The 72,089-nt window shown below is 32.6% G+C and overlaps 1 protein-coding gene and 1 pseudogene across 1 annotated transcript in view; one reads left to right on the forward strand and one right to left on the reverse strand.

The window, feature by feature from the left end:
- Positions 1-807, reverse strand: part of LOC124924395 — a 3,722-nt gene extending 2,915 nt beyond the window's left edge. The window contains exon 1 of the mRNA XM_047464438.1: positions 596-807. Coding sequence (XP_047320394.1) covers positions 596-807 — 212 coding nt within the window. The remainder of the gene's footprint in view (positions 1-595) is intronic.
- A 24,400-nt stretch (positions 808-25,207) lies between these two features.
- Positions 25,208-27,245, forward strand: LOC124924396 (annotated as a pseudogene).
- The last annotated feature ends 44,844 nt before the right edge of the window (positions 27,246-72,089 follow it).

Below are 72,089 nucleotides of genomic sequence, written 5' to 3' on the forward strand. Positions count from 1 at the left end.
CCTCTTTCTCTTCTTTTTCCCCTTCCTTTGACGATGAAAGGAGATTGTATTGAAGATGATATCGATGATGAGTATTGTTGTTTCTCATTTTGAATTCTCTTTTTGTACGAGCCCGTTCTGATTTGATAGAAAGAATTATATCTAAGAATTTCGGGGCTTTTACCTTTATTATCTTCAACTTGAATTTATGTGTTCTTGTCTTCCTTATCTTTGATTTCAGCTTCAGACTCCACATTGGTTTTAGAATCTTCTTTATCGGCTTTAGAATTCTCTATTTTAGCTTTAAAATTTCGGGTGTCTTCCTCTTGTGTTTCCTCGACAACAACTTGAGGTTTATCTTCTATTTCCATCATGATCCTTTGTATTATAAAATTTTTTTTTTCCTCTTCACCTTGATTCTCATTACTTTCTTTCCTTCATTGTTTTCATTTTTCTCAGAATCCTTCATACTATCTTTTACAAATGTATGATCTTTAAGTTTGGCCTCCTCTATTTCATTCTTTTTCTTTTCTGCTTCTTGACTTTTCTGGTTTTTCTACTCTTCTTCTTTAGCTTATCATATTTATTATGCATGAAAGTGTTACAAAAAGCAAACCTCTTTGATTTCCATTCATAATAGATCTCCATGACATTGTGCTTTCCTTTTCTGTCAATAACTGCCATTTTCATTGAAAGAACACTCCTAGGATGCACTTCAATGCTAATTCTAGCAAAGAACAAGTGCTCTCCTCTTTCAGTTATTGGGACCATATATAATAGTTTCCCAATTGTACTTGCAAAATGATCAATTGCTTCAACAATGTACATGTGGGTTGGAATGTTCCAGAGCATAAACCAAATCTGTGCCGTTTCCTTTGGTCTGCTCTATAGATTAATCTATTCTGACCATTTTCTAGCTTCATGGAATTTGATCCTATGTAAGTATTCTCTTTCTTTAGGATTTCTTTTAGATTTGAGCTCTTTTTAAACTACACGAAGTAGATGTCATATATGTTTGCAGAAACCATTTTAAGCCCCTTATCTCCCCATTGTATAATTAGAGCCTTTTTGTTAGTTGGGAATGATATTATGTTTTTTCCAATGAAGTTCTTAACCACCACAAACTCTCAATCTTCAATACATTTTTTCTCTACTTTAGAAGGAAATTTGAATTTAAAAGGAGAGTTGAGTAACTCTACCATTGTTTGAATATCCCCTAAGTAGACTCTTCTTTTATAGGCACGGTCTTGAGATTTATTTTTTGCTTTATTTTTTCATACCTCGTTGACTTTCCATATTGAATTACTCCTGATAGTGCATGTCTTGATTTTGGGAGCCTTCATCAGCTCATTCATTGCATAAACTGACAATTTAACTATTTCCTCATATTCTGCTTTCTTAAGTAAATTCTAGTCTTGTAGATAATGAATATTGAGTTGGACTGTTATTTGTTGAGCTTTCTCTTTACTGATTGTGATTTCTTCCTTCTTAGCTTGAATCATGAGTTTGGTAATCTGGTTTTTAAAACCAAATAAGTTGGCTCTTTCATTATAACCAACCTTTCACATTCCTTCTTTCTTCCCTTGTTTTCTTACTGCATTTTCTTCAGAATTTTTATCAGTAACTGATTCCTTACCTTTGTTGCATTCCAGTTTTTCCTGGATAATTTCTTCAACAATCCTATTAATTTTATTTTCATCTATCTCTTTTAAACATTCCATCACAAATTGTTTGACTTCCTTATACTTATTACTTTTCTTTCTTCCTATTTTAATGAAAAATATAACCAAAGAAGAGCAATTACAGAATAGGGTACACTAGAAAACTTAACTATTATAGAACATGGTAATCCAGAAACCCTAACCTTCCAACAAGGTTTTGTAGATGATTGACCGACCTAGCAATTAGAGCCAATACCGTGTCGTTCGTGCCGATTTGTTAGGATTTTTATCTCCCAAATCCGACCAGCTTGAAACAATCTGTAAAAATACAAGAAAGAAGAACACCAGAAGACACAGATTTATAGTGGTTCACTCAAATTGAGCTACGACCACTTCAACCACCACCAGATTTACTATGAAGAAGAAGAAGAAATGCAGAGTTTTTGCCTCACATTTTATCACTACTTTGTAAACCCTTAATAATCACATATTTATAGGGTAAACATTCAGATAATAAACCTAAATAACTCTTGGTCAGGCCCAAGCCCAAAACCAAATACAAACCCAATAAACTCTAATTAACACTTGTAGAGTTTATTATAAGTGTAGACTCCATAACTCAACAATCTCCCACTTGGAGACTAACTTCATCATCTCTCGATTGGTAGCAGCTTTCCATTCGGTGTCTTAACGAAGAAGACCAACTGAAGTTGCACATAACTTTAATTTCTTATTTGTCACAACTTTCGTCATCATATCTGCTGGATTCTCACTCCCAGAAATCTTCTCAAGAGCTAATACTCCATCTTCTAAAGCTGACCGGATGAAATGATAACGAACCTGTATATGCTTCGTCCTGCCATGATAAACATGATTCTTTTCCAAATGAATGGCACTCTGACTGTCGCATCGTAACACACTTCCCTCATAGTCTTGACCCAATTCTCACAAAAAGGGTTGTAACCACATCATCTCCTTAGCAACTTTGTCATAGCAATATACTCTACCTCACAACTAGAAAGAGCAACAATCTTCTGTAATTTGGAAACCCAACTGATTGCAGTACCTCCTAGAGTATAAATGTACCATGTTGTGCTCTTCCTACTATCAACATCATCACCATTGTCATCAACATATCCTTTCAAACCCATATTAGACTTTCGAAAACACAAAGCGAGACCCGTACTTCCTCTTAAGTATCGTAGTATCCACTTAACTGCTTCCCAATGTTGTCTACCCAAGTTTCTCATGAACCTGCTAACAACTCCCATTGCATGTGCTATGTCTGGTCTTGTGCAAACCATAGCATACATAATACAACCAATGGAAGAGGCATACGGAACAGTGGCCATATAAATTTTATCCTCCTCTATTGAAAGTGACTGATCTTTAGATAGTCTGAAGTGACTAGCTAAGGGGGTAGTAACTGGTTTTGCATCATACAAGTTAAACCTGCTAAGAACTTTCTTCACATATTCTTCTTGTGAAAGCATGAGAACTTCTTCATCCCTGAAAATTCTCATCCCAAGGATTTATTTTACAGCACTCAAATCCTTCATTGCAAACTTTTCAGACAACTCTTTCTTGAGCTTGTTAATCTCATATAAGCTTTCTCCAGCAATCAACATATCATCAACGTAGAGGAGTAGAATAATGTACGATTTATCAAACCTCTTAATATAGCAGCAATGATCAGATTCACACCTCAAAAAATTGTTACTTTTCATGAAGCTATCAAACTTCTTGTACCATTTCCTTGGAGCCTGTTCCAAACCATACAGATTTTTCTGAAGCTTACACACAAGCCCATCTTTTCCTTTGATTTCAAATCCTTCTAGTTGTCGAATGTAAATCTCTTCATCTAAATCACCATGAAAAAAGCAGTTTTAACATCCATTTGTTGAAGATGAAAGTCTTCTTTCACAACCAAACTCAAAATAGTTCTAATTGTCATCAATTTAACTACTGAAGAGAAGATCTCATTGTAGTCAATATCTTCTTTCTGTTGAAATCCTTTTACACCCAACATTGCCTTGTACCTCATGGTTTTATCATGTTCTTCTTTAATCCTGAAGATCCATTTATTGTGAAGTGCTTTCTCTCCCTTTGATAGCTTAGTGAGCTCCCAAGTTTGATTCAACGTCAAAAAGTCCATCTCATCTTTCATTGCAGACTCCCACTTATCCGATTCATCAGATTGTATTGCTTCCTCATAGCATTCAGGTTCACCTCTATCTATCAACAAGATATAGTTCAGAGATGGAGACCACCTCTTAACTGATTTTCGATTCCTTGACGATCTTCTCAACTGTATAACCGGTGTTTGCTGATTTACCTCTGGGGCCACGTTCTCAACGATTTCATCTTCAATAACACATTGTTCTTCTTCGACAGTCGGTGTATATTCAGCTGAAAATTCTCTCAAATCGACTGTACCAGTCTCTTCCAACTTGGAATTACCATCTGATGTCTTCCCAACACCATCTTTGTAGAGAACATGTTCATTGAAGATAACATTTCTACTACGAATGATCTTCCGATTTTGATTATCTCAGAAACGATAACCAAACTCAATATCACTATAACCAATGAAAAAACATTTATTAAACTTTGGATCAAGCTTGCTCCTATTATATTCATTAATATGAACATATGATAAACAACCAAACACTTTCAAATAAGAAAGGTTTACCTTTTTATTGCTTTAGGCTTCTTCAGGAATTCTGAATTCAAGAGGAACAGAAGGTCCCCTGTTTATCAAATAGGCAGCAGTATTTATAGCTTCTGCCCAGAAGGTTCTAGGCAGCCCTACATGCAATATCATGCTTCTAGCTCGCTCGTTCAATGTTTGATTCATTCGTTCAGCTACTCCATTCTCTTTCGGCGTTCGGGGAAAAGTCTTCACCATACTGATCCCATTAATATCACAATACTCTTTGAAATATGAATTGATATATTCACCTCCGTTGTCAGATCTTAAGCACTTAACTTTTTGATTTGTTTCATTTCAACCAAAGCCTTCCATTTCTTGAAAATATAAAATACTTCAGACTTGTGCTTCATAAAATATACCCATTTCTTGTCGAATCATCTACAAACGTCACGTAGTATTATGATCCGCCAATAGAAGAAACAGGTGCAGGTCCCTACACATCAGTGTGTACCAACTCTAGCCTTTCTTTCTTGAGCTCCTTCCCAATCTTCAAGAAACTCACCCGTTTCTGTTTTCCAAGAATACAATTTTCAAATAACTGATGTTCAACAGACTTCAGTTATGGAATCTGCCATTCTTCAAAAGAATTTTCATCCATTTTTCGCTCATAGGGCCCAACCTGCAATGCCATAGCTCACTGTTCTTCGAGTCATCAACTACAGCAGCAACTGTTTCTCTGCAAGTTGAAGTCGTGTATAACGTTACAGTTTTGTGACCTCGAGTAACAACTATTTCTCTTTTAGTCACCTTCCATGCACCATTTCCACAACTAAAATTGTGACCTTCTTCATCAAGTTGTGTAACAGAAATCAGATTGCGCATTAAACCTGAATTGTGTCTCACCTTATTAATATTCCAAACAGAACCATTTGCCATCTTCAATTTGATGTCACCCATGCCAACAATATCCAGTGGCTCACCATCTGCGAGATAAACTTTTCCAAAGTTTCCAGCCACATAATTCTCTATTAATTCTTTGTGAGCAGTGATGTGGAAAGACGCTTCTGAGTCCAAAACCCAGGAATCTATTGGGCTATCAACAGACAAAAGTAACGCATCAGTGACAGATTCTGTAATAATGTTGACTCCATCATTTTTATCATCACCGTTTTTCTTCGGTGCTTTGCAGTTCCTCTTTAAATGTCCAGCACTCAAATGTCCTCCCAGACTTGGACTGACTCCTCCTGCTCCTTGACATAGATATGCTCTTACATCGATTAAAATTTTTATCATTATCTCTACCCCTGTTTTCCACAATCAGAGAAGAACCTTTGAATGTTTCACCAGAATAAATTTTACAAAACTTTTCAGCAAGAATACGATCTCTAACTTCAACAAATTTCAGTTTAGCATTTCCAACTGAATTACTAATTGCTGTCCTCATAGGTTCCCAACTATTTGGTAGAGATGCTAACAAAATCATGACACTAACTTCATCCCCAAAATCAATCTCAACAGATAGCAATTGATTCACAATTGTATTGAATTCATTCAAATAAGTAGTGACAGAAGTACCATCAACCATTCTTAAGTAAAAGAGTCTTTTCATTAAGTGTACATTGTTGTTAGTAGATGGTTTCTCATACATATCAGAAAGAGCTTTCATCAGACCCATGGTGGTCTTCTCCTTTGCTACATTGCGAGCAACCGTCTTGGCTAGCGTTATTCAGACAACTCCCAAAACTTGTCCAACAAGGAGTTTCCATTTAGCTTCATCCATCTTATCTAGTTTCTCACTCAAAGGAACATGAAGCTTCTTTCCATAGAGATAATCTTCAATTTACATTCTCCAGAAGGCATAATCTGTCCCATCAAATCTTCCAATCTCATGTCATATACTATTCTCACTTGTCATTGTTTCCAATGCTCAGATCTAGCCTAACTGCTCTGATACTAGTTGTTAGGATTTGTATCTCCCAAATCCGACTAGTTTGAAACAATATGTAAAAATGCAAGAAAGAAGAACACAAGAAGACACAAATTTATAGTGGTTCACTCAAATTGAGCTACGTCCACTTCAGCAGCCACCGAAGTTACTATGAAGAAGAAGAAGAAATACAGAGTTTTTGCCTCACACTTTATCTCTCTAGAATTCTATCTCTACTTTGTAAACCCTTAATAATCACATATTTATAGGGTAAACATTCAGGTAATAAACATAAATAACTCTGGGTCAGGCCCAAGCCCAAAACCAAATACAAACCCAATAAACTCTAACTAATACTTGTAGAATTTATTATAAGTGTAGGCTCTATAACTCAACATGATTGTGTCGTCCGTGCCGATTGTGCCGATCGTGTCGATCGTGTGCAAATTTGACAAGCGAAACTCAACAACTAACAACCATGACCACAATAAGCGAACCACGATCTTGATACCGTGCAAATTGTGTCGATCGTTCCATTTGTGGCGATTGTGTCATTCGTGGGGATCGTATTTTAGTAATGATAGAATTTGTTGCCAGAATTTTCGCATTCTCTCTCTCACTCTCTCTCTTCCACTTCAGCAGGAAATTTAAATTCAAAAGAAAAATTAAGAATCTCAACTTTTGTTTTAAACTCACCCAACTAAATTTGACCTTTGTATGCATGATCTTCTTCTTTTTTTCTACATTCTTTTTCCGAACTCCATTACCTTCCAGTTGGAATTGCTCATGATAGTATAGGTTTTTGATTTTGGGGACTTCATTAGCTCCCTCATTGTTTCCACCGACCAGTTTACTATATTTTCGTATTCTTCCTTTGCATGCATCAATAACTTTTTGATTTGATTTTTAAGTCTGAAGAGGTTTTCTCTTTCATTATACCCAATATTCCTTATTCATTCATTTCCCCCTGTTTTCCTGCTACACTTTTTCAGAATTTTTATAAGCAATTGGTTCCTTACCTTTACTCCATTCTAATTTTTCATGGTTAATTTATTCAGCAATCCTATCAATTTCTTTTTCAGCTATCTCCTTTAAAAATTCCATCACAAATTCTTTGACTTTCTTATTCTTATTGTTTTTCTTTCTTCCCATTTTGATGAATAGAAAAACACAACAACACAACAGAGTAATAACATAATATTGTACAACAGAAACCCTAATTAATATAGAATATGGTAAACTAGAAACCCTATCATTCCAACCCAGCTTTGTAGATGAATGAACGACCTAGTTATTAGAGTCGACACCGTGCCGTTTGTGTCGATTGTGCCGATTTTGTCGATCGTGCCGATTGTGCTGTTTGTGCGCACGTTCTTGATTTGACAAGCGACCATAGATGGCTAGCAACCGCGACCACAACAATAAAAACTGCGACCTTGATACCGTGTCGATCGTGATGTTTTTTCTGTCCGTCTTGATTATGTCGTTCGTGCCGATCGTGCCATGAAATCTCTAGGAAATCATTTGAGTTTTGATCAAATGAAGGCAAGGTTGATTCCCAAACTTAGCTAATAGAGTGAGGATACCAACAAAAATGGGACAACGGATTAAGTATATACATGCAAACACACTAACTATTTAACCAGGTGCAGAACTTGCCGCCTTATGGGCTCAAACCCAAGAACTTGGGTTTAATATTGTTGATTAAATTCATTAAGTACAAACTAAACAACCTCAAAATCAAGTATCTTTACGAGAATCCAATTTAATTGAATGACTCAAAAGTAAAATTGAAGGCACTCAGAGCATGTTTTGATATGAAGCTTCACAAAAGTAGATGTTAAGGAAATTCTTAATGGAGACATCGAAGTGGTGCAACTAGAAAACTTTATGTCGAGAGACCAAATGATATAAAGTTGAAAGATTTCTATACAATATATAGATACAAACTTTATTGTTTGGACCCTAACAAAGGATTTATCGTCTAGTGTCTTTAATGAGCATACTACACGTAAGGGGACTACACAGATGGACGATCTCCAGCTTTAGTGAGAGTTTGTGGGTTTTTGTTGAAAAGTTTATTAGATATATGTTGCGGAAAAAGATCTAATCTAAATATCTAATCAGGATATTCATGCATAATCGATCGACTAAATATATAATCCATTAACTTATACCTTTAATGTGTGAACTCGGTAGATCTTGCAGTATGGAAAAATAAGAGACACATGTGTCGCTCTCCTAGTCTTTCCACACGAGTCCGTTTAGATCTTGTTGCATTCGATTGCTAGAACAAAAGAACAACAAAGACAATTTTATTGTCTCTTGGGGAAAATGTGTAATATCGCAGAAAAAATATTTCTCTCTCGGAAAAACATTTCTCTCTCTAGTTGATTAAAATAAGAGAGATGGAAGATTGGTCTCACGCTCTTTGATATTTTTCCTTCCGTTTCCGTAATTAATATTATCATTTATAATTGTTTTATTTCATAAACAAAACCATAAAATAATATTTATAATTACTGGTTTCCGAAATTAATTTCACCATTAATGATTGTTTTATTTCATAAATAAAATAATAAAATAATATTTCAATTATTAATGATATCTAATATATACAATAATTAGATATCATTCACACTTAAGCCATTCCTCAACTATAAGTGTGTGGTCTCAAAGGACCCAATTATTATAGCTATACGTTTAAGCTCATAAATCGCAGCTGGGTTCTAGCAAAGCATTACGACTACTGAAATAATTGGATTAAATTATTTATGTTCATTGTCATATCCAAGTTTAGTCATTGCACATTGAATTGAAGGAAACAGTTCCTTCAATCTCCCACTTATCCTTAACAAGTGTGCAATATAAGATACTTTTGTCTCTTAATATCTTATTTAATGATATGGTGACATTCATATATTTTATCAAATATGTTTCTTGAACTCTGAGTTTGAACTGTCAATTAAACGAATGATTCAAATAATCCATCTAAGCATGGCCATGCATTTTCAGTTCTCGCTCTTTAAGTGGCCGAGACACCATTCCAGTTCAATGTATCACTGTATACACAAAGTTGAAGGACTTCTATAGTATTGTATGACTATGTCTCCCAGTCAACTTTTGACACTTCCAACTACAACTTTTATAACTCCCTTTTACAGAAAGCGTTTAATAGTGTCAAAGAATGTCAATCATCAAGCAAAATCATAACATACTAATGTCTGAGGAATCTACTAATAATAGTTTAACTTAAAACTCTACAAATTTTGAAAAATCTTAAGATAGTCTTACATGTATCCTTCATACACATATATGTAAATAACTAGACATCTCCATGTCTCTATAGCCCATGAAACCCGACACTATCAATCAACTTACAATATAGTAATATATAAAATCATTTATGCCCATTTGATGATTTCAAACTATAGACTTTTTAATAATTCAAAAATTCATTTACTTAATGAGGTTTCATTCACCAAAACACTTAAGGTGATCTCATTTGTTAATAATGAATTATTTGGACATATTATTCAATATTGATAAGAACTATATATAAGTAAGGATGAAATATCATATACCATAAAATCATGCAGGCAAACATAAAAAGAGTGTCAAACACTCATAAATTCATAATATAATACAAAAGTAAAATTAAAGCCATTCTTTAATGTGCTTGAGACCCTTAGCCTTAGTGTGACTTTCATGTTTGGGCCTAGGCATAGGTATGTTCAATGAATCTGCAATATTGTTATCAGTATGCACCTTACACATCTTAATATCACTCAGATTGATGATATGTCGAATAAGGTGATATTTTCTCATAATGTGTCTAGATTTGGAGCTCGAACTTGCTTCCTTTTCCTAAGATATGGTACAATTGTTGTCACAATAGATGTCAATAGGCTTTGAAATGCTATGAACAACACTTAGTTCATCTAGGAACTTCCTTATCCAAACGACCTCCTTTCCTGCTTCACTAGCAGCAATGTACTCAGCCTCTGTTATAGAATCCTTTATTGTATTCTTCTTGGAGCTCTTCCAAATCACAGCTCCTCCGTTAAGGATGAAGACATGACCCGATTGAGACTCAATGCCATCCCGGTCTATGTGAAAGCTTGCATCAGTATAGCCTTGTATGATTAATTTTTTATTTCCCCCATACAATAAGAAATCATCATTGGTCCTTTTCAAGTATTTTAGAATATACTTAGTTGCACTCTAGTGTGCTTCTCTAGGGCTTGACTGACATTTACTACAAATTCTTAAAGCATATGCAACATCTGGACAAGTACATATCATGGAATACATGATAGATCCAATTAAAGAAGTATATGGGATCTTGGTCATTTTCTCGAGCTCAACAAGTGGTATAGGACATTGCGTCTTGTTGAGATATATGCCATGTTGAATGGGTAAAAATCAACTTTTAGAATCTTGCATCTTGAATCTTTCTAGAATCTTATTAATAAAAGTTCTTTGACTTAATCCAATTAGCCTTTTAGATCTTTCTCAATAGATCTTGATTTCAAGTATGTACTCAGCATTTCCTAAGTCTTTCATTTAGAAACATTTCTTCAGCCATTCTTTGACGGACTCTAATATCAGAATATCATTCCCAATAAGTAATATGTCATCCACATACAAGACTAAGAATGTTACATTACTCCCACTAAACTTCTTGTAAACACAAGGATCCTCTTTTCATCTAATGAATTCAAACTCTTTGATCTTTTTATCAAATCGAAAGTTCCAACTCCTAGATGCTTGCTTATGTTCATAAATAGACTTCTTAAGCTTGCATATTTCCCATAATGATTTGGATCTTAAAAACCATTAGGTTGTGTCATGTACACATCCTCTTTTAAAAAATCATTTAGAAAGGCTTTTTTGACATCCATTTTCCATATCTCATAGTCATAATAGTTAGGATTATCCTAATAGATCTAATCATAACAACTGGTGAAAATGTCTCATCATAGTCTATGCTATGAATTTGTCTAAAACCTTTGGCAACTAATCTTGCCTTGTGAATATATATATTTCCATGTTTTTCATTTTTGAGTTTGAAGATCCATTTTCTCCCTATGGGTTTTACCCCATTTGGCAAATCTATCAAGTCCCATACTTGATTTTAAAATATTCAATCCGTTTCGGACCTCATGGCCTCAAGGCAATTTTTGGAGTTTGGACACATCATTGCTTGATTATAGGTAGAAGGTTCATTATGTTCTAGTATAAGAACATCAAGATTGCATTTAAGATAATATCATTGTAACGTCTTGGCATAACTCTTGGCCTTTCTGATCTATGAGTAGGTCAACTTGTTCAACAACTAAATCCTGAATATGATCCTCTTTCATTTGTGGTTCCTCTTGTTTTGATTCTTGGATGATCTGAGGCCCTAGTCCATCCAAAGTAATCATATCATCATTGATATTATCAGAGTCATCTTGTTGTTGAGTTTGTTTCTCTTCATCATGTTTGAATTTCAAAAGACAATATTTGATATTTTTCCTTCCGTTTCCGTATATAATATTACCATTTATGATTGTTTTATTTCATAAATAAAACCATAATAATTATCGGTTTCCGAAATTAATTTCACCATTAATGATTGTTTTATTTCGTAAATAAAACAATAAAACAATATTTCAAATTATTAATGATATCTAATATATACAATAATTAGAAATCATTCCCACTTAATTCATTCGTCAACTCTATGTGTGTGACCTTATAGGACCCAATTATTATAGCTATAGGTTTAAACTCATTAATCGCAATTGGCTTCTAGCAAATCATTACGACTCCTAAAATAATTAGATTAAATTATTTTCGTTAATTGTCCTATCCAAGTTTAGTCATTGTACACATTGAATTAAAGGACACAATTCCTTCAGTTTTTTTGTCTTTTAGTTTAGTTGTTTTATAGATATTTATGAATTTTATTATGATCAGAAATTAAATATTATTTAGTTCATTATACTCTTTATAATTATGTTTAAAAATGATCTCACTAGTTGAAAATTGACATGAAAATATCACTTTGCATGGAATTTTTATTATTCACATTCATAATATAACTTGGCAATTAATTATATTTATTTATGTGATCACTATTGGGTCTAGTTGTGATTAAAATACAATGACAAACTCTTTATCATATACTGATAAAATTGTGTATACAACATGTGTTTGAAATGACACAAAACTTCATACTCATTATGGTTAACACATTTATTTTTGTACATACGTGACCTAGTGGGACTTTGTAAAATTTATAGGTCAATAGTATAATAAATAATTATGTAAATGTCATCCTTAACATAAAGTAAAAAATAATAAGTAAAAAATAATGTGATATAATGTGAAGTTAAGTTTATGGTTTGTTGGTGTATTTGTCATTAATATAAAATGAAGATATCACATCTAATTTTATGAAGGGATAAATTAGAAATATTCAAACAAAAATAATTATCATGTTAAATATTTTGTAATGGTAATGGTCACATTTGAGGTATAATCATTTAATCATCAATGAGAATATCCTTCCATTCTAAAGAAAGATAAGATTAAATAATTTTTTCATTCTAAATAATAGAAGATTATGAATTACCATTATAAAGAAAGAGAAAATTCTTAAGATTATAAATTAAGGAATTAAGATTACAATTTCAAATATAATCAATTGGATAATTTTTTACGACTAGGTATCGTTGTCTAATTTAATTTTGTGAGAATTTATATTATTCGGTGTAAACTTATATTAAGAGATAATTTGAATTATTTCTTTGACTAGTTAAGATATTTGAATTTTTGAAACTTCGTGAAGTAAATTTTAAAAATTTATTAATTATTTAATTCTTATATAAGTTGTAGCATAATAAGAGAGTCCTTTATTTTATTTAATTAATGTGACACATTACAAAATTAAGAATTAAGATTTTGCCTATAGTATATTTTTTTTACAATAAAATAAATTATATATTTTTTGGTAAACTATATATTAATGATTTATGTTATACACAAATAATATGATATTTAAATTCAAATTAATGATATTAATGTTTATTATTTGGATTATATTGGTACATATATATAATTAACAAAGTGACAATGTATGTTGAAATTGATTTAAGAATTTTTTTTAATGTTAGTATGGTATAATTTATATAATATATTATTTGTCACAAATGCTGATAATTAATTTAAAGAATTGTTATTTATGGTTAGCATGTACTAATTATAAAGATAATTATGTGAATAATTAATTCATCAAAGATCTTATTTGATATGTCCGAATAAGTTAGTGACTAGTTTAAGGATATTTGAATTCTCTCATTAAATAATCAATAAATAATGATATAATATATATATATATATATATATATATATTAAAAATTAAAGAGAGAATTAAGGAGAATGTTTATTTAATAAAAGATTTTATTGTATTCTTTATATGAGGATTAAATGATTAGGTCAAAGTTTTTAATACATTTAGAATTAATAAAATATAAATTAAGTTTCGCATGTTTTATTTATTGGGTATAAGAATTTTTAAACTTGGTTATGTAAATTTTGAAGATTTATTAATTATTTAATTCTTATATAAGTTGTAGCATAAGAAGGGAGTTCCTTCTTCTATTTAATTAATGTGACACATTACAAAGTTAAGAATGAAGATTTCTCCTATGGGATAATTTTCTTTTATAATAAAATAAATTACATATTTTAGATAAATTATATATTATTGGTTTATGTTATACACAAATAATATGATATTGAAATTCAAATTGATGATATTATTGTTCATTATTTGGATTGTATTGATTGATACATATAATCAACAAAGTGATAATATTTGTTGAAAATGATTCAAGATTTTTTTTAATATTTGTATTGTATAATTCATATGATTATATTATTTGTCCAAAATACTGATAATTAATTTATGGACTTGAAAATCAAATGGACTGCTCTCTATAAGCTGAAAGAGGAGGGAGACATTGGCCTGAAGAACTGCGTCGAGTGGAATAAGGCTCTAACCTTCAAGCATCATTTGTGGGCATTGGAACACAACTAGGAAACATTATGGATCAAATGGGTACACACACAATTTATGAAATAGGAAACTAGTATCTTGACGTGTAAAATCAATGAAGGTATAAGCTGGTCACTAAAGAAAAATCTTAAACAAGTTATATTGCAGACCTATACGATATTCGTCTAGGGGACTGGAAATGCACTCTGTTCTGGCACGATCTCTGGTTCGAAAACTAGCCAATCATTCCACAAAGAGGAGTTAAAAAATACACGTTAAGAAGGGACTACGTAGTGGCGAAAAATAGAGACATAAAAGACGGGGATTGAGACTCTCTTTTGAGAAGAAATCCAGAACGATGGAGGATACTAGATCACATTAGTAACATACAATTCTGAGGCAGACCCAACGTTCATGAATGGAATGCAGAAGATAATGGGAAGCTGGTCTCAAAGAGAATATGGGAGGTAATCCGAGAAAAAGTGCAGAAAGTAGAATGTGCTCCTCTCGTATGGTCAACCAAGATCATTCATCGACACCAGTTTATCTTGTGACTTGCCTTCTGGGAAAATTCAGCACTCGTGACCGTATCAGCAAGTATATGAGTATCCCGGACGTGAACTGTCTTCTATACAACGGAAGTGAATAAACCATTGATCACCTGTTTGGGAGTTGCAATATAGCATTGAAAAATTGTGACAGATTTTCTAAAAGCCTAGAGCTGATCACTTTCTCGAAAGAATGTAAATAAATCAAAGAAGCAACACTACTCAAAGCCAAAGGAAACAGATTCGCAACAAACGTGTTCAAGTGCGGCTTTGGAGCAGTAGTTTACAACATTTGGCAGGAACGTAATGCGAGAGTCTATGGCAGAACCCACAGAAGTTGTTAGGATCTAGGTCGCGGCTGGTGAACCGGGGTCTGGCCGGTTAGCGCTTTCACTCAACGGTTGGTGTTTAATCCGGTTAGAGATTAACACCGGGGTTTCAATACTACACAAACTGTCACAAACCCTTGAACCGAGTTCGGATTTCTGCACATAGGTTGAACCTGTCCGGATTTCTGCACATAGGTTGAACCTGTCCGGATTTCTTCACACAGGACCGAGCTTCTTGACCGATCCGGTTGACCGAACTCCGGTTGACTGAGCCGGTATACATTGTCGAGCCGATATTATTTGCAGTCGGTGAGATTTGATCCCTGGTCACTTGTGTGACAAACATGGGTGTTTACCACTACGCTACAGCACCTTCTTGTTATATTTAAACCAATTAATATACTTGATATGACTTAACGGTTTATTTTCTAAAAAAAGTGTTGAAGAAATATGGAGAGATATAGTCTCGGATTGTGGCACACTTGCGGGAATATGGAGAAAAGTTCCAAGTACGGAGCAGAATTGAAATATTAGTAGGAATTGGAAATTATCATTTACTGAAATCTTTAGAAACGAAAATATTGTAATCAGATAGTTCATTTACGTTCTTGTTTTTATTCATAATGATACGACTTCAAAATCATTCTAGGTCTGTCTAGAATGATCTCTTAAACTCGTGGTTTTTTCCCCATTTTTGAGAATTTTTAATGAAATGATGTTAAGTCGTTTTTCCCAAAAAAAATAATTTATGGAATTGCATAAATAATTTTGATGGTAAACATGTAATAATTATAACGTTATATTTATGTGAATAATTAATTAATCGAAAGATCTTTGATTATTTGATATGTCTTATTATTATTATTTGATTATTACTGGAAAAAAATTATTAGCATTTAATATTATTGTCCAAAGACTTGATATTAATGTTGCATTAGGTATTTTGAGATGGTATATGTCACACCTAAAAATTCACTTTCGACCAAGTATGTTCGGTCCTGGCCAAAACCAAGGACCTATGAAAAATTTGTGTCAAGACCGAGGAAAATAGTTGTCAAGATCGAGGAAAATATGTGTCAAGACCGAGGGGTCCGAGCGAGGAGGTTCGACCGAGGATATTATTTCCTTACTCATAATTCACCCAACCCATACTTATTACACGTCATTCTTATGCAAACACATACTTCAGATACCCATACTTTTGCCACCTCATGCCTATGTCACCCCATGTCACCACAAGCCCTTTATATTAAAATATACAACCTATACTATGACCAGCTGATGACAAGCCCTTCATATTAAAATATACAACCTATACTATGACCAGCTGATGACAAGCCCTTTTCATTAAATAATTATTTAACACATACTATAACAAAGCCATGACAAACCCTTTTTATTATCAACTTGGCCAACCCATGCCTATGACAAGGCTATGACAAGCCCTTTTCATTATCAACTTGTCCAACCCATGCATATGACAAAGCCATGACCCACCTTTTTCATTAAACAATTATTTAACCCATGATATGACCAACCAATGACCAGCCCTTATTGAGTCCTATATATACTACTCCTATTCATTCATTTTATCATATCTTCCTCTTACTAAAAAAAAGAAGGTATACTTTAGAAGAAGTCATTGAAGAACTTTCTTCACTTTAACAAGATCATCTAAGGCAAGTTCTTTTCTCAACCCATCTTTAGAAACCCACACCATTTTTATATAATCTATTTTACAAAGTATAATATGTTCTTTAAAGTATAAATCTATTTTACAAAGTATAATATGTTCTTCAAAGTATAAATCTGTTTTTCAAAGTATGATCTGTTTCTCCAAGGTATAATATGTTTTCCAATGTATGATATGCTTTATGGAAACCATAGTGAATAATGATGTTTGTTTTTGGACGGAAATAGGAGGAAGGCTAGCTAACATGAGCTTTGGTAGTCTGATTCCAAAATGATGGTTACTTATTATCGGACTGATTTCTGAACATGAGCTATCAAAAGATCTACCCACACAGAATATATCTAACCAGGTTGTAGACTTTAGGGATAGACTCCGAAGAGTGCCCTCCAAATATATGCTCAAAATGGATACCTCACCTTGAAGAAAAGCTCTCAAGGTCAAGAGTCCAAATATATGCTCAAAATGTTACTGTTCAATCACTATGAGAAATTATTTTATAAACCAGTATATCAATACAAAGAAACTTTTATATGTGTCTTTTCTATTATCTTTTAAATGTTTGATGGATCTTTAGACTCACTATGCTTGTGTGATATAGGTACACAACAATAGATTTTATTGGACATGATGAAGGGAGGCTTAGAGTGGGGCAAGATGGAGATATTCTTTTCAAGGGAGAACTCCCATACGAAAGTGGCGATTTCTCATGCAGTTCTTTGTGTGGGAGGAAACTCGGATGTGGGAATCACGATTGTAATGAAATTTGCCATCCCGGTTCGTGTGGGACTTGCGATTTTGTTACCTGGAAATGTAAGTACGTGTTACTATGAGAAAACGACCTTGCAAACGACTAGAGAGACTTGTTTGGATCAGAATCCGACATGTTTAGAAACCTGTGGAAGAACTCTCGTTTGTGGGATTCATCGATGCGAAGAGACCTGCCACACGGGGGAATTTCCTCCTTATAAAGTATGGTCACTCGGAAATGTCGATGCGCGTCCACTTTTAGTGTAACTTAGTGTTTCATATTGACTATTGATGAGAAATTCAAATGCAACAAGCCTTGTTTGTATAAGAATGGTTGTGGGAAGCATCGGTGCATCGAAAGGTGTTGCCTACTTTCGAACCCTTGTTTTTCTTTGGAAATGAATTAAGAGGCATATTTATTGAACAATCGGTAGAAAAGGGTCTGTGTGTGATGAGAGAGAGATGAGTGATGATAAACTTATTAATGTTGGGTATTATGGCTAAATAAACACAGGAAAAATTATCGCTCATTTTGTGAGGTTTTTTAGGGCTATACCGATTGGTTTTAACGCCAATCAGTATTATATATGGGATTTTACCAATTGGTGTTACAAATAATCGTTGGAAATGGTCATTGTAGACCTTTTTTACTAGTGAGAATCCCATGGCTTACCTTCCCCTCGAATCTCACAAGAAGTAGATTAGAAGACTATCCATATAGGATGTTGTCTTATCTGTTTGAGATGAGTAACCAAAATGGAGTTTTATATCATGGTCCTTTCTTGATTGACCCATACAGGTTTAAGATTAGTACGTGTAAAAAACGGAATAATTTGATTTACTTCATAAAGAAACTAAAGAAAATAAAATCAAATATTCATGAATTAAGGGTCCGGTGTTTGGTTATGAATGAGGAAATGGTCGTTTCAGCTATGTCCTATGCACCTATCATGTGAGATAGTCTCTACTCGAATATAGTTGTTCATATGTTTGTTAAGGTACGTTAAAGATTTGCATTATGAGTTTAGAATTCTTTGTTTGAATATTTTCTAACCTTGTATCTAATGTAGAAGGAGTAATCCTAACTCTAATTAGATTTCAATAAAGGTTAACATCAAGTTATTAGAATTCTCTAAATTTCTATTATCATGTCTTAAGTTTATTTAATATGATGCCCTATCTTTACTATAGAGATGACTCTAAACTCTCGTTAAGATTTCCTAGACATAAGAAGATATAATGGAACATTGAAGGCTCTCCATAGGCACACACGTGAACTCATCGCTTTGCATATTTTTTTGGAATTTGTTTGTTGATCTAAAATATGAATTCTTGTACGAAAAGAACTACACGAGTGTATTGGGAAGTGGATTAAAGATCATAGAGGGGAATTGGAGCCCTGAGGTATGCGACAACTGAAATCAAGAATTTTCCCAAAAAGGTTGGAAAATCTCGAGAGTTTTTTGCATGTTAAATATATATTTAAAAACACTTTGCACTCAAATTCGGAACTTTTCGTAGTTACGAGACTACCGGTATGACTCCACTAAAATGAGTGTGTTTTCAGAAAGTGTTCAAAAAATTCTAAAAATTTCTAAGGAAGTCAAAAATACTTTTGTGGACCTATTGTCAAAATGTCATAATTTGTTGGCCTATGGAGATCAAGATATAACTGTTTCAAAATAAGCCGTTGTTCGAATGAGCTCTAAAAATAATGGAAATTTTTTTATTATTGTTGAAAATTATATCTTTGACCATCATTGAATTTTTAGAAATTTTTTTAATTCATTTAAACGCTCCAATTGAAGAAACAAGGTTGTTTGGTGTAAAATGAACCGAACAGGCCCTAAGTAATTTCCCAAAAATATGGAAATTGAAACTTTTTATCCAAAATTTGACAAATATAAAGTTTGAGGTTCGAATTGGACGTAAACAATAGTCCAATGGTCGAATTGATTGGAATTAATTGAAAATAACCCGGATCTGAAAGTTTATAGTGAAAATTGTACAAGGAATATAGTTGGAGGGCCAATTTAATTCAAAATTAATGAATTAATTCGGAATAAAAGTTGACAAGGACATTTAAAAAAACTGAGAGCGTAGGGACTCTTTGAACGTCCAACAAAAGTTAAGGAATTTCGAATGAAGAATCTTAGAAAAGGTGAAAAGCCCTTTCGACGTCTTCCTCGCGCCTTGATTCTGCCTCGTCGGTTCCCAACGCAACAATGGCTTAAAGATTCCTAGTCTAACCTCGCATGATTAAAGGTCGCATCAGAATCAGTTCGCTTCGTGTCGTCTAGCTGCTCGTCTGAATGCTACTATAATCCAACGTCGAAGAATATAACCGGACTATGTTCGTCCAATCTAGTCTTGAGATTCTTCGATAGAGCTTCGTTCCTCCTTGCCATTGCCTCGAACTACTGGAACTTTTTACTACAGTCTACAGAGGTTCGTCAAGGCATTAGAGACTCCAAACAACGATTTTAGTTAGTTCAACAGGATGGAGAATATAGTAATCAAAATAGGATTCCTCTACCTATCTGAAAATCAGACGGTGGTAACAGTTTGTAATTTCCTATTTGTCAAGGCATTAGCTCCACGAACAACACATGAGCTCTCTTCGTTTTCTAGAGCTTCGATTACACCTTCACTGCAACGAGGAGATGGTCTAGAACTCTTCTGAAGAACTGACCAATAGTTCTTCCTCCAATGACCAATACTTGACGATTCCAGCGAATTCAGAAATTAAAAAACGAAACTTGCCAAGACCTAGCATCTTCCCTAAAACTAGACTCAATCTATCTAAGACTCTAGAAACTAAGGTAAACCAAACATTTAAACAGAATTCATACAATCAAAACATATAAATTAATCAATACATTTATATGAACTTAATTGATCGTCGACGTCGGTGTACGAAACCAACGTCTCAAATGAAGTACAACATATAGTGTAAAGATGTCTACCAAAATAAAGAACAAGAACAAGAAGAATCAAATATAGAATCAAACTCGCCGTAGAAGATGAACACTCTCCGGAATCTCCTTGGCTTTGTTCTTGCTTTGGTTACTTTGCTCTCAAACCTTGCAAATGACCAGTCATGCCTCAATTGAATGAGTTATTGTCTTTATATACTTTAGGCAAATTAATATTTGGGACATTTAATTTATGGAGTTGGCTCAACTAACAACTCATTAGTGGATCACCTCGGACTGAGTTCTAGCTCATTTTGACTAAGACAAAACCCTATGTGTAGGTAAGCTAACTACCTTCATTCTCCAATTTGAAACAACTCAAATGATAGAGTATAGCCCAAGTTACACATTTTAAAGTCAAGCTTTTTTGAGTTTCTAGTTTTAGGCCAAATGTATCAACCGAGACTTCAAATAGTCATACTTTGACTCAGAACTCCTTTTAGGCTGAACTAGGGTGCATTAGAAAGGTATTGAGGTCGGCTAAATGCATCGTGGGTCTTGAAATAAATAGTCTGGCATACGGGAAACCTAGCGTGGACTGTACAGTTGACCTACAGTCCACGCTAGGTTGCCCGTATGCCAGACTATTTATTGACTCGTTGACTCGTTCTTGACTCATCTAGTTCAACTCGGTTTTTGATATTTTTGCACTTTTGAAAGTCTTCTGCACAAAACTGCAAACAACAATATTGTAGTCAAAATTCATATTTTTTCGAAGCAGATAACGTGTACATATAATGCCCCCAAATTCAGACTTTTTATTAAAAATGTCGTGTGGATGCACAAACAAGTTTCGAGCTGCTTGTTTGGTACATTTTGTCCAACAAAAATATTATACTCAAAGTTCATAATTATTCAAACTAGTCATTTTAAAGATATGAAAACATCTAAAGCTCGAGTATTTTTGGAAATTGACATTTGGACCGCTATTCAAGGGTTTTTTTGAGCCAATTACGAAAAGTGTTTCTGATTTTTGCTCTCCCGGTCTAATAATTAAGTATGACAATCATATTAGACCGGGCAAACTTATTTTAATTTCGGGGTATAAAAATTGAGTGTATACCGTCACTAAAAAATGTGGAAAATATTATTCTTGAAGAAAGTAATATTTTTGACCATCAAGGAAGTTTTGGAATTTTTTAAAAATGATTTAGAGGCTCCAATTGATGAAACTTTTTTTAGTTTCGTTTTCTTATTGAAACATCATCTAGTCTCGAAGGCGTCTCGAAAGGCTGGAGCTCGTCGCTATAGAGGCTCGCCAAGCTGTTGGAGACCTTGGATGGAGATTTTAGTTCACCGGAATGAAAAGCAAAGGAATCCAAAGAGGATTTCTTTAAGGATTTGGGTATTTAACGGAGATTACCGTCCGCAATTGATTGTCCGTCAAGGTGTTCATGTAATAGTGTTCGGTGATGTCTTCTCTACGTTTGTGAGTTTCAACTAAGCCTTCGCTGCAATGAGGAAGCTCTCTAGAGCTCGTCTGAAGAATTGTCCGACAATTATTTTTCTATGATCTAAATGTGAAAGTTTCGGTTAAGATTGAAAGGTACAAAATGAGGAAAATCAAGACTTAGCCACTTTCTAAACTAGACATAATCTAACATAGGGACTTTTAGTAGCTAGGTTAACCAAGCATTCATTTTTCAATAAATTAACACATAGTAGTTTATAAATTAATCAACTGAATTAGATAAACAATAATTAGGACCAATATCGATGTACAAAATCGATGTTCAAAGTATATTACATTAATTAGGTTAGAGAGACCTACCTGTATGAGCAAATGAAACAAAGAAGAACTTTTTGAATCATACTCACTAGAGAAGAAGGTTTCTTGCAAGAATCTTCTTAACGTTGTTCTTGAATTAATTGCTTTGCCCTCACTTGTTCTCTATCTAGTGTGAATTGTCAACTTAACAAATGATCAATCGTACGTCAAATTAATGAGGTTATCTCCTTATATACCTATTTTACAAAGTATATATTATGAGTATTTAATTCTAGAGTTGGCTCAACCTGCAATTCACTTAGCGGGTCAACCCAACCTAAGTTCGAGTTCCTTTACATTGAGGTCAAGCCCCATGTCTCTGTAACCCATACACCTTTATTCCATTTCAAAATAGGTCAAATGACTGATTGTGGAACAAGTTACACATTTTTAAAGTCAATCTTTATTTGAATTTTAGTTTTAGCATACATTGATCAACCAAAACATCAAATATATCATCATTGAGGTTGAGTTATGGTGCATTGGAAAGGTGTTGATATTGGCTAAATATTTAGTTTTTCCAAATAAATTTGAGACAGACCATAGGTCCATGCAATTCATGATGGAGTCTTATGGGTCTTGAAATGAATAGTTTGGCATACGGGCGACCTAACGTGGTATGTAGGTCGAATTGTGAGTGTTGTTTGTTATGAGAGACAATTCAAAGATATGTCTAATGGAATCTCACTTGAACCAAATGGTCAAGTGAGTCCAAAGATATAATTTTTTAAAGTCACACATAGCTTCAGTCCGTTCTAAGATTGAAGTTAATGTACTTGCATCATGTTGTTAAGCTATGTATACATCCTTAGCCACTGAATGGAGGTGAATGGAGGTGTATGAATGATCCCATTCGATTGGGATGTGTTTAAGCTTTTCAACCATAAGTAGCAATCCATTTTTGAGGCCGTATGTCTCAAGTTATGAATTTCTAACCGTGAACATGTCCGGGTTGATCCCCTTTTGATCACATTGTCTGGAACCGCCGTTTGTTTTGGGTTAAGAGCTTCGATTCGAATTTAGGTTGAAACAAACTTTGTAGAGGACTCTTCAAGCTTTTAAATAAATCCAAGATCATCTAAAACTATTGAGTATATAGCTATCTAGGTGAATTTTTTAAGTTGATGATCCTTGTTGAACTTCCTCTACCAAACCCATATTTAAAAATGGGTTATTTATGTTTCTTTTAAATAAAGAGTGTGCCTAGAATCAACATGACATTAGCCATTCATTTGAAAATCCTAGGATGCACAAGAGATCCTCCATTGACTTGGTCATGACCCAACCGATTTGACTCAGTTTTGACACATTTTCCCTTTTGGAAGTCTTCTACACAAAATTACAAATAACAATATTATATTCAAAATTAATAATTTTTTGAACCGATTAAATTGAACATATCAGGTCTCATGAATTTTGAATTTTATGAAAAATGAAATTTGGACATGAAAACAAACCTAGAAATGGTGTTCTATACATTTTGTCTAATAGTAATATTATACGCAAAGTTCATGATTTTCCAAACTAATTAATCTAAATGTGTTGGATCATTCGAAGTTTGATGATATTTTAGAATTGGCATTTAGACCAATCTTCTAGAGTCATTCTAAGCAATTTTTAAAAAGTGTTTCTGATTTTTACTCTCCCGGTCTAATAATCAATTATGATTAGCATACTGGACCGGGAAAAATTATTTTAAATTTAGGAGTATAAAACTAGGGTGTCTATAGAATATCTCCCTTGGATAACGTTTAGAGAAGATAACCTCTCAATTTGCAAAATGTGTTTCCATGCTTGATCAAATAGGCACTACTTTCGTAATCCCAAAATATAAAATGTCTAACAAGAGAAGGAAAGAGACATCCTAGAGTCGTGCATTTCCCGTTCTTCTTTACCTTATTCTGACGACATGCATTTAAGGAATCATGTGTAACTATTGCACAATAAATGATGATACATGTAAGCACAATATCAAATGTATTCAAAATATGGTTCTAAAACTTGTTGCATTTCGATACCGTATGGGATCATCGTAAGTTGTCTTTCAACCATGTACCCATGCGTAGAGACTTCATGTAAATCCATAAGATGATGTATTTCGATAGTTCTACCTATTAGGAGAATTTTGAGGAGATACTTCTTGGTAGTAATTCATGTAAAATCATGTGTAACAAACCAGCAACAATGAATTGTGGTATATTTTGTGTTTTATTGATTGTCAAATCATGATGACCAATGAAATATATCATTTACAGAGGTGAAAGTTGAGTCGTCTTAATCGGGATTCACACTAAGGATGAGAGTTTTATCATTGGTTACAAAAGTTTCAATTATTTCAAATAACAAAAGATTACACATAATAGTTTATCCCCAAGGATATCAATTTTTCATGTCTTAAAAGAAGCATAAGAAAATATTAGACACATAGAGTTTTCATATCGAAACATGATGAAAAACTGTCAAAAACATTGGATTGTCATATCCATCAAACGATGATAAGAAACTTGTAGAAAACATCGAGTTCCAAATTGATTCAAGAAAATTTGGAATGTTTGTATTGTATAATTCATGATTATATTATTTGTCCCAAACACTAATAATTAATTTACATAATTATATAAATACTTGGGATTGTAAAATGTCACTACAACAAAATATACCTACAGTGACCAATAATTACCAACGCTTATTAAAGGTTGGTAAAAGTCTTAACAAAAAATGGTTTTTGCCAACCTTTAATATTTATGACAACCTTTCCAAATAAAAACAAATAATAATAATTACTACGCGGGTCATAAACTCGGGCGGGTCACTCCTAATGAATGGGTTAAAGAGATGTGTTTCTCAATAACTTTAATTTTCACTTCTCTCTCTAAGATCATGAATCTCTTCTCATCCTTCTTCTGCCGCGACCTAATCTCCTCTAGTTTCTTCTTCTGCCGCGATCAATCTTATCAGACTAACGACGATGATGCTCAGAACAATGTCTTCAGGAAAAAGCCATGGACTAACGACCCTCACTACTTCAAGCGTGTCAAGATCTCCGCTCTCGCTCTTTTGAAGATGGTTGTTCACGCCCGCTCCGGCGGCACCATCGATATTATGGGCTTATGCAAGGGAAGACTTACGGAGACACCATCATAGTCATGGATTCCTCCGCTCTCCCCGTTGAAGGCATAGAGACTAGGGTTAATGCCCAGGAAGACGCTTATGAGTACATGGTCGAATATTTCGAGATGAACAAGCAGGTTTTATTTTATTTTATTTCAACATCGAAATTAGATTATAATGAGTAAAAACCAGAAGGCGTAGATAGTGGTGATTCCAATCCCATAGCTAATGCTAGAAGAAAATCATAGTCTTTATGGTAGTTGAAGAGATATTGAAGAAAACTGATGAGATTCTCTTTAGTGTTGTTATGCTCTAAACTAAGAATATATTCAGCTCTGCCTTGTCCTCATTAAGAGATGAGATCAGTTAAATCATTGATTTGAATCACAATAACATGTTTGTTCTTGTAAGCTTCTCCTGTTTGCTAACACTAGTTTCAGATGGATCACATTTTGGAAATTCTAGTATCTGATCTGATTTGACAATAACTTTCTATTAGATCCAAATACTTATTAGATAAAAAACCGCCAACTAATTTCTGAATGTCTTGGACTAAGTTCAGTTTCCAAGAAATCTGATATAGAAAGTGTTTTTTAAAAATGAAGCCAATAATTATATTTTAGTAACTTGTAAGTTTTCAAATTAACTTTTCCTTGTATATGGGGTATAGACAATTATTTGGCTGAAGTGTGGATACCTGTCATAGATTTTGAACAAGCATTTTCTACTTGACATTCATGCCCTTGAGGTTTGCTCTTATAATTGGTTCTTTAGGCAGGAAGGTTAGAAAACGTAGTTGGGTGGTACCATTCACACCTTGGTTATAGTTATTGTCTTTCTTGTATCGATGTTTCAACGCAGTTGCTGAACCAGCAGCATCAGGAGCCATTTCTGGCTGTAGTGATTAATCTAACTAGGACAGTTTCATCTGGAAAGATTGAGATAGGGGAATTTAGAACATATCCAGATGGCTATAAGCCAACTGATCCTGTTTCAGAATATCAAACCATCCCCTTGAACAAGATCGAAGACTTTGGCGTACATTGTAAACAAGTTATATTATGATTGTTTTCAAATTTGGTTAGATTAGAGATCTTTGATGAATGCCTGTATGTATGTATGTTTCAGAATATCTTCCTAAGTTTGTTTCTTGATATGCACTTGATATAACATATTTCAAATCATCACTTGACTGTCACATCTTGGATATGTTATGAAATAAGTACGGGGTGAACACTCTCTCCTCGTCGCCTTTGCTGGGAAATGGACACTATTTAGCTGGACAAATTTATAATTTGGGTATGTCCGCTTTTTCATATTCTAATCATTGGTGCTGTATGTTGCAAGCTCTAAATTCTAATTGATTAACTTTTCTATTATATATTATCATGCAGCTGAAAAGCTAGAACAAGCTGAATATCATTTGTCACATTCACGATTTAGGCCTCTTATAACTCTTTCTTCTTGAAGAAAGAAAGAGGCTAGTGGATACATATATATATTATATGTTTTCTCTTTACAGAAGATACTTGTTTAATGGTCTGGTATTTGATCTGATTTTGTTGAATTGCAGGAAGAAAATGAACTTGCGAAAATAACTAGGGACAGTACAAAGATAATGGTTGAGTAGATGGTTGAGCATTCCAACTGTTTTGTGATTTTGGATCTTCTAATTGTACATAATAGTTATATTCTCTTTGATCAGGTTATAAAGGACATACTATTCGATTTAGTTAGACTTCTCAGCAGCAGCAGACACAGTTGCTGTGAACATTCTTCTGGTCCTGAACCTATAGTTGAAACCTAATAAAAATCCTCAATGGATTACCAACTCTGTTTCTGAAATATATTTTCCTCTCTATAAACCCCTAAACCTTGACATTTTTTTGCTCTATGTGAATTGAAGAAAGCTAAAGATATCCAACGACTTATTCTCCAATGGGTTTACTTTGCCAATTGCTTTTACTTAGGTATGTTTGATACAATCTGATTCTGATATAGTGAACAGAGAATAGAGAATTCTAGAAATTTAAGAGGGAGAAAATATATAGAGGATATTATTGCTTGTTTTTCCGATCCATTCATGAGAATAGAACAGAATAATATTGAATAGCAGATTTCTAAAACAATGTCGGGTATGCAGGTTCTTACACTTGGCAACAATGTCGACCGTAAGTACCTCCCCAAAACAATGTTTAAAATGTGCAAACAACTTTTAACCTTGAACAAATATATCAGAGAAATTACAATGGACCTTCTAAGACAGGTTTTTAACTTTCATTCTATTTCATTCATTCATTTTTTTTATTTTAAAATGTATTGCAATCATTTATCAATGCATTGTGATTTTAGTTGGAAGGATGGGATCGATTTGAGTTGTAATATTTGTTAATTGACAAAGGAGCTGTCGAGACATCTTTAACTTTATGCGGAATTGAATCTACTTAAAGGTATTTTCCTACATTTTTTATGTCTTTTTTGTTTTGATTATTATTGCAATATTCTTTATTAGTAGTATATACTTAGAACTCTAAGTAAAAATATTCTCCTCTATAATGGATGAGGATAGTAATTCTGCAAGGACTGTTAATTAATCCTTTTATGAAGCGTTACATCATATCATGTCATGGTGTTCCACTCGGCGACATTGGGTAAAAGCCTATATAATGAATAGCTGCAGTTCTCTTGATTTACAAAATTAATTATTACGAAAGCCTTCGTATGAAGCATTTTAATGTTTAAACAACAGGGTGGTTATGTCAAAATTCGCAACAATCTTTCTTATTCCCAGCTGCAACAAGTGTTCAAGCATGTGGTAATATGTTCATTACGTGAGAACTGTCTTTAATTATTCCCCCTGTGGATTGTTATACCCTTTACCTTTCTTGGAGATAAATGTATATTTAAAACATCTCACTGTAATCTTTATTTCGGAATTTATTAACAACATTTAGCATTGCTATGTTTCAAATATGTACTATTGGCTAAACACAATCACGTATAGCCTTGATCCTTACAGGGGCTTTGGATTGTTGATGGCGCCATATCCCGCATAAGGATAGTCAAGGAAGCTACTTGTCAATTTATGACCCGTCTGCCCTACCTTTTCAGGTTATTTTATTTATTTATTTTAAGTTTAAAAATAACTTAATTCGAAACTATCAACGTTTCAAATCTTTGTACTTGCCATTTCCATTTTGATTGTCTAGTTTTAAGTTTTATAGTCTTTACACTACTTTAGATTTACTGATTATTTACTGATATTAGTGGTCATCCACGGGACCCTATTGTTGAATCAATGATCATGAGATGATGATGAGAATAAACAAAATAATAATTTTAATTGATTATAATATATATACATTGTTAATGATGGATATTTCCACACCATGATTTGATTCTATGAATATCTGTGTACTTACAAGCTCAATTACATTCTTTCTCCATGCAATTTGCATACATATTATCAATCATTCATTTCAAATTGAATTGGACTTGGATGTTTAATCGTAATAAGATAGGTATTTTACTTGACTTCATGTGTCAATAGTGTTGACTTGATTTCCATTTTAAGTATTCAAAAACCGAATTGATCGATCACCTATTCCACCACCTGAAGCTAGAAGACTAGACTGATGGGGAGACTAAGTTATGGCTAAAACTGCAGTTGTATGCTCTGTTAATTTTAGAACTTATTGTTGAGATTGCAGGTTTCAAACTAGAAGTTGTTTCATTCATCTTCTTTTTAAAGATAATGAATCATCCGTACCTGATTATCAAGCTTGCTATATCTACATACTTAATTCATTACAACAAAATTATACCCATTATAACAAAATCCAGATGCAAGCTCTACGTGCTATTATTGATTTAGTTTCTGGTTTGCAGGTAGAGCAAACAATGATGCACTTGAAAATGGAATAGTTGTCGAGTTCAGAAGATAACAAAGATAATAATCTCATCTACCAGCCAGTTCTATTCGATCAGCGTATATATATTACTTAATTGTTTTGTCTTTAAGTATACAAATTTGTCTTTTAGTCTAATTATTTTTTAAACCATTAAAACATCATTACAAACTTGTAATATATATGATTTTATAAGATAATATTGTTAAGTTATTTAATTTTAAAAAAAAATCAGATAAAATTGTCAAAAGAAACTAAAAATAAATTTAAAAATAAAATAGACTTTTGGCAACGCTTAAATGAATGTTACCGACGCTTAAATAAGCGTTGCTAAAACTTACGCCCACCCTGCTTTTGGCGACATAAGATTAAGGGTCAGCGATCTTTTTAGCGACTCTTTTAAGGGTTGGCAGAAGTCTTTTTAAGCGTCGCCGAAAGTTCTTTTTGTTGTAGTGTGTAATAATTAAAAAGTCTTATTTATGTGAATAATTAATCAAAACAACTACATCCACTATGGAAGCTGAATTTGTGGCATATTGAGGCATCAAAACAAGTGATATTGCTGTAAATATATATTATTTGGTTGTGTACACTAGAAGGGATTGAATTACCCTTTTAATTATTTTGTGACAATAAATCAGATGTCAAACTATATTTACATTAAGGTTTTGTTAGAAAAGAAATGATACAATGTGGACATATTTTTATAAAATATTTAGATACAAACTCTATGGTTATAGACCCTCAACAAATGATTTGTTGCCTAGTGTATTTAATGTGCATATTGTTCATATGGGTGTCGTAGTGATCGACCATATCTGACTTTAGTAGAGCTTGTGGTATTTTGTTTTTTAGTCTAGTTGTTTAATAGATATTTATAAAATTTTATTCAAATTAAAATTAAGTATTATTTAGTTCATTACAAATTGTATAATTATATTTAAAATATAATCTCACTAAAATCAAGTAGGATCAATTGAAAACGGACATGAAAAGATCATCGTGCATGGAGTTTTCATTCCTCACATTCATAATATGATTTGCCAATTAATTATATTGATTTATGTGATCATGGGTGGATCTAGTTGTGATTAATTAGAACGACGAGCCTTTTTGTATTATATTGATATAATTAATTGATATAATTGTTTATACAACATAAGATTGAGATGACACGAAACTTTAGGTGCATTACGGTTGACAAATTTATTTATTTACATACGTAACCCAGTGAGAGATTGTTAGAATTAATGAGTCATTAGTATAAAAAAAATTGTTATAATATTATCTTTACTATAAGTAAAAAATAATGTGATCTAATGTGAAATTAAGTTTATGTCTTATATGTGTATTTGTCATTAATTTATTATTAGAATACCTTGAGTGATATTTCTAATTTAACGAAGAGAGTTAAATTAGAAATATTTAAACCAAAATAACTGACTTTTGAAACGGTAATGATCTCCATTTAAGGTGCATGTGTCCCATCAACAAAACACATCAATAAAGAGAGAAACATAATTAATGTACTCATTAATCAAATGAATGATCCATTACATTCTAAGAAAAGAGAATATTAAAAAATATTTTCATTTTTAAAAAAAAAAAAATTAAAGAATCTTTTTATTCTAAGAAAATAGAAGATTATGAATTATTATTCAAAGGAAAAGAAGATTCATAATATTATAATATTATGAATTAAGGTATACTCTCACTGCATTCAGATTTAATTGCTCACAATTTAAATTATTATTTAATTCGGTTAAATATAACGTATAAGAGCCATCCTAATTTAATTTTGTGAAAATATATATTATTCTATATATATATATATAAATTTTCATAATTTCAAATCATATTATTAAGAATATATATTGATTTTTTTATAATTTCAAATAATTTGATAAATATTATATATATATATATTTTTTGAAACATTTTAATTATCTGGTTAAACCATAATATAATATAATATAATATAATATTATATATATATATATATATATTATTTATTATAAATTAAAGAGAATAAAGGAGCATGTTTCAATTAAGAATTTTTTTTTTATCTTATTCTTTATACTAGGATTAAAAGATTACTGTTGTAATAAATTTAGAATTAATGAAAGAGAAATTTAAGTTCACATATTATATGTATTGGGCCATAATAATTTTTGAAATTTGATTAAGCAAAACTTAAAGTTTAATAAATTTAAGAATAAAGATTTTACCTATGTTATAATTTTTTTTATATAATAAAGTAAAATAAATTATATGTTTTTTCGGTAAACTATATATTATTGATTTATGTTATTTACAATAATATGATATTTAAGTTCAAATTAATAATATTATTTTTTATTATTTAAATTGTATTAATTCATACATATAATCATTAAAGTGACAATATTTGTTAAAATTGATTCAAGAAAATTTTGAATGTTAGTATTGTGTAATTAATATGATTATATTATTTGATTCAAAGACTAATAATTAATTTGATTGATTATTTGACATATCTTATTATTAATGTTTGTTCATTATAACAAAATATTATTAACACTTAAAATTATTGTCCAAAGACTTAATATTAATGTTCAATTAGATATTTTGGGATGAAATAAATTAATATTTGAATTTAGTTGTTATTTAAGTTAATAAAGGTAAGCAAATAATTTATTGATTATTTTAAATAATTAATGCTATAATTATTATGATGTCAAGTTAAAGATATATATTTTAACGAGACTAAAATACTTTTTTAGGAAAAATTGAGTTTGAGGGGAGAAATAATTTTGTCTTTGAAGATAATTTAGATAAATAATTTCTACCTAATGAGGAATATTTGATTCATATCACAAATACTTTTGACATTAATAAGGATTTTATTCCTATTGATGATAAAGTTCAAAAATCAAGAGTAAAAAGACATTGTTGAACAAATTTATTAAATATAAACTCAATAACCTCAAAATTAAATGTCTTTGTAATTATCAAGTTTAATCGAATGTCTCATAAGGGCAATTTAAGGCACTCATTGCATATTTTTATATGGAGTTTTGTCAAAATAGATGTTAAGGAGTTCTAAATGTCTTTGAAGAAACAATATGGTGCAACCAGAAAACATTGTGTTGAGAGACCAAATGAATATGGTTTGAGATTAAAGAAATTCATCAATAGACTTAAAAACGTCTCGTTAGTATTACAATAAACTTCACAAAATAATTCACTTTTTTTTTAGTTTTGAGGTGTTTAATCAATGATTATGTGTACAACAAGTTCAGTGGGAGTAAACACATATTTATTGTTTTATATGTGAACGTCATTTTGTTTGGCACAAATTTTACTTGACATAAGTATCCAAAATAGTTAAAATATTTTTGAAAAATATAAGAATTAAAATGCTCACATAAAGGAGGTCGAACAATTTTGAGATCATTGGATATTCTAACTCCGATCTTAACGGATGCCAAAATAGTATGATATCCATTTTGAGTTACGTTTTCTTACTAGTTGGTTGAGTTATTTCTTGGAAAAATTTCAAACAAACATTTACAACTCCATCCATTATGGAAGTGGAGCATGTTCGAGGCATCAAATCAAGTGATATGGTTGAAAAAACCATTCATTGAGTTGTGTATAAGAAATTAAGTATTATGATTTTCAAGTTAATTCTATTGATTCATGTAATCACGATTAGGTCATATATTGATATTTAATTGATAAAATTGTTTATATAACATATTATTGAGAAGACAAAAAATTGCAGGCACATTATGGTTGACAAATATATTTTTGTACATAAGTAACCTAGTGGGAAATTGTTGAAATTTATGAGTCACTAATATAATAAATGATTGTGTAAATATTTTTGGTAATTTAAGCCAAAAATAATGTGATGTAATGTAAAATTAAATTTATGCATTCTTGATGTATTTGTCATTAGTATAAAATTAGGATACCATTTGAATTATAAATATTTAAATCAAAATAATGAACATGTTGGTTATTTGTAACGCTAATGGTCCCATTTGAAATACAGACATTTCCTTTATGCGTTCCCATCAATAGAGAGATAAAAACATAATTGACGTATTCATCGATTGGAATATTCATTCCATTCTAAGGAAAGAAAAGATTAAAAAATCTTTTCATCCTAAGATCAAAAAAGAATATGAATTACCATTTAAGATAATAGAAGATTCAGAAGATTAAGAATTAAGGAATTAAGGTACGCTTCTGCCGCATTTAGATTTAATTTCTCATAATTTAAATTATGATTAAATTCGGATAATTCTAACCCATTATGGATTATTTAGAGTTACATAACCACTTTTGATCGACTTCCTATCTAACTGATACATGATACATGTCTCTAATTTTATCATAAGTTGTAGTTTAGTTTATAATCATTTTCATTTTAATCTCAATGGATTTATCCTGATCATTCACGTCATATGCTTACCGTCTCCTCTATTTACATGACAAGAATGTTGTCTGTTGTGTTATGGGAGCATTCTCTACACAAGGTGAAGAGATACTCGAAAATGAGACCCATATCCCAGAACATCGGTGGAAATGTTGGGATATCAGAAACCTCATTTTCAGTTGATAGGTATTAATAGTGTGTACTCGAGAAGATGCATGAACAATCTCCAAAACACCTAACTCCATCTTAACTAGGACTAATTTATGTATGAGTTGTACTATATTTAAGTTTTTTTTTAAAATTATTATCTACAAAATCTTTATGTATCTAACTTTTTTTAAAATAATGAACTCACGAGTAAGATAGACTCAATTACCTTATCCAATGTTAGTTCTAATTATTGGCTTCATCCATAATCTTAACTGCCTACCTAAACATTGATTTCATCTCTATTTAGGGCAAGTATAATGTCTCGCTTGTCTAATACTACCTCTTCAAGAGGTTAAGACAAAAGGTGGGTTCCCAAAAGGGTTGTGAAGACATGAATGCTTAGTGTCCAATTATTAGAAGTTAGCAAACCCAAAAACTATTGTTCCTGTTAGTCCTATAAAAATAAAGATACTGTTGATTCTAAATATATTTACAGATAAATATTACAAATATATATTAATTATTAAATCAAAGGAGAACTTAATTCTTGAACAATGATGCCATGAGTTCAAATGTGATTTCTATGTAACAGATCAGTTTGGAGTTTAGAAATTCTACTAAAAGCACATAGAAGAGATGACTCCATTGATATGTTCACTCATAGAAAACATTTTTACAAGTTTATTGTTTTTAGCGTGAGTATTGATTTATTTATTGTTTTTTGAGAAAACGGGTTTGGAGAAGATCTAGTCGATGATATCAACATTTTTTTATAATGCTCGATGCCACCATTGATTTTGTTACTTGGTTATTGAATTCCTTTAAGATACTTGACAAAGTAGGGTTCCAAAGGTTGAAATTTATGGGTCACTAGTATTTTTATTTAAAGTATGTTCTCACTGAAGTTAAATATGACTAGTTAAAATTTGACATGAAAAGGAAAAGATCACTGTGCATTAAATTTTTATTCCTCACACTCATGATGTGATTTATCAATTAAATGTTTTGATTTATGTGATCACTATTGGGTCTAATTATGATTAAATACAACGGCGAGCTCTTAGATTAGATTGTATAGTTTATCTAATATCTAATGTTAGAATATATTTGTAAGATATTATCATAATATGATAAATTGTGATAATATCAATATTATATTATATTATATTAGTTTCCTTATAAGTTTAATTCTGTAAGATATTATCACAATATTATATTATAAATTTTGATAATATTAATATTATATTATATTAATTTCCGTATAAATTTAATATAATCTATATATAATAGACATAACTTATGTAACTCTAAGATAATCATTCAATATAATTCTAATACAATTCTCTTCTTTATTCTAAGATGGTATTAGAGACAAAACATCAATACTCTCTAAAGCTCTAACACTACCTTACCATAAATTTTTTTTTACAATGTTGTCGTCGGATTCTTCCAATATTGGTGGTGGTGATGATTTTGCACCACCAGTTTCCTCGACAACCCCCTACCTTACCAAGTATTGGTATCTCTACTAGTAGCATCATTACTTCCACTATCCAAGAACTCGCCTCCGCTTACCCCCACCCAGCGACTGCGCCTCCTTCCTAGTGTCGCCTCCAAGCTACACTCCTTCCCAGTTTCTTGGGTGATTAATATTATTTCTGATTATCTCCAATTTCAGGTATCGTATCATACTGAAATTTTTCCTCTATTGAATATGTTAAAAAAATGTTTTCAGTTAGGGAATGCCTTGAGAATTCAGCAGTTGAAAAAAGAATTGGTTCTCTATGAACAAACTGTTGCTATGTCAGTCGAGGAGTACAAACTGTTGCTATATTATTATATTAATTTCCTTATAAGTTTAATTATATAAATTATTATCACAATATGATAAATTGTGATAATATCAATATTATATTATATTTGTTTCCTTAAAAGTTTAATAAAATGTCTATATATTAGACATAACCTATGTAACTCTAAGATACTTCATTCAATATAATTCTAATACAATTATCTTCTTTATTCTAACACTATTGGATCTAATTGTGCTTAAATACAAGGGCGAGCTTTTGGATCCTATATTAATATTATTAATTGATAAAATTATTTATACAAGATATGATTGAGATGACACAAAATTTCAGGCACGTTTTGGTTGATACATTTATTATATACAAAAGTGACCTAGTGGGAGATTGTTGGATTTATGGGTCACTAGTAAAATAAATAATTGTGTAAATGTTATCTTTTAATACAAGTAAAAATAATGTGATCTAATGTGAAATTAATTTTATAATTTATGGGTGTATTTGTTATGAATATAAAGTGAGGATACCTAAAGTGATATTTCTAATTTTATGAAAGGGTTAAATTAAAATTATTCAAATCAAAATAACTAAAATGTTATTTTATAACGGTATGATCCCCATTTGAAGTTAAATTATTTCTCATTTGTGTTCCCATCAATAGAGAGAAAATAATTGACTTACTAATCAAATTGGTAGAATCATTCTTTTTAAAGAAAGTCTCGGGAAAGAGAAAATCAAAGAACAATTACTTCTAAGGAAAATCTAAAGAAAATATAAGATTTAGAAGATTAATTAAAGTATTTTTCTGCATCATTCAGATTTAATTTCTCACAATTTAAATTAGGATCTAATTTGGATAATTCTAACACCAAATACCGGTGTTTCATTGAAAAAGAAACTACCCAATCTGTAGGTGTTGGGTCCTTAGTTATCCATCAAGGCTAGCTAGTTCGGTCCTTGACTCCTTGGAGAGGTAAACTCCTAGAGAACACTCGAAACTATTTTTGAAACATGAATTCCATGGGGACATTGAGTTAAGCCGAGGATCCTAATACCAATGGTTCACCCTTTCTTAGACAAGGTGAGCTATGGCCTATCAAAAACGAGTATGAATGATGTTTTGGTACCAGTGCTGCAGTGCAGGAAGATGATTATGATACTTGGGTAGAAATTATACTGTTAGAATCTTTAATCTAGATTTTTAATCCTTAGTTCTATAATATGTACACTCTATGTCGATAAATTGAGATAAACTGTAATTGCGGAAACGTACCTGAACTTGGAATGAAGAACAGTTCATTAAGTCGTTCTTCGTTATTTTTTCTTCTTGATCTTGAATCTTCTCTTGATCTTGAATCTTCTTGTTCTGGATCTGGGCCTGGATTGGAATGTTTTAAGTCTTCCAACCCTATATCGATAGCCTTCTTGAGTGTTCTTGAGAGATGAACTGAAACTTTTTGTCTGATGAGAGAAAAAAAATAGGTAGGCTATCTATATGGTTTGGGGATCTAGCCCTAATATACCCATTTATTATTCGGCTCATCAACGAAATAATAAATGGTATTTTTGCTTCTACACAAATATGTCCCCATATTTATTATAGATGTCTAAATAAGCTCATAACTTTTTTGCTTTAATAGATCACTTTAATTGGGCTTTAATCATTATTATTATAACAACTAATATACAATTATTAAATAATATATGTACCAAAAATATTGGAAATAATTCCAAAAATCTCCCACTTGGGTCATATAATATTTCCTTCAATTGTATTTTATAACCTTAAGAGCTCAAAATATTGTTATCATTTCCAAATACATCTATATCAATCTCGTCCATTAATTATATCAACATAGGATTAAAGCGATTTTTGTTACATTAGTTCGTAACAAAACTCTCAATAGTCACATATGTCAATACAATCAAATGACATAGATTAAACATGGGTGTGTAGTATAGATTAACATGTAGTGTGATCTTTAACATGTCTAATACTAACTGGTCCTCCTTTATTCCTTATAGAGATCAATCTGAATAACTTTATAATCTTGATTTTTTTAAAACTAAATCTTTAATTTCATTAAAAACTGATTTTTTAATGTGCACATAAATTCCAAATTATATCTCTACAAGCATCACAATACAAACTCCCACTAAAACTATATATCATCTAAATATACAATATCCATATGAACAATATGTTCATGAAATACCTCGGATAACAAATATTTAGAGAACTGATCCGTAATTTTATAGTTTGTCCAAATATGCTCAATAGATAAGTAACATTCTGAATTCTTTATTTTCCAAATAGTTCGACTTAGTCGAACTCATATTACTTTTAAAGTAAGAGAAATGCAAATTATTATCACGTAATATCTTTATTGGTCTTTCTATATCATTCATAATTTGCAACCCCGTGACAAAACTTTATAGTCAGATTCTTTATTTGGATGTCATAAAACACCTAATAAATTATGCCATCAATTTGAAATAATCTGAGTGTCTGCTAAACACTCTTACAAGAATTAATTCTTTAAACTAATAATTAAACTAAAATTATGTGGCACGAATTTCGACTGTTTTGGTATCCAACAAAATTCGAATCAATATACCAAATGATCTCTATCCAATTCGATTTCACTATATGAGTATCGAATATTTTGTTCTTAAAATATCACATTACTTGTTTGGTTGCTTTCTTAATGATCCAAACCAGGACCCTTCAAGTATTTGTTCAATATCATAAATATACTTAATTTCTTGATTCATATAATCTTGAACAAAAATTAGACTCTTGTTTAAGGAGTCTTTTGTATTTATTCATTTTCAAAGCTAATCTTGAAATACTTATGAGACTAAAAATTTTCTCTATACTTTTTAAAAAAAAATAACATATCCAACAATAAACATTTAACAATTCTTTAGTCCAATTGATTTTCTTTAGGCATGTAAGGACTAACCTTAACTGGAAAACCTCAAGAGAGTTTATTAGTTGTTTTAATTGAAGTATATAAGTTGTAGTTCTTTAATTATTCTTTCTAAATAAATTTATTATATGGAGATATGCCCTAAATGTTTGTTTCTAAATAAAGAGTTTCTGAAATTGTTTCTTAATTCTTTATCTTTAATATGAATTGTTATTGCCCACGCCGATGTTTCTTTCACCATCAATTGACTTTAGACAAATAACTCAACCGTACATCAACACATTTACTTTAGTAATACTGAAATTTATCATTAAATGTGTATGAAACTGAAGTTAAATTACTCTTTAGAACAAACAAAAAACAATTATAATATGTATTCTTTTATGCACCACTTTCTTTAGTAATTTTCTTTTAGGTGCAACGTCTACAATTTTAACAACTTCATTTCTTTATTATCTTTTAAGTTATTTTCTAAGTGAACATTATTTATGTTATTTTTGTTTCAATCTTTTATTTTCTTGCACACAATATGATGTGAGTTCATATAGAGACTAAGTCTCATTTTAGGCAACTGCAATTCACATCAATTAACTTAAGTGTGAATAAGAAAATTCAAATTAGATGCATGAGAATACATTAGTGTAACTATAACTTTAATGCATTTAATTTTGAAACAAAATAAAACATATGGTGTATTTTTTTATGAAATCTTTATTCTAATAATAAGCTTAGAAATTTTAACCCTTTTAGATATAATTATTAAAAAAAATAACATATTCTAGATATGCCTTAAAATCTTCATCATATAAAATGAACTTAAAATGTTGACAAGAAAAATCCGTATAAGAAGAAGTGTTAACTTTATTAGATAACAAAACAAATGAACAATCATACTCACAAAATTTTAATAATCATATAAATTCAAAATAATGATACGTCTCATCATAAGATATCAAACGGAACATTAATATTTAGTCTTTGGATAATAAATATTAACTTACAAATGATACTCTTTTGTAGTAATCAAATATTAACAATAAGTCCTATCAAACAAATGGTTATCTTTGGATAGTCCAATTATTCACATGGCACACCGAATAATTATTACATATTTATTACTACATGTGCAAAATGTTATTTTGACCAATTATTTATCTTCCTTTGTTTCGATTAAATAACCGCAAAAATTACATACACACTACTTTCTTAATTTATAAAACATATTAACCTACACAAGAGAGCCTACTTTGGTAGGATGTTGTTTCAATTAATTAATTTAATAAATTAATAACTTATGTACATACTTTAAGTGTGTAACTCCGCCAATTATTAAACTTCATTTTGTCCGATTAATAATCGCATAGTTACGAACACAACCGTCTTAATCTTCTAAAACAAATATGTTCTATAAATTAATAATTTTTATATTATTTAAATTTACAATTCGACCAATTATTAATCTTCTTTTGGGCCAATTAACAACCGCATAATTACAAATTTAAGTGGGCCTAAAATTATAACAAATTTTGAATGTGTTATTAATTCCGAAAATCTGAATATTGTTTTATGTATCAAAATCGTATAAATTCCATATGCGTACTACACAAAACAAATAATTGTGATTTTACTAATCACTCAAATATTTTTTAATATCAATCAACAAAATATATACATAAAGACCGAAATATGTATATATATTCGAATGTGTAATATAACATAATTGATTATTCATTCAAATATAATATAAAAGATATAAATAACTCTAAATTTATCAATTTATCAATTATTATATTAATTGATATATCATAACTTATTTCTTTAATTATTGATAAATATAACAAAGAGTTGTTGATATTTTTATTTATTCTTTAATTATAAATTATTATTACTAATAAAAATATAATAATAATAAATATTTTATTTCTCCTTATTCTGAATAACATAAATAATAAATATCTTAATTAAGGTAAATTAAGTTTCTATATTTACGTTATTATTAAACATATACATTAATTAATATAAATAATTAATATCTTAATTAAATTATATAAAAAAAACTCAATTAGAATTTGAACGGTTCACTGTCCCATAATTCCTCAATATATATAATTAATTACTATTCGAAAATATTAAATTCCTTAATTAATTCCTCAATATATATAACTAATTCCTTAATTAATAATAATTGAAACATTAAATTCCTTAATTTATAATTTATAAATTTGATAGAAACCATAATTATTATGAATTTTTAAATTTAGAAATAATTTAAAATATATATAACTGAACAATATATATGTAATATATTAATTAATATTAAAATATTGATTCACTTCTATTTTTTTTATATTTTTTTTATAGGTTGTTAATATTACCCTGATTTCTTTAAAAGAAATGCTTTAACTTTAACTTCTTCATCTTTCTAATTAATTAGATATTCATATATTGTATATAGAGAATGTGAACAATTTTTTAATTATAAGTCTTTAAACAAAAATATATTTTTTTTGAATGAATATTTAAAATTATTTAGATACTTGATGTTTTTCCTTTATTTTAATCTAATCCAAAAGTTTAGATCAATATCTACATCAAAAATTATTATTATTATTCATTAATTCATTCTATCATTATCCGTTCTAGCCAAATTAGATCAAAAACATATAAAAAAAATATTTGCTCATATTCTTAAAACTTCTTATAAACTTAAAATCTCAATAGATCGACATAGAGAAGGCTCTGATACAATTTGTTAGAATCTTTAATCTAGATATTTAATCCTTAGTTATATAAAATGTATATTCTATGTCGATAAATTGAGATAAACTGTAATTGCGGAAACGTACCTGTATTTGGAATTAAACTGAAAACGGTTCATTAAGTCGTTCTTCGTTATTCTTTTCTCCTTGATCTTGAATCTTCTCTTGATCTTGGATCTTCTTGTTCTGGATCCGGGGATGTGGATTGGGTTTAAGTCTTCCAACCCTATATTAATAGCCTTTTTAAGTGTTCTTGAGAGATGAACTGAAACATTTTGTCTAATGTGAGAAACAAAATGGGTAAGGTTGGAAATCTATCCCTAATATACTAATTTATTATTCAGCCCATTAACGAAATAATAAATGCTATTTCTACTTTTACACAAATATGTCCCCATATTTATTATAAATGTCTAAATATGTTCATAACTTTTTTAATTTAATAGATCACTTGAATTAAACTTTTATTTTTATTACGATAACCACTAATATATAATTATTAAATAATATATCTACCCAAATATTGGAAATAATTCCAACGTATACTTCCTATCACCAATCTAAAAATTAGACTCTTATCTCTAACTTTGTATAGTAATCATGTCATAAAGTGTTTTTTTTTATACCCATACTAAAAACCACGAAGATGTCCTTGATATTTTTGATAAGCGACTTAAACTTATTATCTCCACACGTTGGAAGAAAGTAAAGTTTCTTACCATTACAATAATTATAATATTATTATAAATACTTTTTAGAATTCTAAACAAATTAAAACAATTTAACGTATCAAACAAATATTATAAATAACAACACTAACTTTTTTTTTATGAACATTTTTTTTGTTTTTATAATATTCTTATTGTTTCTTATTTTTAAATAATTAATTTAGTTGTATTTTGGTTGTTTGATTATATTTTAAAATTTGAACCCATGTTATTGTATTTTTTTTATTAGAGTTAAACAACTTTAATATTTTTTATATTACATTAGTTGTTTTAAAAATACAATAATTTAAACAAACAAATTAATCAAAATAAATCCTTTATTCCTTTTAAATAAGCTATATTTAGAGAGACTGAAAAACTATTCATCTTGGAACCGTAGTTTGATCTTTTATTATTTAAGTTATCTAAGGGAGTTTTTTTATGTAACATTTATCTAAACAATTTTCATTTATTTTTATTTTCTCATTTATTAGTCAACAATCACTTACGTTGCAGGTTCAAACATTGAAACTAAAAGTTGATTATGGACAGTTTTTATAACTCTATTTTTTTGGGCTAACTTATAAATGTTTTTTAACATGTCTATTTATTAAAACAAGCAATTAAACAACTCCTTATTCAAATAACCAGATAAGTCTAATTCTTTTACAATCAGATAAGCCCCCAGCAGTGCCAACCCTTAACCCAGACCCTTGTCTAGTCTGCTTTCTTCCCCAACCCATGAATTCATCTTAACTTCCCACAGCGGCCTCCACGTATAGTAAATGCTCTGCAACGGTAGTTAATGCTCAGAAATGGCTGTTAATGCCTTAATGCTATGCTAGCTAGGATGTTGATGTAGGTGGGAAGAAGGAGAGGAGTAGGGGAGACAAAGGGACCATAAAATTAATTTTAAAATATAAAAATTAACATCCTCTCAAATAAAAACAAATGATATTTTGTTCTACAAAAGTAAAAATTAAAAGAAAAGATTGCAAGTAGATCTAGTTAGCGATTTCAGCGGTTCGATATACCAATTTGATATTGAGTTTACGTCGAGAAATTGACAAATTATTAAATGTCCAGTCAATAATAATCTAAAATCGAAGACCAATAACAACACTCAAGTAAACGATATCAATGACACTAACCAGGCCTAGGTTGAGAGAAATGTGAACATGTCTGAACTTAACAACAATGAACGCACTGAGGATGGTAAGATGGGCAACCAAAAGCAAGAACATATAAGGGTAAGGAAGAAGATAGGAAAAAGTATGAAGTGGGTAAGGGTACAAGCTAACCCTACTAACGTTGATCATATTGGTCATGTTCAGAGCACCGGTCCTAGGGATTCTGTTTTCTCAAGAATAGGTCATGTTCAAAACGTCGGTCCTGGTCAGGGTATCGGTCCTAATAAAGCTGGTCATAGACACACCAGTCCTAGAGCTTCTCATAAAGCTATTGTTCCTAGCCATATTGACCATATTAAGCCTGGTCCTGGACTTGCTGATCATGAAACTACTCAAGCTACCGGACTTGCTACTACTGGTCCTGATGAAAAATGTGCAATCATTGCTAATCCCGGCTATATTGGTCCTGATACTGGCACAAGTCCTATTATTGTGGATGATACTATTGTTGGTCCTAACTCCACTAGTCCCAATATTGATCAAAGAACTGATATTGATGTAACTACATGTTCTGGTTCCAAAGTTTCTGGAATTCAAAGATCTATGGGACGGGGAATACTTGGCCCATATCAAATAAACAAAAAATTGGATCTGAAGGCACTCCAATAGGTCGTGAGTCTACTCTTCACAGTTCTAGGAATGCAAGTAGGAACCAAAAAAACAATGTCAACAAAATTCGAAATGACCTAATCCTTGGGCTCGGAGCCACCTTTCGAGATGATGAACAGGAGAATCTTGGAACAAGTAATAAATAAGCTCTTGAGAATGGACTGGGAAATCTTGGGTTTTGTGAAATCAAAATATCAAATGCAGAAGAAGACAATTTGGTGTTGAATAAGGCAGTGAACCTTAGTTCTGAAGTAGGGCGAATTAAAACGATAACAAACATGAATCCAGTAGTGAAGAGGTTCAAAGTCAGAAAAGACCTACTAAAGCAGAACAAGATGAAAATCGAAGACAAACCAGAAAGATCCTGGATCCAAAAGCCACTAACTCTATCACGGGAGAAGATGAGATTTACATGAGACAACCCTCACTCAATGGCAATAGTATTCCATGTAATCAAATTATAGCCATTGAGGATAGCGAGGCAAGTGACTTATGATTTCTCTAATGAAGAGGTCCAGGATAGTCTGAAATGTCAAGAACCCAACACTTATATTCATTCATGAATATAGTGACATTGAACATAAGGGGACTCAATGACCCTATAAAATGCAAAGAAATCAGAAGGATCATTGAGAATTAGAAGATCACTATTATAGGTATTCTTGAGACAAAAGTCAAAAGTCGGAACGTTGAGAAGGTTAGCAAATTGTGTATTGATAGTAGCTGAGAAATCATTCACAACTCAAATGACAAAACGGGCAGAATCTGGGTTATTTGGGATAACAAAGTTGTTGAGGTTAGGGCTCTCTTTTCGAATGATCAAGCAATCCCAGTGGAGGTCAAAGACAGAATCACAAGAATCATGTTTAATCTTGCTATTGTTTATGGTAGCAACTCAAACACTGACAGAAGACTCCTCTGGAATTTTCTCAGAAACTGGATCGGTATTGATAAATCTTGGGCTGTCCTTGGTGATTATAACGTAACTAGAAACGAATCTGATCGTAGCCCAGAATCTGAAATAACTCGGGATATGATTGACTTTAATGATTGCATCAGAGATATGGGTTGTATCGAGCCTACCAATTCTGGGAACTTCTTCACTTGGTCTTCTACGAGAGAGAATGAACAAATTAGAAAAAGTAGAATTGACAAATGTCTGGTAAATGAGAACTAGATTAACCAATTTTCGAAAAGTCAACTTCATGTTCTGAATCCGGGTGTATCTGATCACTGTCCGATTAAATTGTTCTGGGAAAAGGAAGAAAGGTTCAAAAGGCCCTTTAAAATTTTCAATTTCTGGATGGATAATGATAAATTCAAGGGTATTCTCGAAAGCGTATGGTCTACAGATGTTAGAGGTTGCAACATGTACAGGGTTTCTAAGAAGCTTAAGCTTTTGAAGAATCATCTCCAAAGCTTTGACAAGAAGAAGTTCAACAATATCTCCAATAGAGTTCTAGCACTTAAGAAGAATTGGAATAGGTTCAGAAAAAGTTATTAAGGGATGATAGTGATGAACAACTCAATGAAATAGAAAGGTATGCGCTTGAAAAATTCAAGAAGCTGAGTCTGCTTGAAGAGAATTTTGTTAGACAGAAATCAAGACAGAGTTGGCTCTCGTTGGATGACAAAAACACAACTTCTTCTACATAAAATGTAAGGCTAGAAACATGAGAAACAATGTGTACATGCTGAAGAATGCAGATGGTGAATATGTTCAGGGTCAAAAGGGTGTACAAGATCTGGCTATCGATTTCTATAAGCAGCTTATGGATACTAGAAAGCAGCATCAAAGTCACCTGAATACCTTGTAGTAGATTATTGATAGGAAAATCTCTGCAGAAGATAGTCGCGAGTTGATAAGGGTGGTCACGAAGGTTGAGGTTAAAGAAGCTCTGTTTAGTATTGATGGGAATAAAAGTTTGGGCCCTGATGGATTTAATGCACAGTTCTTCAAAAACAATTGGTCGGTTATGGGTAAAGATGTTACTGATGGGGTTCTAGAGTTTTTCAAAAATAGGAAGATGTTAAAGCAATGGAATACAACGGTTCTAACCTTGATCCTGAAAACTACGGTACCTGAGAAAGTACAAGATTTCAGACCAATTTCCTGCTGCAATGTGATTTATAAAATAATTTCAAAAATCATTTCTAAACGTTTTAAAAATGTATTAGGAAAAATAATAAATCTTAATCAATCTGCATTCATTCCCGGTAGGACAATCTCTCATAATATTCTTCTCATGCAGAGTCTATTAAAAGGCTATGGGAAAAAGAAAATATCCCCGAGAGTGACTTTCAAAATAGATATCAAGAAAGATTTGGACTCTGTTAGATGGGAAGCCATTCAAGACTTTCTAGTTGTTTTTGCTTTTCCTATGATTTTTATCAATTGGATTATGCAATGCGTTTCATCATCCTACTTTGTTGTTAGCGTCAATGGAGTCCACGGAGGTTATTTCAAGGGTAAAAATAGGGTAAGGCAAGGGGACCCCCTCTCTTCTTACCTTTTCGTAGCTATCATGGCGATCTTTGAGAGAATCTTCGCGATGTTTCAAAAGAATCGTCCATACATCTTTCAATCATTCTGTGAGGTAGAGGAGGTAACACATTTATGCTTTGCTGAAGATTTGTTCATTCTAGCGCACGCAGACGTTGATTCCATTAAAACTATTAGGGCTGCACTAACGTTCTTTTCTGAGGTAACAAGTTTAACTATTAAAGAAAGCAAAAGTGTGGCATTTTATGGAGGCGTGAAGGACGAAACAAAGCAAGACATATTCAACATCATGGGCATCAAGGAAGGCATTTTTCCCATAAGGTACTTAATATTCCGTTAACTGTGAAGCAGATCGAGATCTCACACTGTAAGCCGTTGATTGAAAAGGTAAAAAACACGATATCTAGCTGGCCAGCGAAAAAACTTTCTTATGTAGGGAGGATCGAACTTATCAAAACCGTGGTTATGGACATAGTTGGCTACTAGGCGCAGCAAATGGTCATTACGAAGAAGGTAATGAAGGAACTCGACACGCTGATGAGAAATTTTATCTGGAGTAGTAGTGGAAGAGGACGAAAGAAAGTCAAATGGACCGCTCTCTGCAAAACGGAAGGATGATGGAGGCATCGACTTGAAGAACTGTATCGAGTGGAAGAAGACTCTATAAAATGCCTTCAAGCATCTGTAGGATTTGGAGCGCAATCAGGAGTCACTATGGATCAAATGGGTGCATACGAGGGTTATGAAACACGAAACCAACATCTGGACCTGCAAAATTCACGAAGGTATGAGCTGGTCTTTGAAAAAGATTCTTAAACTAAGAAGCGATATTGCAGATCTTTATGACATCCGACGAGGGGAAGGGAAAGACACTCTATTCTGGCACGACCCCTAGTTCGAAAACCAGCTTATCATCGACAAGGAGGAGTTTCAAAATACCCGTATCAGAAGGGACTGCTCAAAAGCGAAAATCAGAGACATCAAAGACGGGAATTAGAACTTTCTCTTGAGAAGAATTCCAGAAGGAAAGAGGATATTTGATCATATAAGTAACATACAACTACAGGAAATATCGGATAATCATGAATGGAAAGCTAAGAACAATGGGAAGCTGATATTGAAGAAAATACGGGAGGTAATCCGGGAAAAAGCGCAGAAAGTATAATGGGCTCCTCTTGTATGGTCAACGAAGATTATCCCTCGACACTAGTTCATTCTATGGCTCGCCTTCTTGGAAAGACTTAGTACTCGTGATAGTACCAGCAAGTATATGAGCATCCCAGACGTGACATGTCTTCTATGCATAGGAAATGAATAAACCATAGATCACCTATTCGGGAGCTGTTGTATTGCTTCGGAGTTTTGGGACAGATTCTATAAAAGTCAAGAGCTGATTAGTTTCTCGAGAAAATGAAATGAAATCAAAGAAGCAACACTACTCAAAGCCAAGGGAAATAGATTTGCAACAAGCGTGTTCAAGTGTGGCTTTAGAGCAGTGGTGTATAATATTTGGCAAGAACGGAATGCAAGGGTATATGGAAGAACCCAAAGGAGCGTTGAAGAGTTATGGAAACATATTGTATCGGATTGCAGCGCCCTCGCGAGAATGTGGAGAGGAATTCTAAGCACAGAGCAAAACTGGAATATCTGCAGGAACTGGAGTTTACCGTTTTTTAAACTCACTAGAATTGAAAACATTGTAAACAGATTATTCATTTACGTTTTTAGCTTTTTAGATTTTATTCATAATGTTACGACTTCAAAATCATTCTAGGCCTGTCTAGAATGATCTCTTAAACTAATAGTTTTTTTCCTGTTTTGGGGAACTTTTAATGAAATGACGTTAAATCGTTTTTCCCAAAAAAATAAATTTATTATTCTTTTCTCCTTAATTAAAAAAATATATATAATTTTACATAGTTGAAATGAATTATGTTTAATACAATTCTATTTTTAACTTATTTAAGTACATTAATTTATTAATGTTGTTGCAAAATAAGTTTACTTTTACACTATCTATAATTATTGTAAAATTAGTCGTACTCTAAATTAGATTTAATGTTTCATTAACATTTTCGACTACTTAAATTTAATTATTTGTTGCAATTAAATTTAAATGTTAGAGGGTTTTCAGAAAATTAATATTACGATATATGTTTTTACTTAAAATATTTTAAGTTAAAAAGAAGACAATTAATGTAAGATAATGATAGTTTTCTACATTAAAATTAAGTACGTAACAATCATGCAACATTATACATTTAAATAAAGTTTTAAAATATTATCCACAATTTTTTAATTTTTTCTCAACAATGCTGATTTTGAAGTTGCAATATTTAATTTCTTATAAAATAATGTATAGAAACAATAAAACAATTTTCAAATTTTAGTGACTATTTAACAATATTTAATCTTTAAACATTTTAATTTTGTATAGTAAATTATTTATTTGAAACAGTTGTTGCAATCCTTTCAAAATATTTTGTACTTTTAGTTACAATTGAAGGAGTTAAATATATTATTTCTTAGGCCTAGTTTGATTCGGTGTTTATAAGCTGCGTACAGACGTTTGCGTAATAAACTGTTAAAATAACTTTGTGTAATAAATTTACGCAAAAAATTATAATCATACACACTTTTACGTTTAAACTCAATTTTTTTTCTCTACCCTTAAGATTATAATATCAGTGTTTTTCTTTCTCATCATTTTAAAATATTTTTTATTCATTCTCTAATTATTTAATTCATTTCTAATTATTTTATTCATTATTTCCCATATATTTAATCTTTTTCTAATTATTTTATTAATTATATCTCATCTATTTTATATATTTATAATTTTTTTATATATTTATATAAAATCATTATAATAAAAAAAAACATACATTTAAATATATTTTATTTATTATTTATAATATGTGTATCTTAATATATAAAATAATTAAGCAAAATATGAAATATGAATATATTATTATTTTTGTATTTATAATTATAATTTTGGAAATCTAATTAGCTTTAATTAATTATTTAAAAATATTTATTTCAATTAAGATGAATACCGAAATGAATAATAATACGAAGAGGTGAGAGAGTCCAAAAATGAATTGACAATTGAAAAATTAAATGAGAGAGCGTTGAAATGTAAAAAATATATATAATAATAATAAATTGCGTTCTTTAATAGTATCATTTATTTTAAAATATATTATTTTTTAATTTAAATTATTTATTAATATTCAAAATTATATATTAACAAAATTTTATAAAAATTAATATATTAATATAATTTATTTTCAAATATACTATTTTTTAACTTTATATATATATAATATTAATTATTAAATAATATTATAAATATAAAAAAATAAGATACGCATATAAACTAAATCAAAAATACTTAGGTTTAACGATTAAATAAATTGAGAATAATTTGATGCCTTTGAGTAGGAATTGATACGCGGTGTGGAGTAAGGTTTTTGTTAGGAGAATTAGGACCTTCTTATTCAAGGGGATGGATTTTAGTGGGAATTGATCTGAGGTGGTGCTTGAACTTGATCTACAGTGTACTCTAATTGTTTTATATAATTATTATTTTCTTTTTGTTATTATTGAGATTTTGACTATTTCAAATGATTGTAATGTTTATAGAGATAATATTTTTATTAAATATTAATAATTATAAAATCTTTAATATTGGTTGGGTTTGATTTATTTCAATAACTCAAATAAATAAAATATCATTTTATTTTATTTTATCTATTACATTACTAATTTATTAAATGAAAATATTAAAATGTTTTATATTTTAAATTATTATTTTTATTTTATTTATATATATCAGTACAATTTATCTTTTATCAAAATAATCACTGATTGATCATTTTTTCGCTCTCTTAGTTTTTTTAAACAACCTCATACCCTACAAATAAAAAGGTTGATTTTGCAACAAGTGTCCAAACGACCTTCTTTGCATTAAAAATGGACTTTAGTAATTTTCTTATCATTACTTAAGAACTTCGCAACTAAATTTATAAGCACATCTAAACATTTCAAATTACCCAGTTACAAATTTGCATTCGTGTTTACAATAATTATTTTAACACCATTTCCACTAAATCTAGATATAATGTAAAAAATTATCTTTTCATTTATAAATATGCCTACAATTATGTTTGCATTAATTAGTTTGAAATTCTATTTATATTACCCAATATATTTTCGCATATTATAACATTATCATTTGCATTATATTTATGTAATTGATTTACAATTTTTTTGCATTGTCACAGCTAAAATTATTTTATTGATAATACTACAATTATGCCTGCAATTACCTTATTCACAATTTTACAATAATATTAACAATTTTAAATATACGATTTGTATAGTCTATATAATATATTTTTAAATTTTGCATTAATTTTGCAAAACTTTTGCAACCTTCCTCGCATTATTTCAAAAACTAATATTACAATTCAATTAAATTCATTTTCAAATAATTTCATGTTTGATATATATAAATAAATAATTATCAAAACTAGCATTAATTATATGATCAATTATTTGTAAACTCACATAATTCATTACAAATTTACAAAATACATTTGAATTTATCGAGTACTAATGTTCAAAAATATGAAAAAACATGTCAAAACAATTAATTACACAAAATGAAATTTCCAAATAGCTCCAAAATGTTTCACTTCATACCAATATTTAGGAGCGGGTCATTACAATAATAGGTATGTACATTTTTTTACTCCGTCTTCATTTTTTTTAAACTTGTATAAATTTAATAAAATAACTAATTATATTTACTATATAGTTTATTTATTAAAAATATCAATGTACAATATGATTTTCTTACAATTTTGACAGCCCAAGACTATCCCACCCATCAGGATGCATTCTCCAACAACATTTGACAACATTAAAAAAACTCAAATATTATACATAAAATATAAACTAAACCACTTGAAAACTTTTATCAAATCAACATGTTGAAAATATTAAAAATTAAACATGATCTTACTAAATAACTATATTATTTTTTCATCTACCTATTAATTATTTAAACCATAATTCAACATATTTAAATCAAATTGACGACACGTGTCCATCACTGAAAGAGGAAGACTAACATCTCTTCCATATTTTTAAAACCATTATGATAAATCTTTTTGCCATCATTACTTTGTCATTGGAAATACACATTATACACTTACACAAATTAACCTCATAATAATTACGAAATGACATCTCTAAGCATGCTTATCATCGGCTGGCTATATAAGTAGCTAATTTAATACAACTTCAAATCACTATTCAAAATACTATTCATCACAATAAAATTCTCTAAGAAAAATCTCTCTAAAAATGTCTCGCTCTCTCTCCAAAAAGGTTCTCCTAGCCGATTTCGAATCGGTAGCTAACTCTGAGGACAATGAAGTCCGATGCATCTTCGGAGCTATTGAGAGCACCGGTCTGAGAAGGTTCTTGGAGAACCAATATGCCATTAACTATTTCCTAGTTAATCAGTTTTTCGACACAACAAGGGTGATACATCCAGAAGTCATCTTTGCCCAAAACCATGAAAAATCATTCCTCTTCAGTTCGACAGATTTCACAAATTTTTGTGAGCTGCCAACCGAAGGGGTCACCGATCTAATCTACTCCCCGGTGTTCATTGAATAAATGACACATCACTTTTCCGGCTCTATGACCCCGGTTAACACCTGGGGACCCAAGAGCCTTCTCACTAACGAATATCAAGTTCTTAGCGAGATATTGAGTAAGTCCATCATGGCCAGGGACAAGTCCCAAACCTACACCCAACGCATCTTCGAAATGATGACGGTCATCACCGAAGGAACAAGGTTGAACTGGTCGAGGATCATCTTTGACAACTTGAAGGAGCTAATTCTCTCCAACAAAACCGCCTATGCTCCACAGCTGAGCGGTTTGTTCAACCATTTCAACAACTATCACGACACGGGTATCATTCTCCACCCGAACCAGCTGTTGACAAAGGAGAGGATCTAAGAGATGATCGACAGGTGGGACAAGGCTAAGGCCAAGAAGACTCCAATAGTTGGGCCATCCCACTATTAATCTTCTTTTGTTTTTAAACCGAATAATGCTGATTTTCTCTCGCTTTCCTTTTTTTTCAATTACCGAACCGGTAATTTTGTTGTACTACCGGTTCGGTACATCATCCCTTTAATGACAAAAATCTCTTTCCTTTTCGGCTCGGTTTTAGAACATAAAATCCTTAAATTCTGAAAAATAGACACATTCAAAAGGCGTGTCTAGTTCGGATAGGCCAGTCAGCCTACATCGTACCTTTTCAAAAAGGTTATTCTCTTGAAAAGGCTTCAAGCATTTAATGTATTTATTGACAATACATAAACGGTCCGAATTTTCAAAATATTCTCATTTAATGTCCCCTAACCGCCTGCACTATATAAAGACCTCATTCATCTTCAAACAAATCACACTTTGAAAGTATTTCTCTCTATATATCCTGAACCTTCATCTTTCAAAATTAATGCTGAAATCCGAAACTCCATCATCGTTGACTTTGAATTCGTTCTCGACAACAGACTCAGCAATGTTCTGGTCGAACCTTGGATCTATTCCGGTCTGCAAACATTCCTTGAAGGATCGAACACCATCCTCGAAGAGGAGGTGCTCGAGTTCTTCAATAATGCACAGGTGAGGGATGATGACAGCATCACCACCTACATTGACTATGAGTTCTACCGTCTCACTGAAGAGTCGTTCGTAGATCTCTTCAACCTTTCAAACGAAGGGTTTTCTAACTTTACTACTCCTCCCGTTGAAGCAAATGAGCGCTATGCACATATATTCTCCGGTAACAGACACAAAGTTGGGTGTTGCGGTCTGAAAGATGAACTAGCCCCTCATTTCCAGATCCTCCAGGACTTGATCCAGCGATCAATCCTGGGACGAATGACGAATCAAAATTACACTCGGCAATTGAGTGACATCATGATCGCAATCACAAACTACTCACCCATAAATTGGGCCACCCTCATCTTCAACAACCTGAAGGGGCATATCACGACTCACAAGAGAAGAATCGGCTTCGCTCCCCAAATTACCAGGTTCATTCGTTCCGTCATTCCAAATCTTGGACCAGGAATCCCGGTAGGACCGACAAACACGCTGACTGGCGATATGCTGGAAAGATGGATTGCAAGAATCAAAACCGGATCGGCTACACTGTGGAGGATTGGGCATTGAAGATGGACGAAATGAACATTTGCCGATAATTCTTTTTGTCATTGTACCGATTTATTTCCGGTCATCTCGGTCATTTTATTGTACGACCAGGTGACCACTTCACTTATTATCGGCTTAATTCAAAATCATTCACTTTCTCTAACTATTTCGGCTTAACATCAAATTTCGACTTAACATTAAAATTTGGCTAAACTTCAAAAATCAACCGCCAATAGTTTACCGCCCCTAGTTTACTGCTCAAATTTAACACCCTAATTTACCGCCAACAATTACCGTAGTAACTTTTGGAGAGAAATTTTGGCGCCAAAACTCCGAACGACGTGACAATTCGATTTCTTAATCGTCTAGTAACCGCTCCTTATATAAATTAAAAGTTGATTCATTATTCATCCCACACTCTCTGTCTAAATATTTTCAAAACACTCTTGCATCTTATCTCTCAAGATCATCTTTACTCTTTCTTTCAAACCACCATGGGACGAGATAACACACTCTTCACCTATATTGTGCAGGTCGACTTCAACGACATCGAAGAAAATGGAACCAACGAATATAAAGCCTTGATCGGATCTCTGAAGGAGTCGGGCTTGGAGACTTTCCTGAATGGCCCTTTCATTCTTCATCAGAATGAAGTCCTGGAGTTTTTCAGCCATGCAAGTCTAAGGAAAAGAGTCATAACTACCACTGTATGCGGCACAACCTTTGAGATCAACGATGAGTTATTTGCTAAAGTTCTTGGTTTGCCCAATGAGGGAAGGGATTTCCAAACCGGTCTATCAGAAGCTGACTCTACGGCGGTTCGGCTGACAATTTCAAAAGACGCGGATGACTTGGTGGACCACACCAGCAAGAAGAGTAAACTGAAGCCAGAGTTCTGGTGGCTGAGGAAATTTCGACAACATGACCCGACTGAAACTTGAAATGATGATCGGTATAGTCCGAGGTGACAAAATCGACTGGGTCGGTGTGCTCTTCGAGCAACTATGCGAAGTGGTTGCTAGGACAAAAGATCGGGTTCAAGCCTTTGCTATGCCGATCGAGAAAATTCTTCAATATCTACAGATCCAAATTGGTGAAGGTACACCCTATCTAACTCCAAAATTATGAATGCTGAGAATGTAAGGACCCGGATCGAAAAACCGGCCAAGGAAAAAGCTCCAAGGGCCAAGGCTTCTAAGGAGGCCGAACCGGCTGTCCTTGAGGACGAAGGTCCTAAAGAAGCCGAACCGAAGGGTAAGGCCAAGTAAACCGCAGTACAAGAGAAAAAGGGGAGACTCAAAAGTACGGCTAAGAGAACCAGAAAGCCTGCTGCGAAAAAAACGGTCAGCAAGTCTCACGAGTCCGGGAAAACTCCATCTCCCGGGGCATCTCCTCGCCCATCCGATTCGGCTTAACTTCAGCCATCTGGTTCGGTCATGGGTGCAACTCCTATCAGCGTGGTCATTGCAATACCGATTCTTTCATCTCCGGAAAAAGAAAAGAATGAAGCAGAAAAAGCCGTGTCCTCAAAACCGGCAAAGTCATCTACAAGTAAAGCTGGGAAATCTTCTATCAAAGGAGAATCTGCTCACACGGTTAGTACCCCTAATCCATCTAATAATCCTAATCATAGAAATTCTCCAGTCAAACAGGCTGAGGAAGTCCATGAAAGGACCTCAGACCTAATAAATAAAATTGTCGATGATGTCAATCGAGTCACAGAGACCGAGGTGACAAGAAAGATCAATCAAACCGGTCAGACTGATGATGTCAACCGGACGAACGACGACGATGCCAAAGAGAAGGCCGACCCAGAAAAAGACAAAGAAAATTCAATCGGTTCGGTTTTCAACAAGGAGCCGGAACAACAAGAAATGATATAGGATGTTGAAACTCCGGTCTCCCAACAAGAAGTAGAAGACATGTTTTCTCACTTCCTCAACATGCTGGAAGTGGCGGCCGAAGAAATATCCCGCTAGTATTATAATTGGTGCAGAATGAGAAATGAAGTTACATTCCGGTACTTACTTCCCAGTTATACCGAAAACACGCACATGACAAACCTGGTAGCAATGGAAGATGAAGTATTAAATCTGGCCAAGACCGACTGTGTTCCAATAGCATTGGCAAGAGGAAGGCTGATCGACGACAAAGCAAGACTCATAGCGTTGAACAAAGCTCTAAACGAAAATCCGAGGGAAACGACCGCGGTTGAAAAGAAGGTAGTGGAAAATTTTGAAAAGATGTTGGAGGATCTGAAAACTGATATATCACGTATGGAAGAAGAAACGAACAAATACTTCAACGACTGCTTTCTGAAGCCCGAAGATTACCAAAGTCAACCGATTTTTTAAGTCGGTGAACCATCCAAGTGGACCGGTCATCCTACCTCTCCATCCGGAAAATCCCCAAGTAAGTCCATCCCTCACTCTAACTCTAAAGATAAAACTCAGTCGGACAAGAGGAACCGAAAACAGCTATGTCGGTTCATTCCCAATTCCCTGAGCAAAGTCAAGATGTTGAACACCTTTCCGAAATATTAAGGGCCTCATTGATAATGTTGTTGACATTTCAATGAGCAAGTGGCACGCCGTCATGGAATCCAGAACCGCCTCTCTTTTCTTCTTGATTCGGTTAAAGCGACAGTTGAGTCGACAACCGCTCCGCGGCTAGAGATGATGCAAGTCATGGCGGCTCAGATTGAGGAACTGACGAAAAGAAAAACGGTCACTACTCAAGAGCAGATCCGAGCCGATGCGGAAACGGCCCTTCGAATCCAAGCCGAAGAAGAACAACAAGAACGACTAAGAAAAGAGCTTGAAGAAAAGGATTTTCAGATGGCACAGAAACTGCAAGAGGAGGAAAAGACCCAACAGAAACAAATCGAACCGGTTCAAGCTGAGCAAACAGCCGGAATGGTAACAAGGGCTCGGAAAAAATAAAAGAAAGAAATTTTCCGAATTGTTATCTGGGGTAAAACAAAGTGGTTTTCAAGGTTCTCAACCTGATAATCATCCTATCAACCCACTAGCCGATGAAGAAGAAGAGGATGATAATCCTCTAAAACCAAGGAAAAGGAAAGTTGCACCAAGCTCATCCGCTTTTTCAACTAGTCAGGGAACATCAACCGTTCCTCCGACTCGACCACCAGACCGGTAGACAACTTCTTCAACTTCAGCCGTTATCCTTCCCAAAGACCAAGTCTCATCACTGGATGGTGCATGGACGCGGATAAAAGGGAAAGAGAATGGCAAGAGAAGGAGGAGGCAAAGCTTAAGGAAAAAGAACAGAGGGACCTCCGAATCCTTAAACTCCGGCTCTACTCATTTTATTTACATTGCACTAAACTATCTTTCCTGTTTCGGTTATAATTCTATTTTTCTATATATATATATATAATATAATCTTGTTTTATTAAACTGGTTTTGATACTATTCGGGTAAAAGCATTAAAAATGGAGAAATTGATAAACTTTTTCAAAAACCGGCCAACACTTACAAGTTTTGAATATTTATTATAAATAATCAAAAAGGGAGAAATTGTTAGAAAAATAAAGAAAGTTATTTTTTTAAACCGGCCAACACTTACAAGTTTTGAATATTTATTCTAAATAATCAAAAATGAAGAAATTGTTAGAAAAATTAAGTAAGTTAATTTTTACTAGATAAAAGAACTTAACCTGTCTCAATGTTTCTTTTGCAGGTAACCGCACTAGACCGGCTGAGACATGCTGTCTCAAAGAAATCCAGACAATCAAGAAAAACGGTGCTACTTCCCTAACCCGGATTGGCTCAAATGAAAAAACGGGCGAAGAATATTTCCGGCTGGCTCAAAAATTGAAGATCTTAAAGACAACGGGAAAATACTCAAATCGATGAAATTTGTGAAAGATGACGTAATGAATCTCTTGAATGATGAACCTATGAAGGATCCGTGATCCGAGTCAGAAGCATGCAACAAAAGCAATGATGATTAAATGTTCCAAGATCTCTAGCAAATCTCTGAAACAGGCGGTCGGCTAATGCATGTCTGCCATGTGTCCTAATTGGCAAAGCGTGCACGCAATCTGAACATGACCGGCGTGGCTTCAGATGACCAATCCAGCGGAGAGAGAAAATTATGACTGTTGTCATATTTTCCATATAAATAGAAGCTCATGGTGCCTAAGAAACACACGCGTGAAATTTCCAAGAAAAGTTCATATTCAATAAATACAACGCACGCAAGCAAGAATCAACCAAGATCTTCACATAATCAAACCCGAAGAATATCCTGAGTTGATTTATCTATTCTGTTCTCAAAGTGAAAGTGTTCTAAGAAGAAATCTGTGTATTTTACAAAGTATAAATGTATTACATCACTGTGTGAGTGGTGTAACCGACGAGTAGTAAATAAGACTCGTTCGGATTGTGTATTGGGTTGTGTAATATTCCAGTTAGTGAATATCATTCTCACTGTTTGAGAAGAATGAGTGACGTAGGAGATTCAACTCCGAACATACATAAAATCTTGTCTCGTGTTCTTCATCTGTATTTTCCGGCTTACCTACTCTACTCTAACCGAACCGAAACATCTAACATCTCAACCGAAATAACTAATAACTCTCTTAACCAAACCGACTTTCTCCTTAAACCAATATCTCCTAAATACCTTCCAAACCAAATTGTGTGAGTTGCTTTAGATTGAAACGGACATTTCCGCACTTGAACTCGGTCCAAGAGTCTGTGACAATCTGTGTAGTGTTAAGAACAATTTTAGTCCTAACTGGATTAGTTTCAATTTGTGTTGTGTTGTAAGAAATTACCGATTAGCCGGACTCCGGTCCCCTATCGGCGATCCCGATCCTAACATGACCCTTATTAAGGAGATTATCTTAATGATCGTGTATGACTATTAATTTTCGGATCCAAATTGGAAACCAGAATCTATAAGGTACACTTCTGGCGAGCTTATCTTTAAAACTGGGCTCAAACCACTCCAAATCCTCTTTGTGATTGGACTGGTATCCCCAAAACAGCGTTGATAGTTTGTTTGATCAAAAACTGTAGGAGATTGGGATTGAGATTGAGATTTTATTTTTTTTTAGAAATGTTGATTATCATTGAGAGCGAATTGGCTCTGCTCTAGGTAAAATAATTTAATTATATCCGAGGGCGACAAATGCTCTCGGTGATATTTATTTTTTTTCATCGTTATCCATATCACCGACACCTTCCGAGGGTATTTGTCGCCCTCGCTGAAAATTATAATCGAGAGCATATTAGTTTTCACTGAGAGTTCTTGCCCTCCTTAAAAGTAACTTTTGTACTAGTTACGTTATCATAAAATTGTAGAACCAGTTGCGAAGAGATTATTTATTAGTATTAATGTAATATATATTATCAATTTCATTATCAAAACTAGCACCAAAATATATTTATTTTTTATTTTTTTTTAACTTGATAATTTATTTTGCAACATTCACAACTTTTTTATATAATATATGTTACAATAGTTAATGAAAATATATGTTATTACAGAATAATTTGCAAACATTGACGTCAATATATCTTATTGATTTTATCGGCATTACTCTTTGGCTTCAATGTTACTAGATTAATTGCAACTATATATTTATATAAATTTAGAAAAAAATATTACATTTTTCTATTTATAATAATATATTTTGCAATATATTTTTTTTAGATTATAATTTTCGTGAAAATACGTTTTGATTGAAAATATAGTTGAAAGATTTGTAATATTTCAATTTTTTTTTTAATTTCAATGTGGAATGCAATTTTTTTAAATTTGCATTAATATTTTTTTATTATACCCATATGTTGCAATTCGACAAGTTTTTTAATGATATAGAACAAGCCCTAAGGACTCGTATGTCCTTTGATATAGGAATTTATTGAATTTTATTTTTATTTTAACCCAAAACTCATTCATCAATATTTCAAACATATAATCTCTCCTTTTATATATTTAAGTACCAAAATTATCATTTATTTAATTATATAAAATTAATTTATTTTAAAAAAATAATATATCTTTGAATTTTAATAGTAAAAAAATTAATCAAAATTTTTTTTAAAAAAAGAAACCTAAAATAAACACCAATAACCACTTCATCAAACCAACCTGTAATAACTCAACTTTTGATTAACTTCGTATCAAACAAACATTATTTAAAGATGAGTGATAAGGAGAGGAAATTTGGGAGAGAATGTGAATGAATGACGTGTCACTACAACACTTGCTAAAAAAATGATAAATGATGAAGAGAGAGAAGAGAGAAAAATTTTGTTAATAATTGTGTCACGCCATGTAATTTCCTTTCTCAAATTTTCTTCCTCAATCATTTCTCTTATTTAAATAATTGACACATATTTTGAGAATTTGAAAAAATAAGTAATTGCCAATGAGTATGTCAAGATAATTATGGTAAGTTCAGATTGATGTTATTTTAATAACTTTGGAATAGAGAAAAAATTAATAAGTTGTGCCTTTTTCAGTTTCGTTATTTAAATAACTCAATCTATTCCAACATCATTTCATTCCTATTTTCATATATCACATTGTTGGATTCATTAATCAAAATAATAAAATACATTATATTTTTAATTATTATTTTTAATTTTATTTATATATATCAATTATACACTTTAAATATTTTTACCATAAAAGTTATTAGAATTTTCAAAATTGTCACCAATTTTTTTTTTCTGATATTCAAATAACTCTAATCTGAACCATCTCATAATTTAAAATAAAAAAATATTTTAATATTTTAGTTAATAAATTATATAGTGTGATTAGTGGGAAGGAAATTGAAATAATGTTATTTAAATAATTCAGCCAATAAATATACAACCAAATACGTACAGATCTTGGAATGGTAGCTGATTACATGTTTACGTGTTTAAAAATGTTAGTAAAAAAACTATTATTTGGACTTTTAAAATTTTAAAATAAAATTAAATCAAATTGGGGAATTGTTTAAAAATAAAATTGTTAGGAAAAATAAATTATTGGCATGTAAAATAATAACGCTTTTGAAAAGATACCCGATTGGTTTGGGACGGAATTTTTGACTCCATTATGTACTTGATTTTTCGGGGATAGTTTCATTCCGATTCGTGTTATCCAATAACCAGAAAATTTCCAAGACTACCTACAAAGCAATGAAGATGGCAAAGATGATTTAAAAAAATACAATACAAACATGATCTTCTTAAAAAAGAGTGAAAAAAAGCTCAATGTAAACTTGATAATAAAAAAATAATGAAAGTTATATTTAATATCAAATATGAATACAAAAGAAGACAAAAAAATAAACATGAAAGGATCGGTGGCACCAATAGAGACAGGGGTCTAACTATTGATGACAACTTCTGGAAAACGGTTTGATAAAAATCCCTAACAGGATTTCTATCACTTTCTACTTTTCACAAACCTTTGCAAACTCTCGAAACAATTCAAGTGCGGAAACGTTTGCTTGGGTTTGAAGCTAAGAACGAATATAAGTATGTAAAAGACACATAGAGTTGTTTATGAATGTTCAGAGTAAAACTCTCCTACGTCACCCCTTCTTCCAACGACCGAAAGGATTTACTATACTTCTCTTAGAATCAAATACAGTTCCAATGCTAGCTCATTGTTGAACAGAACAGACTCTGTTCAACTTATATTATATTGAAGAATATAACTCAACTAGACAATACTTTGATTCTATCTCTCTCTTGATGTACAAACACAGTGAACAAACAAGTGAGCAATTCGTAAGATCGGTTGTAAGTTAGGCAAACTCTCTATATCTTCGTCTATCGTCCTTGAGGATCTTTAAATAGAGAACATATACTAACGGTCTAATCTTCTATATTGACACGTAGCAAACACTCATTGGACAACCTCCATAGTACAAATGTACAATAGACACTATGCACAAAGATCGTGGCCAAACCAATCTGGTAGTACACCGAATATTCTTATTGGATTGTCCTGCAAAAATCAAGTAGTGGGAAGAATATTTACGTGGCATTCATTCATTAGATGCAACTGACTGTTGTACTGATCTGCACGGATTAGTGGAGCAAGAGTAGCATACAGCTAGTTGATCGTGGGTAGACGGATGCTAACTTCAAGCAACTGCTGAAGCGAGGCATTAGACGTGCTCCATTAGACTACAAAGTCTAATGAAACTAGACGCCCCCGTCTAATATCAGGATCCATTATACCACCAAGTCTAATGGAGTTATACGGCACGTCTAACTACGTGTCCCTTTAGACTAGTCTGAAGGAATTAGACTCCCCGTGTCTAACTTTCATCTGTTAGATTGCACGTCTAACTACGTATTTGTTAGATTGCACGTCTAACTACATATCTGTTAGACTACACGTCTAACTACGTATCTGTAAGACTGCACGTCTAACTACGTATCTGTTAGACTGCATGTCTAACTACGTCTGTTAGACTACACGTCTAACTATGTATCTATTAGACTGCACGTCTAACTACGTATCTGTAAGACTGCACGTCTAACTACGTATCTGTTAGAATACACGTCTAACTACGTATCTATTAGACTGCACGTCTAACTACGTCTGTTAGACTACACGTCTAATTACGTATCTGTTAGATTGCACGTCTAACTACGTATCTGTTAGACTGCACGTCTAACTACGTATCTGTTAGACTGCACGTCTAACTACGTATCTGTTAGACTGCACGTCTAACTACGTATCTATTAGACTGCACGTCCAACTACGTATTTGTTAGACTGCACGTCTAACTACGTATCTGTTAGACTGCACGTCAAACTACGTCTTTGTTAGACTGCACATCTAACTACGTCTGTTAGACTGCACGTCTTATGATCCTGATTCAATCTAAGTCTAACCTAGCACGTTTTGATGCACCTGCACAAAATCAATTAGACGACTTAGTTTCATTCTTATTTAAGTTTTACACAAGTTTGTTGGGTCAAATTATTTTGACTAATTGTTGAAAAAATTTAACCAATGGAATTTTGATGATGAAATGACTTATGCGTTTTGATGCAGGTGTATCAAAATCATATTTCAAAAAACTTGGTTCTAATGAGGCTCATTAGACCAATTTTGGCATTATATGCAAAGAATTAGACGTGCAGGTTAACTCAGCAGAGTTAGACGTGCAGTCTAATGAATGCAAAGAATTAGACGTGTAGTCTAACTCAACGGAGTTAGATGTGTAGTCTAATGAATGCAAAGAATTAGACGTGCAGTCTAACTCAACAGAGTTAGACGTGCAGTCTAACTCAACAGAGTTAGACGTGCAATCTAACTCAACGGCGTTAGACTTGCAGTCTAATTAATGCAAAGAATTAGACATGCAGTCTAACTTAATAGAGTTATACGTGCAGTCTAATAGATCTCGGAATTAGACACATAATCTAATATATACGGAATTAGACGTGTAGTCTAACTCAGTGGAGTTAGACGTACAGTCTAATATATATATACAGAATTAGACGTGCAGTCTAATATATATATATATACAGAATTAGACGTGCAGTCTAACTCAGTGGAGTTAGACATGCAATCTAACTCAGTGGAATTAGACGTGCAATTTAATATATTTGCGAAATTAGACGTGCAGTCTAATGGATTAGTGAAAGTTAGACGTGAGTCTAACTCCTTCAGATTAGTCTGAGGTAGAACCAGAATTAGACGTGCAGTCTAATTCAGTGGAGTTAGATGTGCAGTCTAATGGTTATTGGATAATTAGACATGTAGTCTAATTAGTGAAAGTTAGACGTGAGTTTAACTCCTTCAAATTAGTTTGAGGTAGAATCGGAATTAGACGTGCAGTCTAACTTAATGGAGTTAGACGTGCAGTCTAATGGTTATTGGATAATTAGACGTGTAGTCTAATTAGTGAAAGTTAGACGTGAGTTTAACTCCTTCAGATTAGTCTGAAGTGACTGTAATTAGACGTAAGTCTAATTCGATTATACAAGGCGGTCTAATGGACTTGTTTTGCAGGTACATCTCTAATGGAATATTCGGCGCACTACCAGTGGTGTACGACCATGATCCTTGTGCTCAGAACCTGCTGTGTACAATAGAGGCTTTCCAATGGAAGAGTGCCACATATCATTGTAAAAGATTTGACCATTACCCTTGTCCAGTATTTAAAAAATCTCAAGGACAACAGAAAATCTGCCTCACGAACTACCAGATTTTAAAAAGAGTCAATCAATAATTCTGTTTGCTATTCCAGAGAGAAAAATCAAGCCTTATACTGTGAAGTTGCTTTCCTTATTGTATTGTGTGTGAATCAAGAGAGATCTAAAATCAAAACCCTTTTAGATGAGTGATATTCTTCATCTTGTAAATTGAACAGAGTGTGTTCTGTTTAATAGTGAGCTAAGTGTGTGCAAACTGTATTTGATTCTAATCATATTATAGTGAATTCTTCCAGTGGTTGGAAGAATGGATAACGTATGAGAGTTTCTCCGAACATCCATAAACAAACTGTTGTGTTATTCATTTCTGTCATCTTTTCATCTTTCATCTTGAGCTTTAAACACAAGTAAACAATTATTCCTTGAATTTGTTTCAAGTGTTACAAGTGTTTGCGTAGAATAAAAAGTGAATTAAATCCCTAACAGGATTTCTTTGAAACCGTTTTTCATAAGCCTTCATCCATAGCTAGACCCTTGTCTCTATCGATAAAGTCGATCCTATCAATTGGTATCAAAGCCTTGTTTCTATTCTTAAGCATAAAGAACCTGAAGTACGTCTATCATCAATGAAATTCATATTCTGTCAAGGGACAACTGCGAATATTGGATGATGAGAATGCAAGCTCACTTGACTACTCTTGATTGTGATATGTGGAGCGTCATTACTGACGGCCCATAAAGATTTCAAAGCTAAGAAGTGAGTGGACTACTGAAGATAAGATGATAAACAACCTGGATAATGTTACTAATGAATATTCTGTACCAGTCGATCAACATGAATGTATTCTATGAAATCAAGTCATGTTCCTCTCCTAAATAGATATGAGATAAGCTTAATCAGATCTACGGTAGAAGTACTCAAGCAAAGAAGAACCAGAAAGCGTTCATGTGCAGTGAAAACAAATCCAGATAGGCCGATATTGATTTAGAGGAATCTCCTGCAGAAGAAGAGAATGAAGTTGTCACGTGTCTGATGGCAGATGACTAATCCAAGGTAAATAATATCTCTACACCAGAATTTACAAACGAGGAATTAACTAATGCACTAAATGAAATGACTATTGAGTACAAGAAGTTAACTAACTCCTTTTATGAAATGAAAGTTAAATATGAATCAATTGTTCTTTCCTCCAACAAAGAATCTAAATCAAACGTTTTTGATGAAAACTTAACAGAGATCTCATCTGAGAATGAGATGCTCAAAGAACAGATTAAAATTCTTTCATCTGAAAACAGGAGATTAAACTATGTAGTCGGTACATGGACATGATCAGGAGATGCTGTCAAACATCAGATCAGCATGTTGAAACCTGCTGGATCCAGATCCGGATTGGGATTTGACAACAATGACCCTAATCGGTCCTGCAAAGAGTCAAATTCTCTAACTGATAAGTTTAAGCCTATAAGCTTTGTCAAAGGAAGTATGACTGACATTGAATCTAATCCTATTCATGAAGAAGTTTCTTTCAAAAAATGAAATAATTTATGTTTCGCCGACTGTTAGCTGGCTTAAGAATAAGCTAGAAGCAGCTAATAAGTCTAGCAATTTAAAACATGACTCTAAGCCAAGGAGTTTTAAATGAAAGTCTTATTCAAAAGCTAAAGGATCAGTGGCTAGCAGAAAGTCGTCTGCTAAGTCAAAAACATACGCATTAATTACAGCACAAAATGGGAAATCCATTAGAATAACTCAAATATGAATTCCTAAGGGACTGATTGATCGAGGATGCAATTGAAAGTTGGTACCAAAAGATTGTAAATATTTATTTATGTAGGAACAAATAAATGAAGGAATGGAGGAATCTGTATGGTATCTTGATAGCGGATGTTCCAGGCATATGACAAGAAATAGACGACTTCTCACTGATATATTAGACTTCTCTAGACCTAAGATCACGCTTGGTGACAACAAGAAGGGTAAGACCATGGGTAAGGGTAAGATTATCCATGGTAATCTAACCATTAATGACGTGCTGCTTGTTGATAATCTGTGTTATAATTTGATCAGCATTAGTCAATTATGTGATAATGGTTTTTCAGTAGATTTTCAAACTCATGCATGTCTAATTAAAGACCAAGATGGAAACATTTTATTGACTGATAGTAGAGTAGGAAACTCATACAAAATGAATTGACAAAAAGAGTCTTTTGATCCTATGTGCATGATTGCCAAGAATAACCAGAAATGGTTATGGAATAAACGATTGAACCATTTAAATTTTAAGACCATCAACAACATCTGTTCAAACAATTTAGTTATTGGTCTGTTCAAACAATTTAGTTATTGATTTGCCCAAACTTCAGTTTTCAAAGGACAAGATATGCACTACTTGCCAGTTAGGCAATCAAGGCAGATCATCGTTCAAAAGTAAAGGGAAATCACAATCCAGCCGTATCCTAGAACTTCTACATATGGATCTGTTTGGTCCAATTCCTGTAAAGAGTATAAGAGGAATGAGATTTGCCCTAATTGTTATTGATGATTTCTATCGATTCACATGGGTTGTATTTTTACCATCAAAAGATAAAACTACTGAAAACTTGATCAGAATATTTAAAGGAATTTAGAATTAGAAATCTTTAAATATTACGTGCATTAGAAGTGATCAGGGAACTAATTTTACTAATAGATACCTATCATCTTATCTCGAGCAGACTGGAATTAGGAACGAGTTGTCTTGTGCCAAAATTCCACAGCAAAACGGCATTGCTGAGAGAAGAGTGAGAACTCTGAAGGAAGCAGCGAGATCTATGCTTGCTGAATCAGATGTACCTCAGAGATTCTGGGCGGAAGCAATTAGTATTGCCTGCTATACACAAAATCGGTCAATAATTAACAAACGTTTTGATAAAACCCCCTATGAACTGAACTATGGGAGAATTCCCACTGTTTCTTATTTTAAAATATTTGAGTGTAAATGTTTCATCCATAACAATGGAAAGGTTTATTTGACCGCTTTTGATGTTAAAGCAGATGAGGGATTCATGTTGGGATACTCATCAGTAAGCAAGGCTTATAGAGTATACAACAAAAGAACACAGACTGTTGAAGAATCCCTCTTTGTAGTTTTTATGAGCCTGTTGAGAGCAAATCCAATGAATCCATTAATCTTGCTGACAGACTAAAAGCAACCAGTCTTGAGTCTATAAGTGTAGAAGAAGAAACATTAGATAAGCGGATGGCTTTGTCTGATCCAGTGGCTGATCCGTTTGAAGTTCAACCAGACGTAAAAACTCATGTTCAACAAGAAGTTGAGAGTTTAGACTTCACAGAGTCACCAGTTCAGATGACCAATCCCCTTGGATCCAACTTCAGATGGAACATAAATCATCCACTAGAACTGATCATCGGAAATCCTTTCTCTCCTAGAAGGACAAGACGTCAACTGATGGATGAAATGACCAACTCTACATTTATTTCTCAGATTAAACCCAAGAAAATCGGTGAAGCTATAATTGATCCAGATTGGATCAATGCTATGCAGGAGGAGTTAAACCAATTCGTGAGAAATAAAGTGTGGTATCTTACTCCTAGACCAACTGACAAGTCAGTTATAGGAACAAGATGGGTCTTTAGAAACAAACTGAGTGAAGATGGCTTAGTCATTAGAAACAAAGCTCGTTTAGTTTCTCAAGGATACAGACAAGAGGAAGCTATTGATTTTGATGAGTCTTTTGTACCGGTTGCAAGACTAGAGGCAATTAGAATCTTCCTAGCATATGCATCATTTAAGAACTTTAAGGTTTTTCAAATGGATGTGAAAAGTGTCTTTTTAAATGGAAAATTAAGTGAAGAAGTATATGTTCAGCAACCCCTCGGATTTGTAGATCATGTATTACCTAATCATGTTTATAAGCTTGACAAAGCATTGTATGGTCTGAAACAAGCTCCTAGAGCTTGGTACGACACATTAACTGAATTCTTGTTTGATCATGACTCTGTTGTTGGAACAGTAGATAAAACCTTGGTTAGATTCATTAAAGATTCTCATATTCTACTTGTTCAAATATATGTTGATGATATTATTTTTGGTTCAACTAACCCCAAATTGTGTAAGAAGTTTGCTAAGATGATGCAGGACAGATTTGAAATGAGCATGATGGGAGAATTAACATTTTTTCTTGGGCTTCAAGTTCGTCAGTTAGAAAACGGAACCTTTATCAACCAGGCCAAATACACCAAAGAACTGCTAAAGAAGTTTGGTTTAGAGAACTGTTCTGCAGCAGTTATTCCAATGAGCTATTCTACTAAATTGGATAAAGATGAGGGTGACCAAAGTGTCGATGTAACAGCTTATAGAGGACTCATCGGATCCTTGCTATATGTAACTGCTAGCAGGCTAGACATTCAATTTGTTGTTGGTGTTTGTGGCAGATTTCAGGCTGATCCTAAACTCTCTCACTTTACTGCTGCTAAACGTATTCTTAAATACTTAAAGGTAACTCAAAATGTGGGACTGTGGTATCCGAAGGATTCCAGTTTCAATTTAACTAGTTTCTCAGATGCAGATTATGCAGGGTGCAAAATTGATAAAAAAAAAGCACAAGTGGAACTTGCCAGTTCCTTGGTGATCGTCTAATCTCATGGTTCAGCAAGAAGCAGACATCAGTTGCCACGTCTACAGCTGAAGCAGAGTATCTCGCAACTGGCAGTTGTTGCTCTCATGTTCTGTGGATTCAACAACAGCTCAGGGATTATGGGATTGAGGCTGATGAATCTCCTATTTTCTTCGACAACACGAGTGTTGTCGCAATCACCTATAATCCAGTTCTGTATTCTTGGACAAAGCATATTGAAATCAGGCATCACTTCATCCGAGAACACGTCAATCAGAAGCAAATTCGTCTCGAACATGTTTCCACCGATCAACAAACTATAGATATTTTCACGAAACCCCTACCGGAAGCTAAGTTTTCTCACTTTAGTAATATGTTAGGTCTTGTTAATCTTGATTGATATGATTACATGCATAAATTGAGGGAGAACGTATTGTTCAAAACGTAACTGAACAGACATAAAAGACAGAGGTCTTAATAAGTCATAAGGATTCATGGTTTGAGAAACACAACTAATTAGACGTACGTCTACTTTAGAAGTTTAATCTTCTTTGGAATCAATGTCTTTGGTTATATAAACCTGCATGGTTATACGGATATGTCTAATAGACATTAGACGTTTTTACATCATGAGAAAGATGATGCTCACGTCTAACAAGACACGCGTGTTGCACGTGGTATTATTGCATAATTAGACGTACACGTCTAATAGACTGATTATCAAAAGGAAGTTGAAAATGTGAAAAGGAAAATAGATGTCTAACTACTAGTGTAATTAGATCCTTCATCTTCTAGCTATTAGGATAGCTATCATTTGATTATGTTTCTACTCAAATTCATTTTCCCGTCAAAAATCAAATCAGTCATTCCTCAAAAGAATTGAAGACACGTGTCTCTCAATACATAAGGAATGACTAATATTTCTGACAACTTTTTCTTGCACATTTAGTACAAACTGTTTATTTTTATGATAACATTAAATGATTCGTTTATTGGGAACAGACTCTTGGGTTCTTGACGGTAGGAGTAATCATTAGAAAATTCCTACACGTTAGACATTGGTATTTATTGGACAATTCACTCTAAAAGATAAGAGTTCTTTCGAAATCCATCTCTCTCTTTCTAGAATTCGAATCGTCTAAACCTGTGTTCATCAAATTAAAATGTCTTCCTTCCATCCATAATCGATTCAAGTGGATTTTAAATCTGTATCTACTCTGGAATCTCCGGGCATGCTCAAAATGTTTGAATCTATGAAAGCCTCCGGGCTGAGAAAGTTCTTCACTCCTCATCATCTCTATCACAAACAGTTGGTCCGTGAATTTTTCGAAACAGCGAGCTTCTATCAGGATAAAGTCGTTGATGGGGTCGTGTTGGGCCAGATGATCTGCATCACCGAAGAGTCATTCGGTATGTTCGTCCAGCTTCCAAACATAGGTATTGATGAGTTCTCAACAACTCCTTCTGATATAATGATTATAATGATGAAAGTCTTTTCTGATTCTCCTCAAGTGGACATTCATGGAAAGAAAAACCTCATGAAGGATGAGTTTGCTCTTCTAAGCGACATCATCTTAAAATTTCTTCTCTCCAAAGAGTCTTCTTACAAGTATTGGACGAAGGTCTTTTAGATAATGGTGGCTATCACCAGGGGTGTTCCTGTCAACTGGACAAGCTTCCTCTTAGGAAATCTTGTCAGAAAGGTTGTTGCTCGGAAGACTATTTTTGGTTTTGATGGTCCTCTTAGCTCTCTTCTTTGTTTCCTTCTGGATGAACCCGGTAAGAGGTTTCACCTTCATTCTAAAATCCTGAACAACCAGAAGGTTGTCGATTACGTTCAAAGGGTGAAGACGCTCAAGTCCATGAAAAGGAAAAGAGATGTCTCCAACCCTCCTCTAACCGCAGTCTTAGGGATCTCTTAGGTTGAGGTCTATCCTTTCCAGAGTAAAGATTAGGAAGAAGAAGAAGAAGATTAGAAAGGAAATTATTTCCATTTAAGATGAAGTTTATGTTTAAGATCTTTTGATGATATTTTTGTTATGAACTTATCTTGGTTATTCTGAACAACGTTTTGTGTGTTTCTTCTCAAAACACTCATTTATGATTTATTTGATTTTGAAATTTTGAATGTCTTATTTGCATGCAAACAAGGGTTTGTTTTATTTATACGATGAATGCATATTTTGGTATATATATACATGTTTTCAATTTCTTCATCAAAAAGAGGGAAATTGTTGGGTCAAATTATTTTTACAAAGTGTTGAAATAATTTAACCATTGGAATTTTGATGATGAAATAACTTACGCGTTTTGATGCAGGTGTATCGAAATCATATTTCATAAAACTTGGTTCTAATGAAGCTCATTAGACCGATTTTGGCATTAGATGCAAAGAATTAGATAAGCAGTCTAACTCAGCGGAGTTAGACGTGTAGTCTAATGAGTGCAAAGAATTAGACGTGTAGTCTAACTCAATGGAGTTAGACGTGTAGTCTAACTCAATGGAGTTAGAGGTGTAGTCTAACTCAATGGAGTTAGACGTGTAGTCTATCTCAATGGAGTTAGACGTGCAGTCTAATGAATGCAAAGAATTAGACGTGCAGTCTAACTCAACGGAGTTAGACGTGTAGTCTAATAGATCTCGGAATTAAACGCATAGTCTAATATATACGGAATTAGACGTGTAGTCTAACTCAGTAGAGTTAGACGTGCAGTCTAATATATATACGGAATTAGACGTGCAGTCTAACTCAGTGGAGTTAGACGTGCAGTCTAACTCAGTGGAGTTAGACGTGGAGTCTAATATATTTGCGAAATTAGACGTGCATTCTAACTCAACGGAGTTAGACATGCAGTCTAATGGATTAGTGAAAGTTAGACGTGAGTCTAACTCCTTCAAATTAGTCTGAGGTAGAACCAGAATTAGACGTGAAGTCTAACTTAGTGGAGTTAGATGTGCATTCTAATGGTTATTGGATAATTAGACGTGTAGTCTAATTAGTGAAAGTTAGACGTGAGTCTAACTCCTTTAGATTAGTCTGAGGTAGAACCGAAATTAGACATGCAGTCTAACTCAGTGGAGTTAGACGTGCAGTCTAATGGTTATTGGATAATTAGACGTGTAGTCTAATTAGTGAAAGTTAGACGTGAGTCTAACTCCTTCAGATTAGTCTGAAGTGACTGTAATTAGACGTAAGTCTAATTCTATTAGACCAGACGGTCTAATGGACTCTGTTATTAGACGAGGATGTTTAAATTTCATTAGAATGGTTTTCACAATCCGTCTAACTGAAATATGTTTAATGCTAAACTTAAGCAGTATGCTTGAAGCTAGCACCCACCTACCCACGTGTTATAGTTGTACCTTACTCCTGATTCACTTTCTAGTGAAGATCATTACAACAGCTGTATGCAACCAACCAACGAATGCTACGTAAGAGAATTTTCCTCATATTACTTGTTTTGCAGATACATCTCTAATGGAATATTCGGCGCACTACCAGTGGTGTACGGCCACGATCCTCGTGCTCAGAACCTGTTGTGTACAATGGAGGTTTTCCAATGGAAGAGTGCCACGTATCAAAAATGAAAAGTTTCGACCGTTAACCCATGTCCAGTATTTATCAAATCTCAAGGACAACG

Source organism: Impatiens glandulifera, chromosome 2, assembly GCF_907164915.1.
Source record: "Impatiens glandulifera chromosome 2, dImpGla2.1, whole genome shotgun sequence".
NCBI lineage: Eukaryota > Viridiplantae > Streptophyta > Magnoliopsida > Ericales > Balsaminaceae > Impatiens > Impatiens glandulifera.